Below are 72,089 nucleotides of genomic sequence, written 5' to 3'. Positions count from 1 at the left end.
ATCGAACCGTTGGGATGTAACGGTCGAATTTCCACAGAGGGCAGTCGACTGCATGTTTTGGCAGTCGACTGGTAGGCGGAGTTTCCAACCCATGGACTATATAACCAAGCCTTGGGAGCTTGGTTATAGTTGATGAAATTAGTGGTGGTAAACCCTAATTAGTAGTCTACTAGTCTCAAGAGTCTTGGTTGGTGTTGTGGTGAGGTTTCTCCACTCACAAGGAGCGACTTGAGATAGCCGGAGTTTGCCGGGGGATAATCCACCGATGGATCGGGATCGTCCACCTCAAGGACACGCCGTGGAGTAGGAGCCCTAATCTCCTAACCACGTTAAACGAACGTGTTAGCGGTTTGCATTTCCTTTCTTAGTTTTAGTCTTTAGCTTGTTTGTTGTTTGTATTTCCGCTGCGCAAGCTAATAAGTGTAGGAAGCAAGGATTTGGGGGTACCGTCTATCCAACCCCCCTTCAAGCCGGCCACCGATCCCATACATTCTTCGAACATCAGAATCGGGCTGCTAGGCAGGAGGCCATGAGAAACTCCATGACGACCACTATGACTGAGGGGATACCCGTAAGAGATCATATCCTCAAGATGATGGCTCATTTGAATGAGACAAATTGTCCTTGCAGAAACGAGAACAATGAAGGTATATCTTATTCATTAGTTGTCGAAACATGTTTAGTGGTGTTATCTACTGGTACATAGTGTGTAGATACGGGAGCCACTGATCATGTCTGTAATTCATTGTAGGGGTTCCAGGAAACTCGATGACTACATAAAGGGGAGATTACCGTCTACATGGGCAATGCTACAAAAGTGGCGGTTGTTGTAGCGGGAGATGTTTATTTATCTTTTGATAGAAATAAAACATTGATTTTGAGAAATTGTCTTTACGTACCATGTTTTAGAAAGAACTTGATTTCAGTTTCTAAACTATTTATGGATGAATATTCTGTTTCTTTAGATGACAAAGTAGTTGTCAAGAAAAATATGATAGTTATCTGTTCTGGTACGTTGGTTGACAATTTGTATACTCTAAATCCAATAACTCCCACGATACAACAAATGAAAATTAATAACACATCTTCTAATTCTAATAAGAGAAAGCAACATTTGGAAATAAACCAAACATATCTTTGGCATCTAAGGCTTGGTCATATTAATTTGAGTAGGATTCAAAGGCTAATAGTCGATGGACCTTTGGGTTCATTAGTGGTGGAAAATTTTCCAACATGTGAATCTTGCTTGGAAGGAAAAATGACCAAGAGACCTTTTAACGTCAATGGGTATAGAGCCAAAGATGTATTGGAATTGGTTCCTTCTGATTTGTTTGGACCTGTGACTATCCAGGCAAGAGGTGGTTTCAAATATTTTGTCTCTTTTATAGACGACTATTCGAGATACGGGTACATTTACTTGATGCGCAGCAAGTCTGAGTGCTTTGATAAATTCAAAGAATACAAGGCTGATGTGGAGAAACGTTATGGTAAAGGTATCAAGACACTACAGTCTGATCGTGGTGGCGAGTACCTCTTAGGAGAGTTTAGGAGTTACTTATCAGAGGCCGAGATTCAATCCCAACTGTCTGCACCTGGGACACCCCAATAGAATTGTGTGGCAGAACGAAGGAATATCACTCTTATGAAAATGGTTAGATCAATGATGAGTTATTCAGAATTACCAAATCCATTTTGGGGATATGCTCTAGAAACAGTAGTGTACATTCTGAACTTGGTACCTTCTAAGTCAATAACCTCTACTCCCAAAGAATTATGGAATGAGCGTAAGCGTAGTCTGAAACATATTCAGATTTGGGGTAGTCCAGCACATGTGCTGAAGGGAGACGCTGATAAGTTGGAATCACGTATAGAAGTTCGCTTGTTTGTGGGTTATCCTAAAGGAATGAAAGGTGGTTTATTTTATAGTCCTAAAGATCAGAAGGTCATTGTTAGCACCAATGCCCGATTTTTAGAAGAGGACTATGTAATGAACCACAAGCCCATGAGTAAAACTGTTCTTGAGGAAATAAGAGAAGACACGTCTATTTTAGTATCAACGGTACAAGATGAAATATCACAAGAAACTGCAACACGTGTCACAAATGATGGACAATTACAAGTAGTGCCTCGTCATAGTGGGAGGATTATTAGGCAACCTGATATATTCATATTTTTGGGAGAATCTTCGGACTTGATCCCTGGTAAACATGAACCTGATCCTTGGACATATGATAAAGCACTCCAAGATAAAGATGCAGCATCTTGGCAAAGTGCAATGAACTCTGAAATAGAATCTATGTACTCTAATCAGGTCTGGGAGCTTGTAGAACCACCAAATAGTGTAAAAGCCATTGGATGTAAATGAGTCTACAAAAGAAAAAGAGGGATAGACAGGAAGGTGGAAACCTTCAAAGCAAGACTTGTTGCAAAAGGGTATACTCAGAAAGAGGGAATCGATTATGAGGAAACCTTTTCGCTGGTAGCCATGCTTAAGTCTATCCGGATTTTTTATCTATTGCCGCTCATATGGATTATGAGATTTGACAAATGGATGTCAAGACAGCTTTTCTTAATGGAAGTCTTGAAGAAAATATCCATATGAAGCAACCAGAGGGATTCATTGCGAAGGGCAAAGAGCATCTTGTATGTAAGCTCAATCGGTATATCTGTGGACTGAAGCAAGCTTCGAGATCTTGGAACATCCAATTTAATGAAGTGATCTAGTCTTATGGATTTATTCAGTGTCCGGATGAGTCTTGTGTATACAAGAAGAGTGACGAAAATGTGGTGATATTTCTTGTACTATACGTAGATGACATTTTGCTCATTGGCAACAATGTCAAAGTGTTGTCAGACGTAAGAGTATGGTTGTTCAAGTAGTTTGATACGAAGGATTTGGGAGAATGTGGACATATTCTTGGGATCAAAATAATAAGGGATCGTAAGAAAAGAATGTTGTGCTTATCTCAAGCTTCATACATCTATACTATTCTAGCTCGTTTTAGCATGCAAAACTCCAAGAAAGGTTTTCTACCTTTCCTGCATGGAGTACCTTTATCTAAAGAGATGTCTCCTAAAATATCAAAGGAAATAGAGGACATGAAGGCAGTTCCTGATGCTTCGGCTATAGGAAGCCTAATGTATGCGATGCTATGCACGAGATCGGATATCTGTTTTGCCATGAGCATAGTTAGTAGATATCAAAGTAACCCAGGACAAAGACATTGGACTGCTATAAAGCATATATTGAAGTACCTAAAAAGGACTAGAGATTATATGCTAGTTTACCAGGTAGATGATTTGCTCCTTATGGGTTACATAGACTCGGACTTCCAATCAGATATGGACAATAGTAAGTCGACCTCAGGGTATGTGTTTACTTTGGGAGGTGGAGCCATAGAATGGAGGAGTGTTAAGAAGAAATACGTTTCAGACTCCACCATGGAAGCTGAGTATGCGGCAGCCTCTGAGGCAGCCAAAGAAGTTGTATGGCTCAGAAACTTCTTGATGGACTTAGATGTGATTCCTAGTTTGCCCAAAATTATCACAATTTATTCTGATAATAGTGGTGTAGTAGCAAACTCGAAGGAACCACGAGCCTATAAGGCAAGTAAACACATTGAGCGCAAGTACCACATGATACGAGACATAGTAAAGCGAGGAGAAGTTATTGTCACCAAGTTTGCATCAGAAGATAACCTGGCAGATCCTTTCACTAAGGCCCTTCCGGTGAGAGCTTTTGATGGGCATGTTGAGGGGATGTGGATCAGATGTATGGCAGCATATATGACAACATAGTCTTTTAGTATAAGTGGGAGATTGTTAGAATGTATACTAAAAGCCTAGCTTTTTGTATAAATATTTATTTTGAAATGAGAATCACATTGGTCAAATATCTGCATTTAGTTAAATGCAGTTATCCATTTAATTTATATTGTAGATAACATGGTGTGTGGTGTCACACAGAAGATCATGTTATTAGTTCCTTATAAATTATAAATAGTAGCTCATAACCAAGATGGATTGGGACAAACCATTGGAATGGTTGTAGTGTAATTTGATATTAGTTATCTTGACTATAAAATTACACTAGTACACTATGTGTGTATTGCGTAGGACCATTTGAGGTTGTTCCTTTTATACTGATTGTATAAAAGAACAGAACCTCTGTTATTATGGATATGCGTACTCTTAATCCTGATATAATAACAAACACATGTACTTAGTATTTATTTCTTTAATTTATCAAAGGGTGAGATTTATTCGTTAAATCAATAGGCCCGATACGTTGGGAAATAATATTATTTATATGGTGTGTTGTTGATTATAGAAGGAAACTGTGTCCTATTTATTAGGTTGATGATGCCCCCTTGAGGAGCTCATAAGGTTTGTCATGTAAACCCTGCAGGTGGACTTAGTCCGACATGACAATGAAGTTGAGTGGTACTACTCTTGGAGCTAGATGTTAATTAAGTGAGTTGTCAGTAACTCATTTAATTAATAGACATTCGATATCTTAAACACAGGGAGATTAACACACTCATGGTAAGAAGGAGCCCATAATGTAATATGGGATTGGTGCGGTAGTTCAATAATAACTCTTTAGTGGTATGAGTTATTATTGATGAACTTAAGTTGGATATTCGGGTCGAACATAGGAAGCTCAAGCTCATCAAGAGGCCAAAGCAAATTCCTCCTTTAGGTCCCTGTTGTATCCTCTATGTATAAAGCCTCGTATCCAACCGAGTCTACTTCTTACCTAAGTAATGGGTCGGTCACATCCTTGTTTTGTGCCCAAGCAAGGGCCGGCCAAGCTTTGCTTGGAGCCCAAGAGGTGGCCGACCAAGCCTTGCTTGGTGCCCAAGCAAGAGACCGGCCACAAGGAATTAAAAAAGGGAGTTTTAATTTTTCAAAATATTTCCTTTTATAGCCATCCTCCAAGAGATTTAAAAGAGAGATTTTAATTTTAAAATCTTTCCTTTTATAGCCATCCTCCAAGGGATTTAAAAGAGATATTTTAATTTTAAAATCTTTCCTTTTTTGTAGCCATCCATAATGGTTTAAAAGAGAGATTTTAATTTAAAATTTTTCCTTAATTGATTGCCCAAATAAGGGCCGACCACACATAATAGGAAGGAAGGTTTTAATTTTAAATCTGTCCTTTTTTTTACATTAACTAAGGATTATAAAAGAGAGGTAGATGGTGCCTTATGGTAAAAAAACACAACATAAGCTCTCTCTTCTATTCCCTTGTGTGGCCGACCCTCTTCCCTCTCTATTCTTCCCTTGTTTCCTTTACCAAGGGTCGGCGACATCAAGCGGCTCCATCTTCTTGTGATCGGATTTTTGGAGGAGAAGAAGAAGAGAAGGAGGCTCTCTATTCTATCATCCCTTTGGTGGCCGAAAGTCTTGGAGGTAATTGAAGTGGTTCGGGTGGTGTTGTCTTGGAAGATAGTCACCCACACAACGTCCAAGAGGAGGAGAGGAATACAGTAGAAGATCAAGAGGTCTTTAAGATACAAAGAAAGGTATAACTAGTTAATTGTTTCCGCTGTGTACTAGTTTAATTTTCCTTTGTATGGATCTTGAAATACCAACACAAGAGGCTATCGATTTTGTGCTTCAATTGAGTTCTCTATAGTTAAACCTAGGGTTTATTATAAGGAGTTTAAATATTCAATTTCTTTGAAAGGCTTTGTCTAGGAAGTGGTGGATGATCCCATAACCAAGAAGGTCGAGTGCCTCGCCAACGACCTGGAAGCCAATCATAATTTCTCTCATGTTATACGTTATATTGTGAACTTTATTAATTGAGTTTAATATTAATATCATATACATATAGAATGCATATTCAAAAAAAAAATTTATTTATCCAATTAATAATATAATATGTAAGACGATTATCTTATGACACCTCTTAAATATAAGATAATTCGCTTTAACCGAATTTTTACTAATCCCACGGAGAGGGCTAGAGAGGTAAGGCAGTTGACTTGGAAGACTTCTTGAGTTTTTCTTCTTGATTGAAGGCCAGATTATACTTGATGTAATTTTGGTGCGTCACATTTACAGTATGCTTTCTAGATTTTATAATTCAAATGAGGGTGTCATCGTTCCTTGCGCAACACTTACTGACATTAGTGCCACATGACAAGGTTAGTCAAGCTGGTGTTTCGGTTGTCTCTGAGAGGGATTTGCCCCTTCCCTCTTGTGATGTCTAAGTTATTCTTTCCTAGGTACATGATTTCCTAGTTCTTAGCAACTTTATGCAGTCTATTTGAGAGATCTATTGATTGTTGTTGCCTTCATACAATGTATTTAAGTGTTATTTGACAATCACGTTGCAAGATATATGCACTAGTTTTTCGAAGGAGTCTGATAAACATGTTATATTGTTATGTTTCACGCAGTGTATGAAATATTCTTATTTCTTCATCTTATTCATACCTATTTTATTTTAATTGTTTTTAACAAGGGAAGAATTAGTGTCAGAGACATGTTATTGTTTTCAAGTTTTGAGACATCATCATTCAAACCTGATGGTAGGTGGAGTTAGGCAGTGTTTTACATAATTTATCTTGTATAATAGTATGTCTCACAGAAAAAAAAAGTTATATGTTAACCATTTTTCATTGCAAGATCCCTAAGTGTTGGGAGAGTTCAACAGATCTCATAAGCATCCTTAAGCTCAATATTCATGATGGCCTTCTAAGTTACTTGTATTATATATAATCCTAGTAAACTAGTTTAATAATCTAGTGACAGATTTTTGTATAAATGCTAAATGATCCTGTCCGAAAATCATGGAGATAGTAAGTTGGGCATGTGGCTAATGCGTTGACTTGATGTAAACTCCACTCCGTTCTGCAACATAGGAAATGTCAGTGCCGAGCCAGGGAAGGGGACCCGGACTTGTTCCTCCAACGCTCAAGTCAGTCACCGAAAAGTAGAAAAAGACGGAGCAACAGTAGACACAAGCATGAATAGTGAATAACACGCACCTCTGTCGGTGTACGTACCTCCACTCGGTCGGCATTGACTGCTCTTCCTTGTAGTAACTAGGTACAGTGACTCGTTTCCGTCCAACCAGACTAACAGTCCGGTTGCCCCGACACTCCTCTGCTCCGTGATGAGTATCTAATGATCTTGGTTGTACGGGCGTTTTGTTCGAACCAGCTCTTTGTCGGTCGGGAGCTTCATGCCCGACCGACCATTGCAGTAGAGCTCCACTCGACCCCCTTTGGTGAGCCCATTGGTTCTCTAGAGTTGACCTTCTTGACTTTGACCTCCACGTCGGCTGCTATTTTCATCCTTTGACCCGCACTTAGTAGGCCCCCCTTTATCACCGCATCACTAAATTTGCTCAAGTGTGATTAATCAGGAGTCTTACATGACTATTTTTGAATGGATTATTCTTTTTGAATGCATTGACTACTCTAAACTTGCAAAATTATCGCTTTATATTTTCTTGTATAAATCAGGATTACATGTTTGATCATAATTTACTAACATGTCTTGCTTTTTTTTTTAATAAAAGGTAAATATATAGATCATCGAAAAGCATACAGAACCAATGATACTGCTGGTTCTTACTCGTCATATCTGGACATATGCCAGGTCGGATGGGAGACTCATGGTGCTATCTAATGAGTTAGGGCATACACTAAGTGCGACCCCTATCACATGGGTTGGTGTATGTGTGAGAATCTGATGTGCATAAATTATATACAATTTTATGCATACTTTAACACACATCTATTTATATTTCATTAATATAATCTATGTTTATTGCACCCTATTTCATTATAATATTATACTTCCAATATATTATGTTCAGAGATATACTCTTTGCTTGTTTTGATTGATAAGACGTTATTTAGAGCGAAAATAGAGAAAAAACACGCACAGGAACAACTCAGGAAGAAATCAAGCTTAGGTTGTGTGAAAGCACATGGTCGTGCTACCTCATGGAGGCAAAGCAAGGGTAGGCCATGTGATTTCACACGGCCGTACCCCCCACCAGAGGCAAATCAAGCTCAAGCCGTGTGAACCCACACGGCCGTGTCAATCTTCAGTGGCCAGGCAGCACACAGCCATGCCAAAAGGCACTGTCGTGCCATTCTTCCAGAGCCGAAAAAGACCACGACCGTATGAACCCACACAATCGTGTCTTTTATCCAGAGAAGGAAAAGACCATGACTGTGTGGATTCCACATGCCCGTGTGGCGAAGAAGCCGAGGTTGTGCCATGCCAAAATAAAGTCGTGCTGAATTCTGAGCAGATTGCAGACCAATAGTAGAACGAACACAACTTTACATTCGGTTGGAGTTACGGACTGTTATTTATACTGAAACATAGCTAACTTCAAGATCTAAAACTTTACTTCAAGTCCAACAGAGAGATAGTAGAGTATATCCATACTAAAAGGCATGGTTGTGCCTCCCAACAGCGGCTTCATCAGGACCTCTGCTCAGACTGTAGACTAAACTTTGAATAACCATAACTTTTGGTTCAATTTGATCCAGGGCTCAATCAAAATATCAAATTATAGATAATTTTAAGGGCTACAACTTTGGTTCAGGGTGAATTGCTAGAAAACTGGGTTTAATGAGTGAAAAATTTAGTTCACCAGACCTCTATAATCCTAGTTTTCCTGGGCAGTTTGAAGGAGGTATAAAAGAGTCAAGAACCCCATTCTTTGACTAATCTTGGGATTGAGGACTTCTTCCCTCTCCTTGGGAAAAGGTTTTCTCCTTAGGAGGAAACCCTAGGGCTTCATCCACCTCCATTCCTTCAAGATCCGTCCATCTCCTGAGCAAGGGAGTGCGTCCAAGGACGCTACGCTTTAAGATAAGCATCTCTTCTCTCTATCTCCATGCATTGGGTTGTAGTTTGCTTCATTCTTAATCTTTGGATTGTAATATCTTGTAATGGAGTAGATTCTCTAGATCTTGGATGTAGGAGTAACTATGATGTGATGTGATGTATGAACTATGTATTTAGACATCTTCTTGTGCTATGAAGTGTTTATATCATGTTCTATGTGTATTGTGCCTTGTATATGTTTGACAAAATGTGTGTGAGGTCAATTCATGTAGATGTGAGGGATTTGTCTCTATATTAGGATTGATACTAGACTAGATAATCGGAGGATCCTTAGTGATAGAGGATACCCATTCAACCGGGCATATTATGTCATTAGTGACAGAGGACATCGATACTTACCCACTTTCTAGAGTAAAAAGATCTTAACATAGAGACTAATCCTTGTTAGGGAGTTCTAATTAGAGTGGATACTCAAGTGCTACCATGAGGAAGTACATTCGATATCTCTAGCGATTGTATAACCGGGGGCGGGGGGGGGGGGGGGGCCTGTGACAGATGGTAACCTTTTAACCAGACTTTCTAGAGTTGCTTCTTTACTTAATGGCGATAGAACTTGGGTAAACTTTCTGGTGTGACTTTCGTGAGATTCTACTAGACTCTAGTTAGAATCCCTACACGAGTATAAGCATGGAGTTAGGTATATGAACAATACATAGGGGCATTAACTAGCATCATAATTGATACGGTGCATAAAGGAGGGGTCCGATAAGGCCAGGCGGTCAATAGTCAAGGGGACATGAAAGTCAGAAGTCAAGGAAACGTGGCAGTTAGAAGTCAAGGGGGTGTAGCAGTAAGAAGTTAAGGAGACGTGGCAGTCAATAGTTAGGAGAAAGAAGGAGTTGGAACGCCTCACGTCATCAGCAGCATAATTCCTGGTCAGGCACAGGCAGGGCAAGTCCCCAGGTCTAATGCGTGAGACAAAACTTGGACTAGTCCTAGGACTACCCTCAACTGATCAGATTTTCCCAGGTCAGGCTGTGTAGACAGACTTGATACTTCCACTAAGACAACTCCCGACCGACCTTTCAGCGACCAGGGCGTGAAAGATGGGCCCCCCACCATAGCTCATCCTCCTCATCGAGACTCAAGCCGGGTGGTATATCTGAACAGTCATCTCGAGATATCTGTAGCTAAACCTAGGCAGGACAAAGGGTATTAAGCGACAACAATGTCAGGGATCGTAATCTCCTATCAAAGAATAATTGGCATATGTCAGAGAATATTCCCATGGTCTGCTATCACCTGTGAATGAAACCTTCCTTCCACCAAAAGGAGGCCACCGTACATCCTCTCTCACCCAACAGACCCTGACACCTGACATTCTCTGACAACCGACAGGCTTTGAGGGTATGCAGTGTCATATAAAAATGGAGACCCTCTTCCTTAGCCAGATAAGTGCACATATGTACTCGTCTTCAACAGTTCTTTTTCCATCATACACTGTTCTTTTAGGGAAAAAGGATAGGATTTGAGCGTCGAAGGACCTACGGCGGAGACTTTTTCCCTAGTTTCTAGTCTCTAACACTCCGAGTACTTGTCTAAGTGTGTGCAAAGTTCATGTACTACTGGTCCTCATACTATAGATCAGGAAGTTCCATGTGGGGGTTTGCTTTTTAGACGTGCATACATCGGGTGCATCAAAGTCACTTCTCCGTCAACACCAATGCCACCTCCGTCGGCCTCCATCTGACTCAGATTCTAGACAGGATCAATAACGAAATCAAAATCCTAGAATCTAACACCCTTCATTCACCTACGCTCCCTCTCTCTCTCTATTCTCTCTTTTCCTCTCTCTTCTCTCTTCTCTACTCTCTTCTCTCAATCTCTCTCTCTTCTTCCCTTCTCTCTCTCAATCTCTCTCTCTTCTTCCCTTCTCTCTCTCTCTCTCTCTCTCTCTTGCGTTTGTGAACGACCTTCTGATTATCTAGATAATTCATTGTGCGAAGTTAATTAGTACTTAATCAACAGTCCTTGTGGGATCGATATTTTTATTACTAATGATGTAGCCATACACTTGCGGTTCATAATAGAATCCCAACCTACATCATTATCAAACACACTCACAAATTTGATACAATCACACATACAATCATAGTCGTACATCTCTCACGCCGATCTCACACATCAATGTCCTCCATCATCATCCATATGATCCCATCAGTCACTACATCTCATCATCAGCCATCCAAGTCATCTCGGCTTCTTACCATATCACCGGCCATGTTGCATTGTCCAACAGCGGTCTCCAGGTGCTTCTAGTCTCGGTGGGGGTCCTCTCTTGTGTCCAACCCTCTTCTGCTGCCTGTTTTGAGATTACAGTAGGTTTTTGATCAGATTGGTGGAACTTTGACCACCCCTTAAGCTCCCTTGTGATGGCACTAGTCACTAGTAGAAGTTGTAGGCGATTTTTGTTGATGGTGTGTGAGAACCGACTATTCCCTAATGTCAATTCCTCAAAGAGCCTCTTCCTCCTCCATCAACCCTCCTTTTGTCGGCCCTTCTCCTTCACCTTGCTGGCTACACCATCAACAAAGAGTTGCGTCGTTGCCTTCCCTCCATGTGTGCTCCATGGCCTACATGCCAATAGGGATCTTTCTCCGCAATGATTCCTAAGCAGAGGGCTACCTTAACTCACCAATTGTGTGCTCCAATGGGATGGACCCACAGATTGAAGCTTATCAAAGAAGAATGCCCTTAGCCGTCGATTTTGCTCCCTATAAGAGGTGGATTATGAGCCCAAGTTTGAGGCCCTAGGCCCATGTCCGCAGCCTATGGTACTTGGGTTTAGCTTTAGTGTCCACCGGTGGGAGGAAAGCACAAGAGGTTTTAATTTTGAGGTTGATCTGCCACCCATTTTGAATTTTGAAAACTCCCTCCCAAACCATCATCCCCCTTTCCAAGTGTCCTCAAAGGAGATGTCCATCCTTGACCTTGCCAGCGCCACCCCTTGGTCGATCAATCACCGACGTTCTTGCCTCCCACCAAAGCTTCGTTTGAGGTATAGAGAAGCAAACAACCCATGCCTCCTTGCTTGCATTTGAGCATCGTAGTCGACCATTTGATGCCCGCCCCCTAGTGTGCCTAGCCTCTCTGTCGGCACACTTCGTGGTCCTTGCCGACGGAGCGCTCTATGTGACTTCTGGAGTTATCCTCTGCCCAGAGATGAGATCTGGCAAGATAGAATAGTACAATGACATCCCTGCCTCCTCTCTGATGGAGGAGCTCCATAATTCCCCCTCCCCACCCAATCCCTTTGCCGGCACACTTCTCGGTCCTCATTGAAGAGGTGCCATATGTGATTTTTGCTTCAATTTAGTGTAAGAACTAGCTCCCAATTGTACCTTGAATAAACTCCAACAAAGCTTTGAATGGACTCCTTCCTCTCTATTAGCCTCTTAGAAGATCCCCTTCTTTTTCGACGGAGATGGCCAGCATATGAGCATTGCCCATATGTTGGCCATCTTTTCCAACAAAGTGATTTTCTTCACTTTCTCTACCTTTCTCAATAAGCTTTTCTTCACTCTTCTTACTTTCTGTGATAATGAGTTCTAATTTTTTTTTTACTTTCAATTATTTCTTCCTTCATCCTCTTACTAGTAGCATGCATGTATTCAATTTCTTCCCTCTCCCCTCCCTTGTCTTCAAACTCATGAGATGAATTTCTTCTCTTGTACATATTAATGAATCAATCAATTTTTTTGAGACAATCTAGTAAATCAAAATATGAAACGAGTAAGTCTTACAATATCAAAAATTTTAATACAAATAAATTGAGATTGTTCAAAAGTCATAATTAACATCAATGTTCATCTATTGATTAGTCCATAATTAATCGGCAATGTTAAAGAATCAACAAGTCTATTGATAAAAACTCTTTTGGCTCTGAAATAATGGGCATCACAAAACAATGAGCAGTAGGTCAGCGTGAACAAATACTTAGGTAAGATTTTTTTCTTCGAATTTGAATCCTAAGTCTCTACCAAAATGGAATACAAGATAATACAAAAGGTTTGTTGATCTTCTTACTACACATTAATTAATTTAAATAATAAACTACAAAAGTTTAATATCCATAAACACAATACCACATAAACTCTAAACACTATCAAGAAATAATATTATAACATTAGTACACAAAACTATAGTAGATAGTAAGCAAAGAGTACCAATTAAAAGATTAAAAGATGATTTTGAGTGTTATCAACCACCTCATTAATCATCCCAAGGCACTACCCACACAAAGCACTACCCAATCTTATCAACAACACCAGTTCCAATAAGCTTCCTTGCATTTCAAGTAAAACTTGAAAAACCATAGAAGGAAAGGCATCAAATACAGAAGAAGCTTTTGAATTGAAATTTGAATGAATAGAACACTTAAAAACAAAAAGAAACAAGAAGTTACTAATTTTATAGAATCAAAAGTAAGTAAAATGATAGGCTGTATTGGCCAACAATTGGTTAAAAGTGTAACAATAAGAGTAAAATTTTGGACCTGCTAACAAGAATAGATTTAAACAAATTATGTTTAAAGAATTAATCACACAGTAATTATCTTAAAAACTTAATTTTTAGTAGCGAAGCAGCCTCCTTCCAAATAATTATGGATCGGTGTCATAATTGGGTTGCTCAAGGATTGTCCTTGATGTTAGTAACATAAGGGAAATTACAAAAAAATTCAAGTGATAACAAAAGACATGAAGAACATAGAAGATCTTTTTAACCAGCCAGCACAATGCCCCAGAGAACAAACTAACCCAACTGCATAAAGTCATTCATCATGCAATTCTAGAGGATAACATCTCTATGTAGCAATACATCAAACACATGTTCTACCTCATTCAATAGCCCCATTTTTAAGTAATCATGGACAAAAGCTCTAGCAGTGAATATCTCATCTGAAAACCCAACCTTGAACATCATGCTATGAATATATTGGAGCACATTGAAAGCATCTCTAATTTTAGGTATGAATCACCAACAGTATCATATAGGTGACTTGTATTTGTATGCTAGATATTATCCACATATTGGGAATGAGTTATTGTCAGAAAAAGGAAGTCTTAAATTGGTTTATGATGCCACATATCTTCTCTAAATTGGTTTCTCTGAAGCTAGGGTTTCCTACCCTAGATAAGGAGCATGGGGAGTACCGACTACAAAGAGTCAAGATCTGGTAGTAATAGGGAAACCAACCCGAGTGGTCAGAAAGACTAATAAACGCCCTAACATCAGGAAATTTAATCTCAAGGTTAATGCAATGAAGAATCTTAGATATCGAGCTTAAGAAAGGAATGCAGATGCCCCAAGTTGATGAAAAGGAAGTCATGTGCTTCCATTATGGCAAGAAAGATCATTGGAAAAAAAAAACTACTACATTTTCATGAAGAAGAATGCCAGTGGAGCAGAAGTTTCAGGTGTTGGGGACCGTTGGTAACCGACTAGAAGGGGGTTTGAATAGCCTTGCACAATATAAAAACAAAACCCTTCTCGGACTTTAAAAGAACACTTGTGTAAATTAAATAAAGAAAGAAACTAAAAAGATGAGGCTCACGGATTTGACTTGGTTACAACCAGGGAGGTTGTTAATCCAAGGAATGGATTACACTAAGTAGCTCCTTCAGGCAGAGAAGCCTCTTATTGTTAGAGTGTATACTAAAAGCCTAGCTTTTTGTAAACATTTATATTTGAAATAAAAGAATCACATTGGTCAATATCTACATTTATTTGTTAAGTGTAGTTGTTCAATTAATTTATATTGTAGATAACATGGTGTGTGGAGTCATACACAGAAGATCATGTTATCAGTTCTTTATAAATTATAAACAGTTGCTCATGACTAAGATGGAAAGGAACAAACCATTGGAATAGTCAGTGTAATTAGGTATTAGTTTATCTTGACTAATAAATTACACTAGTACACTCTAAGTGTATTGAGTATGACTATTTTAGGTAAGTTCTTTTTATACTGACTTAATAAAAGAACTAGACCTTAGTTATTATGGAAGTGTGTGCTCTTAATCCTAATATAATAACAAGCACATATATTTAGTATTTATTTCTTTAACTTATCAAAGAGTGAGATTTAGCTCGATAAATCAATAGGCCTGATAAGTTTGGAAATGATATTACTTATAGTGTGTGTTGTTAATTATAGAAGGAATCTGTGTCCTAGTTATCTAGGTTGAGAATGTCCCCAAGAGGAGCTCATAAGGATTGTCATGTTAAACCCTGCAGGTGGACTTAGTCCGGCATGACGATAAAGTTGAGTGGTACTACTCTTGGAGCTAGATATTAATTAAATGAGTTATCAGTAACTCATTAAATTAATAGATGTTCGATATCTTAAACACAGGGAGACTAACACACTCATGATAAGAAGGAGCCTATAATGTAATTTGGGATTGGTGCGGTAGTGTAATAATAACTCTCTAGTGGAATGAGTTATTATTGATGAACTTGAGTTGTGTGTTCGGGGTGAACATGGGATACTCAAGCTCGTCGGAAGGCCAAAACCAATTTCTCCTCTAGGTCCCTGTCGTAGCCTCATTAATGTCTCTAATCCACTCATGAAAAGCTCATCTTGGTGTCCAAGAAGGGGCCGACCCATGGCTTGGTGACCAAGCCAAAGGGGCCGGCCATAATCTCCTTAAGGTGGTCGGCCACAAGAAGTTTGAAGGGTGCCGACCACATATTTCAAATAAGGAGGGGTGTTTTGAATTTTTAAAATCTTCTCTTTGTAGATATCTACAAGTTTTAAAAGAGAGATTTTAAAATATAAAACTTTCCTTATTTGAATTAGGTCATATGGTTTAAAAAAAAATTTAAAAGTTTTAAAACTTTCCTTTTTAACCATCCTCATGGTTTTAAGGAAAAAGGAAGAGAATTTTTAAAATTGTAAATTTTTTATTTTTTTAACCATGTTAAAAAAGGAAATTTTAGAAGAGAAGTTTTAAATTTTAAAACTTGGTTTTAATTTTTAAAAATTTTCTTTTTTAACATCTATGTTAGGAAATTAAAAGAGAGTTTGTAAAATTTTATAAGAGCTTTTCTACTTTGTTTATAAAATTTTTACAAAAGATTTTATTTCTTTCCTCTTAGGGTCGGCCACCCTTGCTTGGTGCCCAAGCAAGGGGCCGACCAATCAATTTAATCAATGATTAATGATTGAATCAATCAAGAGGAAGGAAAAGGAAAAATAAAAGGGGAAAAGGAAAAACAAGAGGAAGATTTTATTTTTTGTAAAAATCTTTTCCTTATTTGCCTTGGGCAAGTAATATAAAAGAAGGGGAGGGGAGGCTTCATGTATTATCAATTCTTATTCTCTTGTTGGAGCTCTCTATTATGGTCGGCCCTCTCTCCCTTCCCTTTCCCCTTGCTCTCTTTGGTTCCTTGGTGGTGGTGGTGGCCGGATTTTAGAGAAGGAGGAAGAAGGCTTTGGGTGGTGTTCATCTTGGAGGATCGTCGCCCACACGACGTCCAAGGCGAGGCGAGGAATACGGCAGAAGATCTCGATGTTATTAGCATACAAAGAAAATGTATAACTAGTTATTGTTTTCCGCATCATGCTAGTTATTTTTATTTGTATGAATTCCAAACACAAGAGACATTAGATTCTAGTTTTTCGAATTTGTTATTCGAGTTTGTGTTTTTTTTTTGTTTTTCAAATTTGTGATTCGATTGTTCTTTTCGGTTAAACCTAATATTATTTTAGGAAATTAAATATTGAATTTCTATTAAAGGCTTTGTCGAGACAGTGGTGGATGATCTCATACCCAAGAAGGCATAGTGCCTCGCCATGTTTGACCTGAGAGCCGATTTTAGAAATAAATATTTAATTAACTTTATACATAGGTGGATTTGGATCAATAGTATTAAGTTCCGCTTGCAATCCAAATCTAAATCATCAAGAACAGATAAGTTAAATTTTGAATCAATAATGTTAAGTTCCGTTTGCGATTCCTAATTTAATTTCTAAAGAAAACAATAGGTTGTTTAGGAAAGGTTCGACACTTGTACAAAATTTTTGTACAGTGGAACCGGTACGATCTTCCTAGGACCAACCAACACTTATAGCAGTGAAAGCACAGAAATGAGAAGCTAAACTAAAAGAAGAGCGTACAAGTGTTGTAATACTAATTGCTTGTTGATTGAAAAGCTTCTAGACTAAGGCTGTATTTATAGCCTTGGTCGGGGTGCCTGGAGGGTTCCAGGCGCCTGGAAGGGGATAAAATATTATCCCCTTCGCAACGGATCATGATCAAAAGTGATCTACTCAAAGTCACATTTCGGGCGCCCGGAAGGGTTCCGGGCACCCGGACTGGTCTGGGCGCCCGAACCCTTAAAGTCAACATTGTTGACTTTTTACGGTCCGAGCTCTCTGCTCCGGTTCTGCTCACCTCGGTCCAAATCATTCGCTCTGCTTGCTTGGGTGATTTCGGCCAACTGAAATAAGGCTCACCCGAACTCAATTTCGATCTTCTCAAGCACCTTCCGCTCCGACTTCTCGTCCCTCAGAAACGCCGCGCGCTTCCTTCTCGTCCGCCCACGTACTTTTCTGCAGCACCTCATCCCTCGGATGCACCGAGCCCGTCGGCTCTCTCCCGTACCGTCCTTCTCGCTAGCTGCGTCTTTTGCTCAACTTCTTGTGTTCCTAAGCTCCTGCCTACTTAGACACAAGGTTAAAACACCACAGGACCTAACCTAACTTGGTTGATCACATCAAATCAACCTTAGGGTTCCAACATCAGGCACCTTTATGATAGAGTGTAATCTTTTTGTTTCTTTATCATGGGTCATATATTCTGAAAGTAATTCTCACATTTGTGTGAACATGCAAAGTCCAAGTAACAACAGACGATTTGTCCAAGGGCAAGATAGACCTACGAGTAACTAATTGACCAAGAGTTGTTGTGTTAGCTATATGAACTTATTTAATAAATTTACCTAGTGGACTTATTTTGAATTTGGAAACCTGTCATTTTGTTCCTAGTGATGGTCCTCTGGCTGCCAGCTAGGGAGGGGGGAGGGGATGAATAGCCTTGAAAAATAAATTAATATCCTTTCTCGAACTTCGGACTAAGTTAGGAAAAATACTTGTAAAATAATAAAAAAGAAATGAATAAAATAAAGATAGAGGCAAGAAAGATTTGTTGGTGCATGAAGCATCCGACGATCGAACCTAAGTTTTGATAATGGCAAAGGGATTCAAAGTTAAGATTCTCTGTCATCTAACATGTTGAATGAGTGTTTCAGGAAAGTCCTAACTGCGGTTAGGCAGGTGAAAACCCTAGGGGGTGGTAACCCTAGGTGGAGAAAAGTCCTAGCTGCGGTTAGGCAAAGGGAAAACCCTAGGGGGTGGTAACCCTAGGTCATAGGGGGTGGTAACCCTATGCGGAAAGTCTTGGCAGGTCGATGGCTTAAGGCAAAAGTCCTAGGGGGTGGTGACCCTAGGTGGAAAGTCCTGGTGTCGCGAACCAGGTGAAAGACTGGACTAGCCGGGAAGCGGATGTCCAGCAGAAAGTCCGGAAGCGTCGAGTGCTGAGCAAAAGTCCAGTCGATCTGGAGGATCGCACTGGCAACAGGTAAATCTCCTGAGTGGAGTAGGTGAGGACGCGTTCCCCGTAGAGGGAACAGTAGGCGTCTGGTCGACCTAGGGTTTCCGGTTGGAAACCCGAAGTCAGGCTCGGATAGTCCGGAGACTATCATTATCACTTCTATTATGCTTTATGTGCTAACTTTGTGCTGCAGGGTATATTTGGGATTAATGTATCTTGCAGGGACCAAAGTATAAAGATTAACCTCGGATGAATAGTGTCTAAGGCGCCTCCATGGAGCTTGGAGGCGCCTTGGGTGCAAAAGCTGACCAAGCTGCGAAGCAGGGCTGAAGGCGCCTCGGTTGGCTACGGAGGCGCCTTGGAAGGCGCCTTGAAGACCCATGAAGGCGCCTTCAAGGTGATAAGGCGCAGAATGGTCAGCGCTCATCTGCACGGTGGACTCGGAGCTATGGAGGCGCCTTCGGAGGCTTTCAAGGCGCCTTGGATGCCCTTTATAAGGGGTCTTCGAGCAGCAGTGAAGTACAACAACTTCCAAGCTTCCATTCTGCTGTGTTCTGCTCAAGTACTGCTTCCGAAGTGCTGTTGCAACATTCCGACGACCCGGAGCTCAGATTTCTTTCCTACTACTGTTGTCGGTATAATTTTAAATTGCAGTTACATTTGTAATTAGATTGTAATATTCATACGATCTTATAGTTGTTTCCCACGGAAAGCGATCAAGGATCGCGGGCCTTCGAGTAGGAGTCGACCTAGGCTCCGAACGAAGTAAACGACCGTGTTCTTGTGTTTGTTTTCTTTATTCCGCTGCTTTAATTACTCTACGAACGTTTTACGATTCTGATAATCGAACAATTTAGCCACGAGCGCTATTCACCCCCCCCTCTAGCGCGGTCTCGATCCAATAAGATTTACTTGGTTTACAATTAGAGGATTGTTAATCCGAGACAAATAAAGTTCACTAAGGTCTCCTTCTTTTAAAGGTGGAGTAGCCTCTTACAACGTTGAAAGTGTAAAAAGTAGAGAGCAAAACTAGAAGTGTAAGCACAGAAGTTTCTATAAGTGTTGTTTTAACTACATAAATCAGGATTGTATTTATAGGCCTAATTCAGGCGCCTGGAAGGATTCCAGGCACCTTAGTGTGGATAAAATTGTATCCGCATCGCAACAGATCACAACGAAATGAGTCTAGATAAATTTTTCAGTCCGGGCGCTCAGACTGCCTTCTCACAAAGGCGCCTTGGCGAGGCACCCCAGCTGAACCAGACCGATCCAGGCCCAGACCGCCTTCACACAGAGGCGCCTTGGTGAGACACCTCGACTGAACCAGATCAATCCAGGCGCTCGGAATAGCTCCGGGCGCCCGGACCACAGTCAACTTCAAGTTGACTTTATGTCCGAGTCTTCCACTCCAGCTCTGCTTGCTTGAGTGATTACGACCATCCAGAATAGGACTCACCTTAACCCATTTTTTGACCTTCTCGAGAAGTCCACTAGCATACTCTTCCGTAGTGCCTCGTCCCTCAGACGCACCAAGCCCATCGGCTCTCTCCTGTGTCGTCCTTCTCACTAGCTGCGTCTTTTGCTCGATTTCCTGTGCTCCTAAGTTCTTGCACACTTAGACACAAGACATTAAAATAACAACAGGATCTAACTTGACTTGGTTGATCACATCAAAACCATCATGAGGTACTTACAATCTTTCCCTTTTTGATTTGGATCAACCCAAGTTAAATTAGGGAAAAATAAGATATTAAATTAAAGACATTAAATGAAATTGCAAGTTTTAAAATAGTAATTATGCAGTATTTTGAGAAAAATATACCTCCCCCTTAAACTTAACTTCTAACTCTCCTCCTTTGATCATTAAAATAGGGGGTTCTTACTAAATTAAGTTGAAATAAGGTCTAAGGAATTTATACTTGAAATTAAAACCAGTGACTTACACTTAGGAAAATTTTTCTTAAAACTACTTAAAAAAATAGTTTTGAGGTTTGAAGATCATCTCACTTGGTTATCAGGATTCATAAACTCTAATACTTAAGCCTGGAGGTTTAGAGTTCGAATCCTGGGGGAGGCAAAAATCCACTGACCAGGGGTGGAAAGTCCTAGTGAGTAACGGCACGGCCAAGGGTCGTCGGTCGACGACATGAGAGGTCGCCAAATGGGCCGAGGACATAAGGGTCGACGGTCGACGACCCGAGGGTCGCCAAATAGGCCACCAAATGGACCAAGAGGGCCGGGTCGTTACACTTGTTTCTTGCTGTTCCAGGAGATGACACCACCATTCAGCAAGAATTCATAGCCTGATGTAGATTTTCTATCATCCAGGTCCACAGCCCAATCTGCATCTGAATAACCTTTCAGACTCATATCTGATCCTTGAAAACAGAGATAATAATCTGTTGTCGCCTTCAGATATCTGAATATCCTTTTTACTGCCTTCCAGTGTCTCAGTCCTGGGTTTGACTGGAAATGACTGACTAAGCCCACAACATAGCTGATATCGGGACGTGTACACAATATAATGTACATCAAACTACCAATAGCACTGGGATATGATTTTTTATTCATTTAAGCTATTTCCTCTAGAGTTTTAGGACACATACTCTTGCTCAAAATAATACCTTTCACAATAGGTGTATGTTCTATGTTACAATTAGACATGCTAAAATGATGTAACATCTTATTTATATAAGACTCTTGTGATAGACCCAAAAGTCTTTTAGGACGATCTCTTATGGTCTTAACTCCTAAGATGTATTCAGCTTCCCCCATATCTGTTGTATCAAATTGTGATGACAGTTACTTCTTGACTTCATTCACATATCCTATGTCATTTCCAGCTATCAGCATATTATCAACATATAATGATAAAATGACATACTTTCCTTTTTCCATTTTCAGGAAAACACAATGATCCTCATTGATCATCTTGAAACCATAAGATAAAATGACTTCGTTAAATCTTATGTTCCATTGTCTTGACGCTTGCTTTAGTCCATATATAGACTTTTTAAGTCTACATACTTTCTGTTCTTAGTCTTCGGCAATGAAACCTTCTGGTTGAACCATATAGATTTCTTCGTCAAGATCACTATTAAGGAAAGTGGTTTTTACATTCATTTGATATAATTCTAAGTCATAATATGCCACAAAGGCCAAAATAATTCTTATTGATACAAATTTCACTACGGGAGAAAATGTCTCTTCAATGTCAATACCCTTCATTTGGGTATATCCTTTTGCAACTAAACGAGCTTTGTATCTGTTAATCGATCCATCTGCTTTCCTCTTTATTTTGAGAATCCACTTATTCCCAATAGCCCTTCGGCTCGGAGGAAGATCGACTAAGTCCCAAACATGATTATGAATCATGGAATCCATCTCTTCAACCATTATAGCTTTCTATTTTTCTCTAACTCTACATCCCAATGTTTCCTCAATGGATTGAGGTTCATCATCGTCAATTGGAAGTGTAATCAATACCTCATTCTCAATATCAAACCTCTTCTTAGGTTTGATCTTACAAACACTTCTTCGCAAGTTGGGCTGTTGAGAAGTCAACTCATGACTCGGTATATCACTCCCACTCAATTGACTAGACTCACATGTCCCTTTTGATACCTCTCTTGTTGATAATATCTCATCCTCCTCAAATGGAGGAACATTTTTATCAACATCACCTCTGATTGAGAACTCTGTTTTGAGAAAAGTCGCATCTCTCGAGTCTATTTCGGAGATGGTTCCATCTAGTTGCTCACCTATGAAAATATAACCTTTGGAGGTCTCATGATATCTTATAAAGATACATTTCTTACCCTAGGTCCCAGTTTTCCATACTTGTGAGAACTATCATGAACATAAGCAGCTGACCCCCAGGGTCTCAGATTACTCAAATATGATTTTCTGTCTATCCAACGTTCATATGGGGTAGATGGAACTGACTTTGAAGGCACTTTGTTAAGTATATAGGCTGCAGTTAATAATGCATCTTCCCAATAGGAGATTGGCAAATTAGCTTGCGCCATCATAGACTTAACCATTTCAAGAAGAGTCCTATTTCTTCTTTCAGCTACCCCATTTTGCTGTGGAGTTCCAGGGATTATCAACTGTCTAATAATCCCTATATCATTACATATTGTCTTGAACATATCAGACAAATACTCCCCTCCATGGTCAGTGCGTAAAGTTTTAACTTTGCGTTCTGTTTGATTCTCAACTTCGTTCATATAATGAATGAAGCAATCTAATGCTTCAGATTTGTGAGAAATCAAATACACATGGCCGAACCTAGAGAAATCATCAATAAATGTAATGAAATAGGAAGCTCCATGTCTAGCCTTCACATTCATTGGACCACAAATATCCGAATGAATTAACTGTAATGTTGATTCAGATCTAATAGCCTTACCAAATGGTTTTCTAGTTGCTTTTCCAGCAAGACAATGCTCACATATAAACAATTGAATCTTAGCCCGAGTGTCCAATAGACCCTCTCTAGCCAACCGATTCATACGTTCTTGTCCTATGTGTCCTAATCTAGCATGCCAAGCCTCATCAGTTATATCTGCATCACTAGTTAGACTAATGTTTGAAAAACAACCATCAATAGCATAATTGGCATCTGGTTCTACATCAAGAACCATAAAACCATTTATTAAAAAACCATGTCCGATTGACGCTGAGTCAATCTTAAGTTCAACAGACCGACTGTAAAAATTAATACAATACCTTAAATCAAGAAGACATGTTACGGAAACAAGATTCCATCGAATTTCAGGAGCATACAGGACATCATGTAGAAACAAAACTCTACCACCACGAAGGTTGAGTTTGCAAGTGCCAACTCCTTTGACTTCAACTCTTGCATTGTTTCCTACATAGATCCACTTGTTGCCAGCTGGTACCCGATGGTACTCAACAAATGTAACTCGTTCCCGAGCTACATGGTTGGTTGCTCCCGAATCTATAATCCACAAAGGATAAGAATTAGCTAACAACACTGAACTAGCAACAAAATGCTCTAGAAAAGAAGACACACTTGGATTTACCTTTTTCAGCTCAGTGCACTCCCGAGCGAAGTGACCCTTCTTACCGCAGTCAAAACAAGTCAACTTGTTTTTAGGTTTCTTTCCAGTCTTCTTTACTATCTTCTTGATTGGGCCCTGTCCCACGGTAGCAACTTCTCTCTTCTTTCCCTTCCCTTTCTTGAACCATTTCTTTTTCTTGGATCCATATGATCCAACAGAACCTACAACCACATAGGCTTGTCCATAAATCCTTGCGGATTCAACTCTCTCCGCCTCCAATTCTACATGGCGTGAGATGTCAGTGAAAGTCTTAATATTCTCACTGTGAGTTAAGGTCTGCTTCATGGTCTCCCAAGAATATGGAAGTGAATGAATAACTGCTTGAACTTGTTATTCATCATTCAACTCATGACCTGCAGTTTTAAGCTCCCGAATCATGTTCGACATCTCCCTGAGGTGTTGAACCATTGATACATTCGGACATTTTTTGTAGTTGTCAAACTTGATTGTCAACTGTCGAAGCTTGCTCAGACTTACTCTATTGTATTTTTCCTTAAGGGCTACCCAGACTGCATGAGCCGAAAGATATGACTCATACTCAAAAGCTAGGTCGTCTACCATTGAACTTATCAATATGCCCTTTGTAGTGGAGTCATTTTTCTTCCATGCCTTATAGGCATCAAGGTCTCGTCTATATTGTGCAGTGGGACCATCTACAGGTTCTTCCATAACCTGATTTATAGCCTCTAGAACTTCTTGTTCCTCAAGTACATACTGTATCCTGAGGTGCCAGATCTTATAGTTATCCCCATTAAGTTTTTCACCTTTGTTGAGTTCAGCTATTATATTTTTGGTTGCCATAATCTATCATAAATAAACACATTATTTAGTATTCAGTGTATATCATATGTATGCAATTTATGATTGACTTAATATTACTTTGAGTTGGTTTACAAAATCAAGTGACAACTATGTTTTCACTCATCATTCATATGACCAATCAAATTAATATTAATCAATTTCTATTACATACATCCCAACAAATGAACTAATCATTTATAATATCATAAATTCTTTAATTAAATGAACTAATCATTTAATATATCATGATTTCTTTAATTAAATGAACTAATCATTTAATACATCATGAACTAATCATGCATCATGTCAAGCAAACAACATAAATAAATGAATATATCATTAACATAAAATTATGCTGCTTATTGTTAACATATAACTAACTGACATGAATGAAATGGACTAACATTGTTCATACATAATGAAAATAACTTAACCCTAGAAAACTAGATAGGCAACTACCACTCCCACTAGGACAGACACTACTGCAGTGGCCAAAATAATCCCTCTCAGCCTGGACTCATTTGGGGTAATCTCAGGCAGGACAGTTTCAAGATTCTCTATAGGATCCTCCACACACTCTCCCAGAGCCTCTTCTGATTCTTCAGGATCTTCTGAATCCTCTTCAGATTCCTTTGGATCCTCCTCTGGATCTACAGGACCTTCTGAATCCTCTTCAGGATCTTCTAAATCCTCTTCAGATTCCTCTAGATCTTCAGGACCCCAATAGAGATGAAGTAACTGTCTGAACATCTCTGAATACGAGATGTGCCCATCATAATCATCCCAAAGTTGGAATGCTATCTGCCTAAGATTTTCCGACAGTGAATAGACTAGAGTCCATCTTCTGTGTGTGTCTTGAACTGGAAACTCTTCTCGCTCGAGTTTCCAGAACAACTGATCGAGCCAACCAATAAGCCATCCGAGTCCTTGAACAGGGTTGAAATCAAGCTCCTTAATCTCCTCCCAAAGCTCATGTTGTCATAAATCATGACTAGCCATCTAAAAAATTGAAATAAAAATAAGTCAGTACAAAACTGACTTATTTCAATTTAAATAGGCATAACACCAACATAATAAATCAAGAAAAAAAATTTCTCGATTTTCAGGAGTTCAAGTCGACAATTAGAACTAATCTAATTGATCAGACCCATTGGATCGGTTGATTAGGGATCTAGATCCTAAGCTCGGTCCTTTGTCCTTAATTAGAACTAATCTAATTGGATAGGGATTTTGTACCTATGTTCTGTTACTTTTGATTTAAGTCCATTTCTACAAATTTCAGACTTATTAATCAAACTTAGATCTGTTTGATCAAACCAATATTCATTGGTTTAAGTCTGACTAATTAGAACAAATCTAATCATTTTGATCAAATCTGACCCAACTGGTCATTTGATCATATTTGGTCCAAACCCAATTAATTAACTCAAATTGATTTGGGGTTGGATCAAATTGGTTTGATTAAACCCAATGATTTAATCTAAACCGGGTCTAATTGGACCAACTAATTTAAATCCACCTAATTAATTAAAATTAGATCAATAATCATAATTTTAATTAATTCTAACATGCATTATTTATATATATTAATATATATAAATAGTTTTTAAAGCACGTGAGCTTTAACATATATGCACTATTCTGTTCGAAACCAAAAAATACAGTTTCCTTTTTTTATTATTATTTTTTATTTTTAAATAGAACTTATCCTATTCAAAGAGATTAAAAAAATGAACACGTCTTCTGTCGTTTTCTCCACCACACCCACGTCGCTCACGCACGCCACCAAGCCGACTACTTCAATCACGCTGCTCATGCCGCAACCGCGACAAACACAGTCGCCGGCCATGCCAGCCTTCTGCCGGTGGCAGCCGGTCCTTTCCAATACCATAAACCAGTCATCTCTAGGCCTGACGAGATCGTCGACGGTGGTTCTGCCCGTCCTAGCAACCAACACATAGCTGGCCAGCCAAAACGTCATCGACGGCCACAGACTGCCGTCGTCGGCAAATCCAGCGGTCTTGATTTTACTAATTTGGCACAGCGTGTATGCTACGACACATTAGTCGTGCAAAACAACGACGGGAAATGAAAAAGCGACATAGAAAATTTCCAAACAGAGATTTCATAATTCGTCTCTAAGCATTTAGAAATAACTTGTGCTCTGATACCAATGTGGGTTATACTAAATACATGAAAGACGAATTAATTAAATTAAAGCGGTAAACACTTACAGCGATCTCCCGCAAATCCGCAATCGGCAATGGCGAAACTCGCTGTCGGAAGAGCGATCACAGGATCAGAAAGCTCTCCGCAAGTCCACAAACCAAATCCCACCGCCTCAAATATTCTCCTTCCTCTCTCTGTGTTGCACACTAGCAATTTCACACACCTAATGATCCTTGGACGCACCCCTTTATATAGGGAAATAAACCATGGGCATAATGAACTTTTCCATTATGAGTAGTGGGGAACGTGGGCATGTTCCCACGTCCCCACTCTCCTCATTTCCAACACTAGAGGTCATGGATGCAATGTTTTTTCCTCTAGTAATATTCAGGCTCTTTTGCTCAACTAGCCCTAGCAATGACATCCCATGTCAAGTCATCACCTTCAAAAACTAACTCATCTTCTTCATTATCACTTTCTCCATCCATTCTACCCATCAACCATTCATTACTATCATATATAACTGTCAAAGAGATGGGGTCAATCTTATCACGTGCATCATACCAAAGTTTTAAGGCACGATTGTATTTCACAAATACCAAATCATTTAAGCGTTGCTGAGTTAGCCTATTCCTTTTTTTTTTGTGAATCTACAAAATGTCAAAAATCACAAAAAGTATAATGAAATAGTAAAGAATATTTTTTACTTATAAAAGTAACATACTAATAGTATTAATGTATTATACATTTATATTTATTACACACCTGCTCAAATACACTCCAATTTCGCTCACAGCCGGAAGCACTACAAGTGAGGCTAAGTACTTTAATAGCAAACTTTTGCAATTCTGGGGTATTTGCTCCATAGCATTCCCACCATTCCGCTGGAGATAATATTCTTCTATGTCTAATTCCCACATTCCTCCCAAATAACTCTTCTGCCTTTTGATATATAGAGAGTTGGATAGTGATTTTATCTTGCTCAACAACGCTCGAAATCAATCTCTCCATAGTTTCAAACAAACCATTCACCACTTCTCCACAGATATTTGAATCTGTGTATGAATAAAAAAATTCTGGATTCAAATAATGTCCTGCAGCATGCATAAGTAGATGAAGTTGGCATTCCCATCTCGTATCAATGATCTCAAACACTTCTTTGTATTTCTCTTCTTTCTCCTTAAAGATCTTCATAATTGTTTCTTTTTCCCTATCCATAACCTCATAAATATAGTCCATTGCAGGTTTTCTTTCGCCATCAACTAGTCTCAGAACACGAACTAAAGGGTCATATATCTTTAATATATGCACAATACTACTCCAAATCTAAGTGTCATGATGATTTTAGCTACTTTCTTCCCCACCGCTTCTTTTGCCTATTTACTCTCTGTCCAATCCTTGGAAATGAACATTTTCCTTAAGTTTTGCTTCTGTAGGTGCATCCTTTCAAGAGTGAAAAAAGCAATAGCAAATATTGTGACACCCGCCCGATAAAGCTCTTTTTGTCTTGTGAATTGCCTCAACATATTTACCATGCCGGGACGAACATAAATGTAAGCATTCACACTCATTGCCTTCTTCAATGTTGCTTTAAAATCAGACAATTTCTCAATATCTTTTAAGATCAAGTTGACACAGTGAGCAGCATAAGGAGTCCAATACAAGTGCGGCCTCTTTGCTTCTAATAATTTTCCTAAAAAAGAAGTTAGAAAACTAGATAAGTTTAACATATCTAAGAAAAAGTATATTGATAAAAAGAATTAAATAGATTCTTACCGGCAATCACATTATTACTTGCACTATCCGTAACAACTTGAACAACATTTGCTTCTCATACACGCTCCACAAATCGATCAAGCAACTGAAATATTTTCTCTCTGGTCTTTGCATAATCAGAAGCATCAACCGATTCGATGAAAACTGAACCTTTAGAAGAATTCACTAAAAAATTAATCAATGTCCTATGTCTTTTGTCTGTCCACCCATCTGCCATCAAACTATATCCATACTTAGCCCATTCTGTTTCACATGACTTAATATAATCATTTGTCACACTATCAACAACTTTTTTTAGAAAAGGAACTCGCACCTCAGGATAACTAGATCCTTTTAGAGCTACAACATATTGGTCAACCAAGTCCAACATCCTTTTGAAACTTGAATAGTTAACGACATTAAAAGGAATTGTCACATCATACATCCACTCAGTTATGGTCATACAAGCTTTTTCCCTCAATTCTTTCTTGTATGTCTCATTTATCGTATTTTGCCTCTTTTTACCCTTTTTATTGTCAACATTTTTTTACACATTAGGAGTAAAATACGTATCCATTGGACCTATTTGAGTACATATGACATTCAAATTTGATTTACTGTGGTCATTTTCATGTAGTAGCAAAATGTGTATGTAGTGCATTCAATCTATCCCATGGGATTTAGCATTGATTCAGTAACCTTGTTCTCTTTTGTGGTTCATACTCCTGGTTAACAAGGAACATGGAACATATGTTGAAACCTCTAAATCTCAAATTATAAAATCAATTCCTTTGTTAATTTACATTGATTGATATTTAGAAAAAAATATATCAAATTTATGGTCTCGATATAGTGAGAAACATTATAACGTTTTGATATTCGAGGTTTACCACAAGCTCACATGTTATAGTTGTTCTGTGATTTATTTATTCAAGTTCGATGGCCTCGATAAAGTTATTGCATTAGTTATATGTTAATTTTTAGATTTGTATTATTTAATGAAAATTTTATTAAAGTTTATTAAAATCGGAAGTGAAGACGCAGGCTTTTAACATAACATACAATTAGTAGCTACACCTGAGACTCTTAAACTTTGAGGTCAAATCTCTACAAGAGAGTGATGTTATGTGATTCAAGTATTTTAACAGATTTAGTAACTAAATAATTAATTAATTTCATCTATCCATTCCTTGATCCAAAGGATCTCAGTGGGCCACAAATAAAGGATAAATTGAAATCATTATTATATTTAGTGGGCTAATAAATTAATGTCATCATGGAAGAGCATCATGGAACAGCAAGTCCAAAAGGATAAATATGATTTATAAAATGAGTGGCGAAGTTAAAATTTTATTAAACTTTGAAAGAAAAATTAAAATTTCATCTAATATTATATGTTAGTACTCAATTTCTAATATGAATAATCAAATTATTTATTATACAACAATATAAAACTTGTTTACATAAACAATTGGTACAGACTTGGATAAAAACTGATAAATAACAGCCTCCTAATGAAACCTTTCATATGGAATTATTATGCAATTCATCACCTTAGTAGGTTAAGGACAGATCCTCTTATCCATAAATTACAAATCAAAGGATGATCCACTACATACATTGAGAATCCATCAAAATTAACAAATCAAAATTTACAAATCATCCTCTGATCCGCAAATTACAGACCAGATCCAAATTACAGACCAGAGGATCTAGCCTGTAGTGGGTTTTCTATTCTCACCTTGAATTTCATCACTTGAAAATTACAACAATTTTTTGCAGATCCCTGTTCAAAAAGCTTTTAAATAAGACATTGACAACCATTTGTATACAATATCAAAAGCAGATGTGTACATCTGAAAGGGCCAAACGAGCATCTTAAGACCTGTACAACTGCAACAAGCATCAAAATATAGATCAATGGAGGACAGAGACTCTTGTAGTGAACACTAAACAAAATGCAAGATATTTAATCTGACAATTAGGGTTTCCTATTTCTTTGATCTTTTAGCTTTGGCATTAGGAATTTCTTGTTCCTTGAAAGCAGAAGGGCAGATCTTGTTGATACCACAGGTTCCACATCGGGGTCTGACAGGAGTGCATATGGTTTGTCCAAATCCAACCTGATAGAAGACACAAGAATGATTCCACCGATAAGTAAGAGGGAGGAAAAGGTATTCCATGCTCCCACCATAACCAAATCTGGGATCACAGAAAAAAAAAAGGTGTCATAAAGTCAAAATGACAAGCTGTGTAGAGTTGGTCAAATTTTTGTAACAACATTATAGTGTCATAGTAGAACATAAAGTAACTTGTGGGACCATAAATTTATAAGTCGAGAGCTTTCAAAACAACATAAGCATATGAGGATAATTAAATAGAATACATTAATCATTGAATCATAAAGCAGAAGATAATGAGTTCAAGACCTGGAATGGTCAACTTCCCTTGGCATTTATACGATAGGTTACTCTCTAGCTATTTTCAGGATAATTCTCCTACAATTTCTTGTATACCACTTGCATTCCTAAAACAGATTTGAAACGAGGGAAACATTAAACCAAGTTCAGTGCTTCGGGGACCAGACTATAATTGGCTACTTATGTAAAATCTTAGGCATTTCTGATTATAGAAACATAATCAGACATTTATTTAACTTGTCATAAATGGTGGGCATGTATGAAGCACGTTGATTATTAAAAATGTAAATGTGTTTGCAAAAAACATCAAGTTGAAATGGCAAAGGTTTTTTCAGTCCAGATGATGCAATGAGGTACAAATCAGCAAAGCATTATGAATAATAACAAATGTCTTTTAATACGACATTTGCAAGTTGCAGAAAATTTGCACAAGTCTGCTTAAGTTTGAAGGAGGTGTTCAACACATTTCTCATGTTGAATGAGTCGGGATGACTTCTAAAAAAAGGGAGAAAAATGTTAGGTGAACAGAATCAGCAAAGTTGATTGTACTAGAAATTATCTAGAATGAGAAAATGATATATAATTCACATATGAGTGTGAGAAGACTTTCTTAACCCCATTGGTCAAAGTTGTATCGCTACAGATTCATGATTATCACTAAGTCAGAATACATATTTCATTTGCAATAGAAGATATTCCTAATATTAAAGCTAGAGTAGCTTATTATGTGAACCCCATTTGCTCATTTTTAACCAAAAAAAAAAATGCTTAAGCAAGTCAAGGACTGTCCTTCACAGAAAAAAGTGGCATCTAATAAAAATAATGATAATCAATTTCATAAAGAAATCCATAAGATTTTTTCTAAGAGAAAATTCAAAATTGGCAAAGCTCATAATAGAAAAACTAGTACAAGCATATTAGGACTATAGGCACATAGCTGGCTACTTCTTTAGCCCCTTAATTTGCAACAACTTTCAGGCACCTGCAGGTTGTCCAACCTGATTCGGTAAATTTATCAAGTCTTTCTTAACTCAGAGATTAGCATTTTATTCTAGGCCGTGTCCTCCTATCTATTGATTGTCTTGTGAATGATCAAGAGTTAAGAGTGCGTGTGTCAATATCAGTGACATTAATCACAAACTATAAACATCATACCAGCAGGGGGTTAATTGGATCCCATAAATCCTTTGGTAGCCATTTCTCCAGAGACACTCTCGTTTCTTCTGGAGTCAAGGTTTTCTGGTGAATAACATTGATGTACATACTGTTACATTTTACATTTCTAATTTTTTTTAACTTTAGTCACTAAATTCTACCATGCAAAATATCGTATAATTACCTCAATTGTGCCAATACGCGAAACCCATCCTAGACGATTACAGATGCGATGCACATGAGTATCCACACATATCCCTTGAACATCGTTCCATCCAACATTCATTATCTATTAATCCAAAAAAACATAAGAAAAAGGGAAATAATAATTTCACTTTGAAAGTCAGAATCAACAGTACCAGGTGGGCCATTTTGGGGCCTATTCCAGGAAGTGCAAGCAGTTCGTTTAAGGAACAAGGGATGTCTCCCTCATGCTTTTCTAGACAAATCTCTGAAACTTTTTTCAAGTAATGTGCCTTCCGGGAATAAAAACCCACCTAAATAAACCCAAAAAAAACTATATGTTATTTTTCAAATCTAGTTGATATTCAAGTGACAAACCAGCAAATAGAATAAATATGAAACCATGAACAAGACAGTGTTGTCTTTAAAGTGTGACTTGTAGTCCAGGTCCAGCACTATTATAATTCAAAGATAAACCAAATTACTTTTCCCTAAGTTCTTATGAGCAAACTTTGGATGGTATTTATGAGTTTCTAAGGTAAATACTTCAATGAAACAAGGGGTAGTCAGTTTTAACTTGGTCTTCTCTGCCTTTTAAAACTAGAGATCAAGAAAGTGGCTTTGGCGCATCTAAATAAGAGTTTCTTTAATAATCACTACAATAATTAGTATTGGTCATTGGCAAAAGGAAAAGAAAAGTATTAGGAAAGATGATTGCTACTGAAAATGTTACAAACAGTAGTAAGTTTCTCATAATGAATAATGTTTTTAATATCTCAATAAATGATAGCCTGGTGCACAAAACTCACACCAATGTGAGGTCTCGGAGAAGGATCAGACCACATTAGACCTATTGTATGCAATCTTATCTTACATTACAAGAAGTTGTTTCCGCGACTCAAACCCATGACCACAAGGTCAAATGGCAGCAACTTTACTATTGTGCCAAGGTTCCCCTTCATTTTTAGTATCTCAATAATTAAAGAAAATGGCTTCTTCACATCCAAAATCAATTATATGCCAAAGGACAAGAGGGGAAAAACAAGTTTCCATAGGTTCTACAAATTTATCTACAGATGCAATTGATGGGAACAAATTGTCAACAGCTTCTAGGCTTCTATAATCAAAGTTAAAGAATGTAAATGGTCTGAACTGAAAATTAGGTAGGTTAGCCAAGAACCTACAGGATAAATTAAGCTAGAAATTGTAGCTTCATCAGTTTTGACAAGAGCTCCAGGATTGAGTAATCCATTATCCGAGAGACGCTTTATTGCACCTGAACTCCTAGTTCAATTATCAAGTAACAAACATCAGAAGACACTGGAAGAAATTGATGAATCCCCTAGTGAAACTCATGGCATAACTTACCATTCGTTACTGCATCTTTCGTTTGGCTTGATAGAAGAGAAGATACCAAAACTGCAAATCTTCGTTCCTGATAGAAGGTCAACATAGTCTCAAATTTTCTTCACAAAACTCAAACTGATTTGATGCTGAAAATGCAGTTGATAAATGCAGGTTATCAATCAACTACATAACAAAATATAAGCAAATATACATTTTCTAGATAGCAATTGCTAGGTAGGATCAAACAAGAAAATATTAACCTACAGATACTCATAAACCAGCCCAGAGCATCATCCATATAAGTTAGACTCACCAATATCTTAAATGATTTCAATTGCATCATTTTCTAAACACACAATAAAATCAGACAGAATAACATCATCCAGTTATCTTTGAATGCATCAAGATACATGAATTGCTTCTCCCTGATTTTTCATAATATCAATTAACAATGGCAAAAATTCTAGTGACAAAATAGATGAGCTCCATATATTTTTCCACAATGTCATCCGTATATCTTGTTATACTAAGTTTAACTCTTAATAATACATGGTACCAGGAGCTTCAGATGCACTAAGATGCTACACATTGACCTAGGCACTAGGTGTTTGCTAGAACAATGCAACATGTTTTAAAAATAATAATAATAAAATTATAAAATAATAATTAAATAAAATTATAAAATAATAATTAAATAAAACATAACTATCGTACATATGAAAAATTATTAGGTTAATGCTATGTAGGCCCAACTTAATAAGGAACAGAAGATAATTGTAGGTGAACTAAACATGTAAATAGTCAACAATTTGAAGCTCATAGATCAGTCATCCAGGTTCACAAATTTAATTTCCATAATTTTCACTACTTTATTGGCTTCAAAATTATAGAATAGTATTGTACTGTCACACAATATGTAACAAAGATATGAAAATATATTCAAGGATTGTGGTGTATAATTGATGCATTAAGCAGATTTGAGGGAACATCAGATATAGGGTTTTAACTTGAAACATAGCAAGTTCATATCTTTTCTTGAACTGGACCAGAATTTTATTCTTGACCTAGATTCCTTATCCTTTGAAAGAAGGCAAAATCAATGGGGAGCTACAATTTCTCATACGTGGGTGCAATGTCATATTATAAAATTTAAAAAATGGAAAATAAATTCTGTTACAGTATAATCATTAAAGTTTTCAGAATAACAGTGCAAAAAAACGAAATATTACTTGTATGTTTTTCAAATTCATTTCATATGAGCACATAAGAAGAGTGGAAGTAATAGTTTGTGACCATCCTTGTACAAATAACATATGGCACAGCTAAAAGACTAGGTATGCATATATGTAACGAGCACTACATAAGTCCTATAAAATTCAAATTCAACTAAGTATAGATGCATGAAACTATAATCGAAGGCGAGAAGACACTCAAAGATAGGATCTAATTGTTTTGATTTCATTGCAAAATATACCCTGTGCCATTAATTGTAATGAAGGAGGATAATCCCAGTCACATGAGCTGGATGCAACCGATTCAGGCAGGATATTAGGACAAAGTTCGACAGTCTCAGGTGAAACACACTTCAAGATGAGGTCTTTGCACCCTTTGCATATGGATCTTCTTGGATTCACCGTGAAGCTCAATATGGTCAAAGTCATCCACCTAAGAATGACACTGGATAACCACTTAACTGGGTACCTATAGGGTACCCAATTTAAAGGGGTAGGGTTAGGGTACATATGGGGGTATCTGCAAGTGACCACAAATAAAACATCTAATAAATATTAAAATTGTAGTAATAAACTAATAGTGTTACTACTATAATAATTTATAAATGCTGAAATAACTTATCTATATTTATACAATCCTGCTAATTTTGTTATAACATTAGAAGTTTAAAATTTAAAAGTTAATACACTGATAACACTAGTAATATGGTTACAAGTAATACTACTATCTATTTTTTTCCATATAGAGATTGTTTTTCAATAACTAATATATCCACTGATCAGATAATTGGCAAACATCTATTACATCTTTGACATGACTATCCCAAATACCATGACCACTACAAAAGCTCGTTACGCCATTAATATATTTCCCACCTCGCAAAGAATGAAAAGGAAAATCCTGGAACTAAATTGTCAAAACCTACATGTTTAAAATTCATGACTTGACTGTTTCTCCATGATCAATATGTATCACTGTCATGATATTAGCCTAATAAAACTCAGCAAGATACATCGCCTATCTTCGAGATATTCAAAAAGGAGAGCAGATGAAAGAGAGATTGTTTTCAAGTTAGTTACCTTAGGCGGCAACAATATGCCTGCCTTTTCACATCCCATAGTGTCTACCGGAGCATCCCCTGCTGATCTCATCTTCATTATCCCATCAAAAATTTCTTCCCAATTTGCTGGCACGTTGGCTATATAAAGAAATAAGATTTAGTTTACTTTTTTTCCTAGCCTTTTCTTAGCTATAATCATTTTTGAATGAACAGATTGAGAAAGTAAGTCATATTCTTATTATGTCAGAATCATTTTTGAATGAACAGATTTAGAAAGTAAGGCATATTCTTAATATGTCAGTACAAGTGTTGAATCTTGACCTTTTTTTTTCCTAACCAAATATATGCTGCTTTCTAATTACCTTTCTGTTTGATGGATAGGTGAACTTTTTCCCTCTTCTTAGCAGACAAAGGAGAAATCTGCTTAACATCACCTGCAGCATCCCATTGACTTATTATAGATTAGTAGAAGGAAAACAAAATAACCAGGCAGACAACGAGAAAATGTAATGAGCAATGTATGAACTTGCAATAAAGTGGAAAAAAAACTTTATTTCATTTTCCCTTTACAGGAAAATAATATCATTTAGTTTCCAGTATGCAAGATGGCTCATGTTTAATGATTTAACCAATAGAGATCTTCCGTTTTCATGATTTGTCATGCCAACAGGCAAGGTACAAGTAATTGGTCCATAATTCTAAAGTTTGTGTAATGCTGAAGCTACATATAGTATGATTTGACAATAGAGTAGGGCTTACTGGAAGTTGCAGATTGGTTGAACTTATCATAAGCAAAATCTTCAATGTCAATCATGCCACTCACCTGCAAGATAAATTCCCACCACAATGATTAGTTACTCAAAAAAAAGTGCTAAAGGCTAGAAACATAATAACCAATATTTGGACACCACCACCACCATGGGCAATGACAATCATGTTCAAAATATTTGAGGTTGACTACAAGTAAAATGTTTTTTTGTCCCTCTATCCCTCCTCACACTATAATCTCAATCATTCTACCGAGTAAACTATAGAACATAGCAAAATTTTTTAAAGTAAAAAAAGTGTTCATATCGTCCTTTCCCCCATTTAGCCACTGATGGGCACCTAATTTTCCGCAGTTGGAAACTGGTTTAACAAGCAAATATCAGCTAATAAAATTAAAGTGTGTACGAAAGATTACCTATTGAACTGAGAATAATATGTACTAATAAAGACCAACTAAAAGTAATTACACATTTACATCGGGCAGCAGGGATCCTTACTTTTCTACCAGCAATTTCTTCCATTATTTTCTCCCCATCGACGTCAACAACCATTTTAGTTTTCTTCCTCCTCACATAAACACGACTGCTTTCACGAGATACATCAGCAGAAGACTCGGAACCTGAAAGGAGAAGGAAAAGCTTCCGTTTTTAACCTAACCGCGCGTATAATGTTTGGATGAAACCAATGAAAGTTTTTGATCTGGCATCATAAAAGTACAAACGCATCCACGATAATATAAATAAATTAATTAAAAAGAAAAAATGCGACAAAGAAGGCCTTTGAAGAAGGGGATCGCGAACAAGCACCTGGATTGGGCTCCGAGTTGTTGCTTTCGGCGTCGAAAGAGCAGGATCGGGAGGAACGCCTGGTGATCGACATCCTTAGGGTTTTAAGGTGAGTAGAAAACGGAGGGAATGAAACTCTTGCGAGTGGAAGCGGCATTTAGTTGCTTGTACGGTGACAATCGTTGAGTACATATAAACGATCGCACTGTATGTCACGTACTCGTTTTACTAATTATCAAACCCCCAGTTGATTACTAGAATTTTGTTTTGTGAACATTCTAATTTGTTGGATTTTTTTCCATTTGTTTTTCAGTCGTATTTCCTGAACAAATCACAAAAAAAACTTCTTTTCTTTTGATGGTTTTAAAATTATTAAAATAAAAATAAAATAAAATAAAATAAAATTATGTAAATTAACGAATACCAAATTTTATCAATTTGATATGCCAAATTCTCTGTAGGTGCTCGTCTCAAATTCAAAAATACTTGAATGGAAATTGTTATTCCATCAACTATTTTTCTTTTAAAAGGTCGTGTAACAATCTCATTGCTCCATATTCCATTCCTCAAGAAGAATTATTATGTTACTTGTCAATTCTATTATGAAACCAAAGATTTCGCTATGGAAACTGACCAGCACCTTCCACATGACACCATCCACATGACAAAAACACCTTCGACTTACAGATAACAAGGCATTATGAAAATATGTAACCACAAACATATACAACAGCAGCAGAAGTGAAAATTTGCTAGACAAAGATGCCCTAGAATGTTGCTCCTCGAGCACCCTAATTAATAATGCAAAGGGCAGAAAAGGCAACTCCAGCAACTAGGATCAGTTGCACCGATGAAGCGTTATAATATTCCTCTAATTGCAGTCTCAATTCAATGCAACAAGTAAATTTTTGGATGAGTGATGCGTAGACTAGTACTCATTGGCTTTTTTTCTTAGTTCATTGAGCTCCCTCTCGATGTCCATGTCACCAAAAGCTGAAGAGACATTTGAGCTGCTAGCAGCAGTTCTACCGGCAGGGAGCTCCCCTTTCTGCAGAGACGTGAATTCATATTAATGGGCAAGTTAACTATTCCTCAATCACATATTCAAATTTCACGCCGACTGATGCTGGTAGCGTCAGAAGTAAATGAAGCTGCGAAAGACTCACGCCAAAAGTAACAAAATATGGTAATGCCATTATCACAACTCATGCATCACAAACGTAAAATAAAATACTTTCTTTGAAAAAAAACAACCAGATAAAAAACTGATAGCTGAAATCTTTATCAAAGTAGGGGTGTCAAAAATAAACACAACCTGATGATCCGAATCGATTAGAAAAAAAATCAAATTCGGATTGAAAATTTTCAAATTCGGATTGGAAGGTTTCGGGCCGGATTTCAGGTTGATCTGAATTTAGGATTTTATGGATTTTTTGAGATTAAATCAAATTTTATTTTAAAAATTAAGATGTTTTTATGTATATTAATGTATGTTAGTATGATAATGATGGAATATTGAAATAAAAGAATTATAAGAAAATTAGTCAAAAAAAAATCATTTTAAATCGAATTTTTCTTGTCAGGTTTCAGGTTGAATTCAGATTCAGATTGAGATTTAAAATATAAATTGACCCAACTCAAATCTGACCGAATTGACACCCCTAATCAGAGGGTTACTATGGCAGATGACACGAGAAATTTTACCATGGATCTCCCTGACAATTCCTTCTTCAACGTTGCAAGATCATCATCTACTGATGAGCTCTCAAGCAGTGCGAACTGCAAAAGGCAAATACTGCGTGTTAAAGCATCAAAACAATTTTGCCTGCAAGAACATAAATGTTTTCTACCTTTCCTTCTAGATCATCAGTTGTCAACTGATTAAGTGCCTCTGCTTGGGATTCCATAGCCAATACTGCAAAGAGCAAACATTTCAATAATAAACTTCAGATGAGTACTTTTGCACATCCTAGTCTTAAATTGAACATACTATATGTAAACTATCACCATATTAAACAAAATTCACAAGTTAACCTAAGTACTCGTGGAAAAAGAAGACTTTCTACTTTCAAGACAGAATAAAATATGAGATTTCACTAGGCAAAATGAACATTATGATTAACCATTACAGTATAAAGATGTGAGTGTAAGCAACATAATTTGGAACGTGACAGGAAATCCCCAAGAATGATGCATTTTAGTTTACAGCAAGACAGAATGCTAGAACATGATCTTACACAGTAAATCCCCAACGCATGAGTCAAATTATTGCTTTCAGAGTCAAAATTAACTGACCTTTTTCCTCCATCTTTTCAAATGCTGAAAGAGCACTACTTGTATTGACATTCCCCAACATTTCACTAACTTTTGTTGCAGTTCTAGCAAAGTAAAACCACAGACTTAGCATCATCACAAAACATACATGTAATAGAATGTTCTCTTGTTATAATAAATAAAGTACAGACTTTGCAGATTGTGCACGAGCTTTCAGAGTGTCTTTCTTTGACCTGGCCTCCTGTATCTTGCTCTCTAAAAGCTACAGAAGAAAAAATGCAGAAAACATATTTCAGTGTCATAACGTTGCATATGTGAAATGAGTAAAACTTTGTGAAGCACATGCAGAGGAACAAATGCATGATATAATTGTATTTACTTGAATAGATATAATCTAACAAGAATAGACCTTAGTATTGGAGACAAGATTGTCAACCACAGTTTTCTGTTGATCCAGCTGAGCTTTTAAAGAGTTTGCACTGTCCTGAAATTAATTAAAATAAAGAGAATCAGGAACGTAAAATAGCAAGGAGATCCATGAGAATTGCAATACTAATTGAACATTTTTGTACAGTTAGACACTGGATCAAATGGCTTAGTATGTTCTCAAAAGGAGACAAAACAGCCAGAACATCCACAAGTTTAGCATGAAGTTTGGTTTCAGGTATCATTTATCATTCAATACAGTTAAAATGGGAGCCTTGCTTATTTGAAGATGTAATATCATTCAAAATAAGTTCAAATATCCGATAGAAGGAAACAGTAAAAACTTCAACCTAAAAGTGTCTGATGTTTGCATCAACATGAGAAGAAATGAAGAAATGCCCCATAGCATGCAATGCCAGTGCATTTGCTCCATAAGATTTGGGAGCAATTTCAATTTACTGAATTTTTGTATGCAATATGATTTTCCAACCTTTAATATATAGAATCATGGTCAAATAAACATGAAGTGAATTGTATATAAGTTGCTCAATTTGTTTCTTTTTAAGAACTAAGAACAAAAATTCCTCCAAGGACAAGAATCCTCTTTAAGCAACTTGCTCACACAAATAAGCACTTAGAAGAACAAGATTCTGAGTACAAACAACAGATCATTAAACCAGAAGCTCAGCTTCAGACTAATGTTTCTCCAACACCAAAAAACTATACATAAAAAAAACATCAACCAAATTGTATGATCCTAAATACTCATTCTATCAAAGAACAAGAAGCAAAAAATAAATATGAAGAAAAATAAAGCAGCTTCAAACGAGTAGCGGAAATTAATAGTTAAACACCATATCAATTATTCTAATGAATAATCAAGCATAACTACAATGAAAAATGTGAAAAGCATCCTGAAGATACCTACAGCATAAGATTTCCTCCTCTTGAGAGCCTCGCGTGCAAGGTCCTCATCTCCTCTTCCCAGAGCAAGCTGAGCCTTCCTGTACCTGCATTTAGAGAGAGAGAAATAATCAATGGGGTTAATCTTTGCTGTAGCATTTGTTGCATATCCAGTTGAGACACCAGTACTACCATTCATCCGATGCCAGCTGAGCAGCTTTATACTTGTTCTCTAGCCGTTTCTGTGATGCTAGTACCTTGAACATCCAAAAAGCAAAGAGTACTCTAAGGAAGAATAGTGATTCTAACTCATAAACCACATATACCTGTTCTTGCAGCCAGATGTTGATATAGCGCAGGAATCTTACCAAGAAAAGGTGAAGATGTCTAGTGGAATATTCACTATTATATACAACCGAGAAAAACTCGTCATAGTGCAAAAACCTACGAAGCATATGTGGGTGCAACAGGGCACACGACTTAGAAAATATGACTTAGTGCAAGTAGGGAGAGACAAGTTGCAGATAGGTGTTCCCTTGCAGTAACAAGAAAGTTTTATTGCAAATGACAGCCTAAAAGTTGTAAGTGCTATTTGTTTTGACATTTCCATTTCTAATAAACATACATCCCCCATAATAATACCGATAGCAATGTTTCTTTTTTGCATAATATAAGGTCTCCTAGGAATTCTTTTTTATAGTTCTCCATCAGATGATATGGAGTATGTGCAACATAATCCATGAACATACGAATGATTATGCAAGCCAGCACCTAGAAGGAACTCTAGATTTTAGTCAGTCATATGCATAAGAGCATGGGCACTTCAAATAAAAACATTCTGGAATACCTGTGCTGTAGCTTGGCGCATCTTGGTCAAATCATCATTCATTTCCAGAACAGCTTGGTCCAAAATTTTTTCTGGATCTTCCATAGAACTCAAAATAGAATTTGCATATGACTGAAATGTTTCAACAGTGCCAAAGTTAGCCAATGGCTGCTCTATAAGGGAAATCAAAAGAGAAAATACCACAAGAAAAGAAATAAATTCTGTAAGAGTAAATTTGACCTTGACTACCCTTGCTAACCGATCGAAAAGATTCATCTGAACAATGAGAGAACCTCCACCATATCGATGGCATTTTAGCGGTTTAACTCTAGATGAATGTATTTCTGTAGCTTTTAGTTGGCCCACTATTATAGCAATAGGAAGAAACAAGGAGTCTTGTAAGCTTTAACTGCTACTATAAAAAAGTAATGTGCATTTAGAATGAACTTCAAACAATGACAGGGAAATAGAATTGCAAGAGTTTTGACACTACCTACTTGCTAAAAAATCAATGGACTTCATCCTTAGAAAACATAGTTACAATTCACAGCCCACGGCAAAAGAATAAAAAGGATCTATAAGGGTGACCAACAACATGTCAACATTGTTGATATTTTTCTAAGAAAGATAGGACAAGCTATTTTGTTGCAGATCTATCTTCTATGGATGCAGCATCAAAACGGTCCTTTTCTGAATATGTGTTCAGGTATCACATTAAATATTAAATGATCATATCAAAGAAGAAATTTTAGCAAATTCTAGTTAACCCAAAGAATGTTGCATATATCAAGGAACAGCCACTTGGTTTCATCCTTGCTTCTGCTGGTTCCCTTTTGAACTACTCTAAATGGCATTTTGAAAATTTAAACACACCATATCGCCTGGAAGGGTTCAATTTGAACCCTCACGGAGCACGGCTTGAGGTGCTATTTACCACTCAAAATTATAGGCCTTTGAAATCATCCAAGGCGGCATGACTTAGCCGTTCCTAGTTTAACCTAATTTATGGACCAACGAACCAAAATTTCCTGTACTCGGCCATGAATCGTCCGGAGACAAGCGAATAAAGAGAATAACATATCAGAAAGTTCACAAAAGAACCCCAAATGATAGTAAGGTAGATAGTTTGATTAACTTAACGCACCTCCTCCGCTAACGAAAGAGTTCCTCAGCGTTCTGGTGGCCAAAAGAACCCGCCGCGAGGGAGCTGCTCGGTACGGAGAGGACGATGACGACGGTGGCGCAAAGCTCAAGGACGCCTTCAACGCCATCCTTTTTGGATAAAAAGAGCACCAAAACGAAGAAACCCTACACGGATCGACTTCTATTGATTTCTCGCCGATTTCACAGAGGAACCGAACCAAACGAACTCAAGATGCGAGCAAGAAGAGGCACCGCACCGCAACTGATCAGCGATCGATGTCCACCATACGTACTTGATCTATGAGGACGGCTCTGATCGCTCTGAAGAAGTATTACGAATCACGCCAAGATTCGTGTCTGCGACCGGATCGTTCCAGTTGCGCAGACGATCGTGGCGGATTCATTTGTTTCGTAAATAAAACACGGACCTGATTTGACATTTTTTTAAATATAATTGTTTATAATAACGGTAAATTATAGAAAAAAATTTAATCATAAATATTTTTTTTTCATGTCTACTCCCCAAATAAAAAATTTTATTTTACCCTCTCTAAATTTTTTTACACTCCCTAATATATTAATTTATAAATTTACCCACGCCCCCATTAATTCCTTTCTTTCTTCACCATTTCTTTTTTAGACACATTCATCGGTCCATCCCTATAGAGAAAAAACTCTAATCCTAACCAAACAAATTCATCAGTCCGTCAATCCCCACCTATGATAATGTAAAATCCTAAGTATCAAGATCCACCAACCAACCAAATCCATCGACAATAAGACAAAAACAAGTAAAAAAAAAAGAGTTGAAGTCAACCAGTCACTTCGAAAAATAGTAAATTTCTTCGTAATTTTTTAATCGATTATATTAGTCTCATTTTATTGCATTTTCATATTTCATTATTTGTTTACTGTTGGTTATTGTTCAAATTTGTTGACTCTTCGATTTTCAGCTGGTCATTGTGTAATTTGTGAATATTTTGTGTTATTTAGTGGTGGTTTGTTACATTTTAGTGTCTTTTCTATAGATAAATGAAGTATTTAACTGTTATCAACCTATAAATTCTTCAATGAATAATAAATGTTTTAAGAGAGATTAGTCTAGGTTAATGTGAGAAATGAATTTCATTAGTATAGTGTCAAAATGAGGAGTTAAAATTCTTTAATTGATAAATTCCTCATGTTTAATGATGGTATTCAATTTTTCTATTATTATTATTAAATTTAATGTTTTTTTTTGTAAGTATGCAGATATTTACTTTATGATTTGAAAGCTAAATTTGTGTTGGATATTTTATTTTAGATTTTTGGTGTAGAAATAGTTTAAAATTTTAAGAAATTAAAAAAAAAATTATATTTTGAGGTTGGAAAGAAGGAGGTTAAGGGTTGTAAAGAAGATGGATAAGATTAGCAAAGAAGCAAAGAGGTTAAAAAGCTAAGGAGGTTAAGAGTGGCAAAAAAGCTCTATTGCACTGTTTGCCAACTTTTTTAGAGCTACAATTGCTAAAGTTGGCCCCGTAAATGAGTGATAAGCAAAAAAAAAAAAAAAAAAGTATTGAAAACAACTCACTTAATCCATGGCTAAAGATGCTCTTGCCCAATTTGTTTATCAACCGTTCTAGAGTTGATCTAATTTTAAAAAAGATTCTAGTTGCAATCTCATTCATTTGTATTTAGTGAAAATATTGTTGTTCCCTTTACATCGCCAGAGTTTTCCATAGTTCTTGGATTGCATTATACAAGGTAACCAGTTGATCTAGATGCCAATCTATAGTCTAAATTTATAACTTAACATTTCTCAAAAAAAGTTGGCAACATTAATAGAAGTGTGATCTATGAGAGACTTTCCTCCTTAGTTGGATTAGAGAATAACTCCGATGTTAATAATTTTGTTAGGATGTTTATTTATTTTGTGTTTAATTGTATCATTTTTCCTGTTGGCCACTACTCAACACCTCGATTTATTATGTTATACATCGATGACCTGACAACCTTCTTTGATTAGTCGTGGGGAGTTGAATTACCAAATTTTGAAATATATTGGAAAGGGTGAAGGAAATGTTTGAAGAAAGAAGTATTTAGATGGTTCAATAGTTTGTTTGATGGTGTGTTTTTTAAATATGCTTTTATTATGCTTTGTATTGTTATATTAATATATTTATTTATTTACACATGACTATATGAAAAAATTCCTTCTCTTGGAGTTGTATGTTCTCTAAATACTTTTCCCCGATTGTTCCGTTGGCTTGAGAGTAAGTACCTAAAAAAGTTGATTCGACTGAGAGGTTATTGAAATACATTGACTATATTAAATTAAGTTCATAATTTTTAGTAGGCATACTCAAATATGATCGATTGTAGTGACCATTTATTTTTAATTGTGAAAAGGTGTTATCCATCGTACCATTTTTGGATGAAGATAAACTTTTTCATCAAAAGCGAGGAAGTTTTTCGGTAATATTATGAATAATTAAATATTTTGTTAAATCAAGTTGACAAAACATTTATTTACTACAAGAATCAAATTTTTTAGGTCCCAAAATGTATAAAGTATGGTGGAATCATTGATAGTACAAGTTGGTGGAATAGTGGACCAATGACAAAATATATTGGCGGTGAGCTATAGCATGAGCTATAGATTGAATGTGAAAGTAATACAAATGAGTGTAAAAGCGAGGAGAAAGATGAATCTTGTAAAGATATCAGTGGGAAAACATAGAACAAGAGATTTGAAGTTAAAGTTGTTGGTGAAGGTGATATCGATGAGTTTCTTAAAGTGCTTGTGGAAAAGAATATTATATCAGCAGAGTATGTTGTGCAGGGGACTAATGATGAAAGTGACTCAGGGAGCATTGTTGGTAGTTCAGTGGCCACAGGCATGACCAATTATTTCTCGTTGTCCATTGTAATAACCCTAAGGGCAAGGGAAGATCGTGTTTAGAAAAAAAAAGACTGAAATGTTTGTTACACTGTGAGTACCATGCCGAAACATAGGAGGAAGGCGGGCAAAGAGGTTTTAGCATTGCTCGTTGACACTGTAATGGTGGAATCAATAAAATAGAGTTAATTTTATTTATTTATTACTAACAATGTTTCTACTTTTTCTTATGTTCCTAAATCTATCTCCCACATAGGGAGACACCATTATAGCAAAATAGGAAGGAATGTTGTTGAGGATGTGATGAATGAATTTAGAGAAAAAACATATTTTTGTGGGCATGAAGAAACAACGGATGAAGAGCGAAAGATGTTATCAAAGTATCTTCCTTGAGATAAGTTTGAGTATTGATCCTGTCTAGAAGCTAAGAAGACGAACCTTATTACAGTATCTTCTTAGCTTATCTGAACGAAATACAGATCCTTGGAAAATTGATTTATGTAATAAGGAACCAATTGCAAGATCTAAATGAAAATTTATTTCAAAGATGCAAATATATTATTTTTCCCTTGAACTATGGATTGTTGGTTGCTACTCGGAAAACCTAATGGTTCCACTGTACAAAATTTTTGTACAAAGGTCTGAACATTTTCCTAGCTACCATGTGCTCTTTTAAATTAAACTTGGATCGCCTGCGGAACTTAACACGTTTGATCCAAAGTTTAATCTATTTGTTCTTTTAGGTTTAGACTTGGATCTCCTACGGAACTTAACACATTTGATCCAAATCACCTAGGTTATTAATTCCATTAAATATTAATTTCCAAAATTGGCTTCCAGGACTGCATGGCGAGGCACATGGCCTTCTTGGATATGGGAACAACCACCACCGCCTAGACAAAGCCTTTTAAGGAAAGCTAACATTTAATTTCCTTAAATAATTTTAGGTCAACCGAAAAGAACAATCAAATCACAAGGAAAAGAAAAAACAAAAGAACACAACATCGAAAATAAATTCGAAATACTAGAATCGCATGCCTCTTGTATTTGGTATTTTTACAAAGAAGTAAAACTAGTATGATGCTGAAATTAAATACTAGTATACCTTTTCTTTTGCAAGCAAAAACCTCTAGGTCTTCTACCGTATTCCTCTTCTAACCTCGGACGTTGTGTGGGCAACGATCTTCCGAGATGAGAAACCACCAAAGCACCTTCTTCTCCTTTCTTCAAGTTTCGGCCAAGCACAATGCTTCCAAAAGATGAAGATCTTTTTCCACCAACCAAGCTCCAAGGGATGTAAGCTTTCTCTCCTTCTTCTCCAAGCTAGAATCCGGCCACCACTTGATCTCCAAAGAAGATGTGAGGTTCAACCACAAAGGATGGAGAGAAGAGAAGAAGAGGAAGAGGCCGGCCACACCAAGGAAGAAAAGAGGGAGAAAATAATAGAGGTTGTTCACTTTGAAGCCTCCTCTACCCCCTCTTTTATAATCCTTGGTTTTGGTAAATAAGGAAAATTTAATAAAAACTTCCTTAATTCTTTTACCATTGAAAAAGAAAATTTATTTAATTAAAAACAATTTTCTTCTCATCAATTCATATGGCCGGCCACCACAAGCTATAAACAAGGAGAGTTTTAATTAATTAAAACTTCCTAATTTGTCTTCAGAAATTTATAAAATTTCTCCAATAATTTAATCCGTTAGTAAAAAGGAAATTTTATAAATTAAAATATTTCTTTTAAACATGTGGATAAAAAGAAAGTTATCTCTAAAAATTAAAATCTCTTTTAATCTACAAATAAGGAAAGATATCAAATCTTTTCTTAATCTCTTGTAGAAACTTATAAAAGAGAATATTTAATTTTTAAACTCTCTTTTAAATCATGAACATGGTTAAAAAGGAAAATTTTCTTAAAATTTAAAATCCACCTTTTAATCAACAAATAAGGAAAGATTTCAAATTTTAAACTCTCTTTTAAACATGTAGATGATTTACAAATAAGGAAAGTTTTTACCAAAAATTAAAACCATCATTTTAATCTACAAATAAGGAAAGAGATTAATCTCTTCTCTTAATCTTTTGTAGAAAGCTATAAAAGAAAATTTTTAATTTTTTAAACTCTCTTTTAAAAACATGATATCCACATAAGAAATAATTTTAATAAAAATCCTTTTTAATATTCTAGTGGCCGGCCACCTAAGCTTGGGACCAAAACCTTGGCCGGCCACCAACTCGCTCATCCACTTGGCCGGCCCTAGCTTGGGTTCCAAGCTAGCTTGGCCGGCCCCATTGGATGGGTAAGAAGGTGGGCATGTGGTGGATATAAATCTCTCTATACAAAAGGCTACGATAGGGACCGAGAGGAGGAATTGGTTTTGGTCTCCCGATAAAATTAAGCATCCCGTATTCGCCCCGAACAGGCAACTTAATTTTATCAATAATAATTCATTCCACTAGAGAACTATTATTGAACTACCGCACCAATCCCAAATTACATTTTGGGCTCCTTCTTATTATGAGTGTGTTAGTCTCCCTGTGTTTAAGATGTCGAATGTCCACTAATTAAGTGAGTTACTGACAACTCATTTAATTAATATCTTAGTCCAAGAGTAGTACCACTCAACCTTATCGTCATGTCGGACTAAGTCCACCTGCAGGGTTTAACATGACAATCCTTATGAGCTCCTCTTGGGGACATTCTCAACCTAGATTACTAGGACACAGTTTCCTTCTATAATTAATAACACACACTATAAGTGATATCATTTCTCAACTTATCGGGCTTATTGATTTATCGAACTAAATCTCACCCATTGATAAATTAAAGAAATAAATATCAAATATATGTGCTTGTTATTATATTAGGATTAAGAGCACACACTTCCATAATAACTGAGGTCTTTGTTCCTTTATAAAGTCAGTATAAAAGAAACGACCTCTAATGGTCCTACTCAATACACTCTAAGTGTACTAGTGTAATTATATAGTTAAGATAAACTAATACCTAATTACACTGCGACCTTCCAATGGTTTGTTCCTTTCCATCTTGGTCGTGAGCTACTGTTTATAATTTATAAAGTACTGATAACATGATCCTCTGTGTGTGACACCACACACCATGTTATCTACAATATAAATTAATTGAACAACTACATTTATCATAAATGTAGACATTTGACCAATGTGATTCTTATTTCTAGATAAATGTTTATACTGAAAGCTAGGCTTTTAGTATACATCCTAACATGGATGACATTAGTTTCCCTTGAACTATGGATGACATTAGTTTCTAGAAAGTGGTTGTTGCTCTAATAACCAAGAAGGTCTAGTGCTTTGCCACTGCCTGGAAGTCAAGTATCGAAATTAAAAGTTTAATTGATTAACTGAAAAAATATTAATTTAAATTAGTTAATGCTTTAAAAGAGTTATTTAATTTGTTCTAGAAAACATATTCAAAAATATTCATGTTTTCAAAAACTTTAAAAAAAAATTCTTATGAAAATTTCTTCTAAAGAAAATTCTGAATTATATTTGAAACTTAAAAATTATGTTTTTCAAACACTTCGAAATTTCTTTTAAGTTAGAAATTGTTTTTTGTTGCAATTTTCCTTAAATTTTTTTTTCTTATGAATTTGTTTTTCAAACTTAACAGATTCTATTCAGTTGCACAATTTTTTTTTAACTTAATATTTTTTTTAACACTTAGATTTTTTTTTAAGTTAGAATTTACCTTAGACTTGTTAAAAGGAACCCTATTTTTTATGTGATCAAAGGGGGAGAAAAATGTTAAGTCTAGGGGGAGGTATACATTTTTTTAAATTGAGAAATCTTTTTGGACTTATTTGCAAATTAATTGTTTTTATTACATATATTTACCCTAACTTAACTTGGGTTGCTCACATCTAAAAATGGGAGATTGTTGGAACCCCAAGGAGTTTTGATGTGATCAAACAAGTTAAGTTAGGTCCTGTTTTGTCTAACCCTTGTGTCTAAGTGTGCAGGAGATTAGGAACACAAGAAGTCGAGCAGAAGACGCGACTAACTAGAAGGACGACACGGGGAGAGAGCCGACGGGCTCGGTGCGTCCGAGGGAAGAGGTGACCGTGGAAGAATACACGGGTGGACGAGAAGAACGTACGCGACGTTCGAGGGACGAGAAATCGGGAAGGAAGGCTACTCGAGGAGAAGACTGGAACTTGGGTTCGGGTGAGCCCTATTCTGGATGGCCGAGATCACTCAAGCTAGCAGAGCCGGAACAGAAGACCCGGACCGAGACGAGCTGAACCGGAGCAGGGGAACTGGACCACAAAAAGTCAACTGGGTTGACTTTAGTGGTCTGGGCGACCGGATTCATTCCGAGCGCTCGGACCGTCCGGGCGCCCGGAACCATTCTGAGCGCCCGAAAGTGGATTTTGACTCGATCTGAACGTTAGGGGATAAAGTTTTATCCTCCCAGGGCGCCCGGAACCCTTCGGGGGGCCTCGAACAGTGCTATAAATATAGCATTGATTTGCACAGTTTATTAACTTCACTTGTAATCAGTTTCTCTATGCTTTACTTTTCTGTCTGTGTTATCAACGTTGTAAAGAGACTACTCTGCCCGAAGGAGATCATCAGATAGTGCGTCATATTCGTCTTGGATTAGCAATCTTCTGATTGCAAACCAAGTAAATCTCCTGTGTCTGTTTTCTTTTAATTAGTCTCTGGTTTTTTATATTACAAGTGTTTGTTATTTAGTTGAAAATCCGAGAAGGGTTAGATTTATTTTTTCAGGACAATTCACCCCTCCCCTCTTGCTGGCCTCCAAAGGGACCAACACCTTGCTTACCAACAGCTACTTAATTGTTTTGCTTCATTTCATTGTTAATGGCATGCCAACTTACTTGTCAAAGGCTTGGAAATTAGTTCAATCTGTATCCTCCATTTCTATCACAAGATTTCTGGATAGTATATTAAATTAGTTACTAAGATCATTATGCAATTGCAATCTCTTACTTATGATTATATTCCTCTTGAGTTGTGCAGTCCTTGTCTTTAGTTTTGTTCCTTTCCTGTGCCAGGTGTGTGGCTTTGTTCTCTACTGCTTCAAGTATGAGCAATTTTTCAATACTATTTAAGATGAACTCATTGAATGTGTCTATATGTTTTCTTAGTTCCTTTGCAGAGTCGTTCTTCATAGTTGGAAGATTTCTTCATCAGAGTTGATCATCACAAAAAAAAGTACTCCCAAATTTCCCTTCCGTCTTTCAACATTCATTTATCTTCATAAGCTTATGGTGCACTGTAAATGGAATAATGTTCTTCAAACCATTTCATTGCTTGTTTTTTATCTCTTCAATAATTCATAAAATTGTCAATGGTTGCACTACTCGAGATGAGGTTAAGATCTAGGGTTTTGTTCTTATTACAAAGGGTTTATTTTCAACTTTCAAAGATAAGGCTATCTTCTTCAAATCTCTCTAATCACTAAAAGAAGGTATTTCTTTACTAGTTCCTTTCCATGTTATTGTCACTGTTGATGTATTGTATTACACTTGGCTCCTTTAAAGCTCATTTTAATAATTTTTTCTTTAACTGGGTTTTCCTTGCAAGCAACATATAGTTTTAAAAGGACTTGATTTCCTATCAAACTTCCTTGCATCCTAGTTTATACAATAGCAGACATGGTGTTCAAAGGAAGTTATGCATTATGAATATTAGCTAAATAATAACTAATTATTTTTCTCTAACATATAGAGAAGAAATTTTTTACCAGATTGAATTGTTAACTTTCTTGACTTAGCCAATAACTAATTATTTTTTTTACCTTCTTGATGACACTTTTACAAGTGTAATGATACTTCCATTTACTATGAATATTTGACAATCTTCAAGCTCCATGTGAAGTCTTTATAAAGATTCAAATTTTTTTTTTCTATTATTAGAACATCTGTCTGCATAGCAATATCAGAGAGTTCGTAGATAATAAATCAGCCTCAGTTAGTATAAGTCAAAATAATTAATTATTCATTATTTTTTTATTACATTATGTATGTATCTCATTTTTTTTTGTTCTTTTTTTAATTTATTAGACTAATATAAGTTATTGTAATATGAATAGGAACAAAAGAAAGAAAAACAAAATGTTGATGAATATACTCATTCTTCATTCAATCTTCAATCATGATGTGATATGGTGGGTGGAAAATTTGCTAGAGGGTGGCAGTCTATAGTGGTGGCAAAAGGCGAATACGCTCGCCCCCAACGCCCCTGCCAACCCATCCCAGGGTCAACACGGAGGAGGTGGCAATCTATAATGATGTGATGTGATGGGTGACTTATGTAAGGAGAGGGTATATGAACTTCAACATGATCGACACTTTGGAAGATCAAACAATTAAAGTTTCAACAGATTTACTTTAATAAGATAGAATAAAAAATTATCACAAGAAATTGTGGACATGCATACTACTAGCAAGAGGATGGAGGAAGAAATTATTAAAAGGAAAAGAAAATTGGAATTGTAATGTATGATTATTTTTATCTCAAGACTATGTGAATATTTATTTATCTAAATGGTAATCATATTGTATTTTTGGATTTAGAAATTAGTTATTTTAATATTTTAAATTATTTGAAATTTGTGATTGCTTATTGGAAAGTAATACGTAGATATGAAATATAGATAAAATTAGTGATAAATTTGAAAATAAATTTATACATGGATTTATAAACAAATTATAAATGGATTGATAAGCAGGTTAACATTATATAGGTTAACATTATATTTATGAGGTACTTTGAGAGAGACTAAAGACAACTTAAAAAAAAAATAGAAATATTTAAAATTAATTTCATTTAGTCAAATAAAAAATACATTCATAAATACTTTTTAATTCATTTTTAAAATTAAAGATGAAATATTTTTATCTCAAAATTAGGCACGAGACTTTCACTAATAGATTTTTAAGATGGAATATTTTATCTCAAATATTTTTTAGAAATAGAAAAATGATTTTTAGAGGGTTTTTTTTTTTTCTATTAAACCATGTTTTGTTGCAGTGTTACATGTATCCTTTCTCTATGCATGTTTGTGTCGATATGCATGCATGGACCAGCTCCATCAAACTATATCCAGTTTACGTGCTGAGGAACGAATTGTGCTCTCACAAACTTGAAGAAAAAAGTTGCAAATAACAAAATCTATATATTGTAGTAATTATTGATAATTAATCATAATTATTTAGGTTTCCAAGCACAAGACCACACGACCGGTTCCTCCTTCCATGTTAGGTACATCCCCGACGCCTCCCCCTCAGCCGGAAGCAGCGACCACCCAGGCCGGTACCTCCTCAGCAACGCCTTCAAGTCGTCGACGACGTCGTCGCTGAAGCCGAACCTCTGGAAGCCGCATCGCTCCAACCGCCGGCACCACTGCCTCCCTCTCTCCCTCCGCTCGCCATGGTCCACCCTGTCGGGGCCTCGGCCGTCGCAGGCCAGCACCCCCACGAGGCTCCGGAAGCTCTCCCTCTCCAGAGCAAGTCTCTCGTTGCTCGTCGCCGGGAAGCTCTCCTCCAGCATGTCGAAATAGGCGCCGTAGAAGCGCAGACACTCTTCGAAGGACTCCGCGAATTCGCCGACGCCGGCGAAGTCCGCCTCCTCCTCAACTACGGTCACGACCCTCGGCTCCAGCGCCGCCGCCGCCCTTAGGAACGCGTCACGCGAGCCCCCGGTGCCGGCTCGCCGCAGCGCGCTGACGCAGTTCACAGCGACGGTCTCCCCGTCGCGGAGATCGAGCTCCTCGGGGCGGAGAGCATCGGCGAAGCGGGGAGACGCGGGGGCGACGACGGCGCGGAATTCGAGCGACACGCCCATCAGCCGCGCGAACTTCTCGATTCGCACTCCGATCTCGGACATGACGCCGGCGGAGGCGGCGGAGGCGACGACGGTGAGTCGGACGCGCGGGGCGTCGGTGTCGGCGCGCGAGGCGAGGGCCTCCAGGAGCGTAGGCCACTGGGTGCAAAAGGTGTCGCTGACGTCGACGATGTGGATGGCGGGCACGGCGTCGAGGGCATGTAGGAGGGCGCCGTTGGCTGCGACGTGGCCGAAGGTGGTCCAGGGGGCCGCCTCCTGGAATTTGAGAGCGAGGCGTCTGGTGGAGGCGAAGGAGATGGCGCGTTCGGCAACGGCGAGGGAGGTGTTGTAGAAATGGTCGCCGGAGGCGGTGGCGCAACAGAATAGGGCCTGGAGGAAAGCGTAGGCGAGGCGCTGCTCGCGGTCGCCGTAAGGGGAGGCGAGCTCGTTGAGCATCCAGAGGAAGCGCTGCAGGTTGGCAGAGTCTCTCTCGGAGAAGGCGCGTGCGCAGTTGCGGAGAAGGTCGGCAGCCCAGGGCCTGATGGGATCGGCTGAGAAGAGATCAGGGTCGAGGGCAAGGTGCAGAGCGGACGTGAAAGGAGCTGGCGGATTCTGCATGTTAAATTTCACTGGATACGTCGTGAGGAAAACAGGGCACCGGGAGCATGCACCGCCATCTCACAGCGCCGGCAGCTGTCTCCGACGGTATCAACAATTTGAAGGAGCTAAACGCCTAAGAATATATGCTGTGCGATATTGTATTAGTGATGTATTAACCAATCATTGTCCTCCCTTAATCCATTCTATTTCGCCATAACTAATTTTATATTAATCTTATAATAATCATTATTATTCCTTAACAAGACAGAATAAAAACTAATGAACTCTAACCATAAACCTCCAGTGGAAACACAAAAAAAGCCAACCACAAAAGAAAGTCTTATTTATGTTCGTACGTGATCTGCCCAAGCTAATATATTTAGTTTCCAAAGCCACAGACAAATGCAAGCCAACAAACCAGCCATTAGAGAAAGAATTAGAAGATTATAACAGAGCCAAAGTCCAAAGAATCTCCACACCAATTATCTTCAGAGAAATGGAGCACACTTTGCTCCAAACTAATGTGGAATTAGGTGGGCTCGAGAAAAAGATGAGCAGAAAGCAACAAGGAAGCCATTAGGGACAATAACTAAAAGACTAAGCAAGCAAAAGCCCAAACGAGTATCTTGCTCGTTAGTTATTCCACTGATCAGGTCTCACAAGATGACAAGACCAACACTTTACCGGTCATTATAACTTTGTCAAGCAAGACGACAAAGTAGATCATGTAAATTAATTGCTTTGCCTCTAATTGTTGCAAAAAGTTAGGCAAGTCTTCAGTTCTGCCAAAGGAAAGGGGGAAAGGTGAAATTTCAGAGCACTGGTGATGATGAATATCTGCAGTGCACACTGGTAAGAGTCAAAAGCTATGCAATCTCTGCAAAAGCAAAGGTGACTTTACTGCAGTCACTTTATTTTACGATCGAGTGTGGGTTATCATTTTCTGCCAATGGAGATACAGGTGAATTGATGAACAAGTTGACTCATAAAATTAGAATTCAGTCGTTGGGAAATTTAGCGATTTTATTCTAAAACTTTCTTCTTGCGAAGGAATAAAAAAAACTTTTAATTTCTGCAGTTCTCATCCCTGTTCGAGTTGTTACTGGCGAGTGAATGTGCTGAAGAGAACGTATGCAGGCACACTACTAATTCTGAGAGGGAGAGAACATATGCATGTCTAGCGTATGTTCGTTGACGCTGAGAACCGGGAGAGGGAGAGGCTAGCGGTGTTTGATCGTTATGTTGCTTCGAAGTCAACAATGAAACATTATATATTTAGTTAATTTTTTAAATATAAGTTATTTATTTATTTATTTTTAATAATTCAGATCTCCATCAAACTCTTTGATATTAGTCTTTATCCTACTCTACTATTTAATTAAGAATTTAACCTTTTAATAATTAACTCTTAATTAATTTAATTGAGTCATTTATATTTTTTTCATACTGAAAATAATTTCAAGATTTAGCTTATTAATAATTTTAATTTCTTATCCTTCTTAAATCACAGACGTATAACCTAATTTCTATTATCTGCATCGTTTCTTTTCACTGTCTCAATCCTCACCGGTTCTTCATCGTTCTATCCTCCCCCCTCCCTCTCTGATTCTTGTGACAGTTTTCTCCTTTTTCTCCTTTTTAAATCACAACGTATCAATCCATCCGTTTCGTCTCTTCTGCATATCGATATAGGCGTATCAATCCATCTGTATCTCATCGATTCTTCAGAAAAAATTATAGTCACATCTGTTGGTGCGGGAAGCATCCGACGATCGAACATAAGTTTTGATAATGACAAAGGAGTCAAAGTTAAGCTTATTTGTGATCTAACATGTCTGATGAAGATTACAGGGAAGTCCTAAGTGTTCTTAGGTAAAAGTCTTAGCTGCAGTTAGGCAAGGTGAAAATCCTAGGGGGTGATAACCCTAGGTGGAGAAAAACCCTAGGGGGTAATAACCCTAGGTCCTAGGAGGTGGTAACCCTAGGCAGAAAGTCCAATCAGTCTGGAGGACTAGACTGGCACCAGGTAATCTCTCCTTAGGGGAGTAGGTGAGGACGCATTCTCCGCAGAGGGAACAGTAGGCGTCGGGTCGACTTAGGGTTTTCGGTCGGAGATCCGAAGTCAGACCCGGACAGTCCGATGACTATCACACTCAATATTCATACTGTTATTTATATGCTAACATTGTCTTGTAGGGTATGTTGCTGTTTTGGGACTAACATATCTTGTAGGTACAAAAGAAATAAGCTAAGCCTCGGATGAATAATGTCTTAGGCGCCTCTATAGAGTTTGGAGGCGCCTCGGGTGCAAAGGAGCTGAAGTCTGCGCGGTAGTGCTGGAGGCGCCTCGGATGGAGTTAGAGGCGCCTTGGATTAGAGATTAGAGACGCCCTGGATTGGCTTGAAGGCGCCTTCAAGTGGATGAGTTGCGACCAGGTCCGTGCTGATCCACGTGGCTGACTCGGCTTGTTGGAGGCGCCTTGAATGGTGTTGGAGGCGCCTCCAGCAGTGTATAAAAGGAGCTCTCGAGCAACAAGTTGAGATATCAATTCTTAAGCGACCTTTTTGCATCTAGCTACTTACGAGAAGCTCCGATGAAGCTACAACTTGACGCCGACGACCCGGAACTCTAAATTTGACGTTTCACTTGTTGTTGGTATATTCTGTTATTACTGTTAATTGTAGTTGCTTGTAAAAGATTTTCAATATTATAGTTGTTGCCCACCGGAAGCGATCAACGATTGCGGGCCTTGGAGTAGGAGTCGTCACATGCTCCGAACCAAGTAAATATCCTGTGTATTTCTGTGTTCGTATTTTCTTTACTGTTTCCGCTGCTTTAACTCGAACAATTTGTTAGGATCCTTCGTACTCGGCTAGAGAGGGGGGTGTGAATAGCCGCCCCAAATCGATCGCGTTTCTTCCTACGATTAGGTTAGCGCAGCGGAAAATACAACAAAGAAACGAAGGAGAAGAAAATCAAACCTTAACACAGCGATGTACGAGGTTCGGAGATGATACTCCTACTCCTCGGCGTGTCCGTAAGGTGGACGAGCCCTATCAATCCGTCGGTGGATGAGTCCCCGGAGAACCGGCTAATATCAACTCCTTGTGGGTGGAGAAACCTCGCCACAATCACTTGCAACAGCAAGCTAAGAGTACAAGAGAATAGCAAGAACAAAATGAATGTAAAACAAACAAGCTTGCCTCCTCGTCGACTGAGGTCCCGGATGAAGTAGCAACTCCACGGACAGATGCAACAGCAAGCCAGTCGAGAAAACTGTCGGGAAAGCTCACACGAAGCTTCAGCAGCGGTTGAGCTCAGCAAAGCTCGGAGCACCAGAAGAAGCAGAAGCTTCAGGCAGGAGAGAACTTCCAGAAGGAAGAAGAAGAAGAAAACCTGTAGAAGCTCTCAGCCCCTTTATACCTGCGAAGAAGAAACAGCGAAGAAACTAGCCGTTGCGTCGCAACGGCTAGAACCCTGATCGGTCTGTGGACCGATCAGGCAACATCCTGATCGGTCTCCCGACCGATCAGGGCCGCTTCTGTTCCGTCCCCGATCGGTCCATGGACCGATCAGAAATCTCTGATCGGTCCACGCATCCGATCGAACCTCCCGATCGGCCTACGGACCGATCGCTTCTTCTCCGCCGCCATCGATCTCCTTCGATCGGTCTCCGGCATCGATCGATAACCATCGATAGCATATCGATCGTCACCGATCGGTCACCGACCGATCGATGAGCCATATCATTGGATCGGTCCGGCCCGATCCAAACTTTTCAACCCTAAACCTAAGGCTTCCACACCAACATCCGGTCAACCTGACCTGTTGGTACATCATGCCTAGCATCCGGTCACTCCTTGACCGCTAGCGCTCCCCGCTAAGTGTCCGGCCAACCTTTGACCCACTTAGACTTTTCAACACCAAGTCCGATCATCCCCGATCCATCTGGATTTTCCTTGCCCGGTTTCACTCACCAGACTTTCCAACCGCCTAACATCCGCTTAGGACTTTCCCACCGCCTAACATCCCAGTTAGGACTTTTCCCACCGCCTGTTTCACTCACCAGACTTTCCACACCGCCTAACATCCCAGTTAGGACTTTCTCACCGCCTGGCTTCACTCACCAGGACTTTCCAACCGCCTAACATTCCAGTTAGGACTTTCCTCGTGCCAAGCTCCTCGCTGACTTTTCCAGACCAAGTCTCCATACTTGATTTTCGCGCAAGCTCCCTCGCTGACTTTTCCAGCAAGTCTCCATACTTGATTTTCCAGCAAGCTCCCTGCTGACTTTTTCCAATCAGTCAACCAGTCAACTTGACCTACGGTTGCACCAACAATCTCCCAAACATCTATTCTTGTCCCACATCAAGAATAGACTCTCTCACGAGTGTCAAACATCAACATGCAACACAACTAGGTCAACTTGACCTAAGGTTGCACCGACAATCTTCCCAAGTCAAACATCAAAATACAACTCGAGTCACGTCAACTCGAGTCGGGTCAACCAGTCAACCTTGACCTAAGGTTGCACCAACAATCTCCCCTTTTTGATGTTTGACAAAACCATAATCAAGTTAGGTTAACCCGATAACCTAACTTAGGTTTTCAATCATCTTCCAATGTCCAATGTTTTTCCTTGAACATTCTCCGGATATTCTCCCTTAGGTTAACCCAATAACCTAACTTGGGTTCTCCAATAATTCTCCCTTTTGACACACATCAAAAGAATTCCAATGTTCTTCCTTGAACATTCCTTGACATTCTTTCCTAACTTAGGTTAACCCGATAACCTAACTTGGGTTTTCGATAATTCTCCAATGAACACTCTCCCTTTTGACACACATCAAAAGGAATAAGGAGGGTATCAAGGTTAAGAGTTTCTTCCTAATGAAAGTCCCATACCTTTCATTTGAAACTCTTAATTTCCTCCTTGATACTAAACTCAACAATCAACTTAGTGATAATCTCATATCACTAATCCTTAAAAGTCTTTTGAGTAAAAACTCCCTAAAAGTCAACTCCCTCGACAATTAGGTAAAACTCCCCTCAAGTCAACTCCCCTTGACCATTGCACCAACAATGTCTTAGAGAGTTCCAAACCTTTAGAAATCCAAAACACCACTTCCATAACTGAAATTTCAGACACCAACTGAAAAATCGAAATTGACACCCATCGGTCCCCGACCGATCGAGTTTCTTCGATCTTCCTCCTTGATCTCTTCACCGGATCGCATCATGTCATCACACGTTGGATCGGATCGGTCACACCGTCTGTAGGCGACGATCGAGAGTTCGGATCGGTCCCCGACCGATCCAGACTCTGATAATTTCGATTTCCCTTCCGGAAATTCAGAAACTCCTAATAAATTTAATAAAATTCCAAAAATTACGAAACTTTGAGGATACATTCCTCATATCATACACTATCATGGAAAAATAGTTTTCTATGAAAATAACTTCCATTTTTCAATCTTGATACAAAGTTCAAAAACTTTGAAATAGTTCAAGTTTAGCTCAACTTTGTATCACTTCGGTCAATGATGAATGCTATCACTAGGAAAGCTTCATCAAGGTTTTTCAAATCAATTTTAAAATACTTTTAAAACCATTTGAATTTAGGACCATAATCTTAGGGCTAGATGTACATGACTTGTACACAAGCTTTCCCTATGATCCTTAATTTCTTGAATTAGGGTCATCTAGGTACAAGGACAATGCACCTTGATCCTAACTCATGATCCTAATATCTCACACACATCTAAGGTGTATCAAACCACATTCAAGTCAATTTGATGTGAGATATGGATTAAGGTCAACTTAGGCTAAGTTCTCATGCATTTTCTAAACACAAATTTGATCTCAATATCAAAATGTGTTTTTCATCCTTAAATCAATTTCATTGATCATTAATGCACGAGATGATGACATGGCATATAATGATATCATAAGTAAAAACATGTGCCAATGTCATGATGTCATGGCATAAAGTTTGAAACTAAACTGACACATGACATATAATAACCTAAGCATTATCATGGCATTTCAAATGATCATAAATTAAATATGATGTCATGACATGGCATATGGCAAACAACCATGGTAAGTTAACACAAATAAAATACCTAGATTGCCCAAAGTGCTCCAAGAAAATGTCAAAACCCAAATTGACATTTCTTGATCTCTTGTTTGATTTATACTATTTAAAATTCTACAAGAGTAGCACTTCTAAGTTAAGGCCCGGATTGCCTTGATTACCTAAAAGAATATCAAAATCCCAATTTGATATTTCTCTAGGTTTTTCCAAATTGTGTCAATTTAAAGTAAGATTAATATATTCTCACTTTGGCACAACTTACTCTTCCAAGGAGTGAATGACAAAGATTATTCCATTTCATTTTCAAAGGTTCCCAAAAACCTTAAAAATGCTCCTTGAGTGTCAATTTCCTCAAAGTTGGGTTAACTACCCTTCTTATTGGAGTTGACACTCTCTAACCCATCTATGGGGTAGAGAAAATGCTCCTAGGAACCCAATACCTATTAGAGCTCATTGGGTTCACTAAATATTCACTAGGGATAACTTCCCTAGCAACCCTCCTAATGACCCTCTTAGGCTTTGAAGCCTTGGTCATTTGGGTCTCATCAAGGTCAACTATAGGGGCGACTCCCCTTGTGACCTTGGTAGTGGTCTTCCTAGCCCTAGGTTTTGTTCCATAATCGAATGGAACATTATGATAAGTGGGCTTAACCACTTGGGACTTAAGTTTGTGACCCAAACCCTTTTTGTCCTTGGACATTGGTTTTTGACCCTTAAACCCTAGAGATGACTTCTCCAAGTTCTTAAGAGCATTTTCCAAAGTATCAAGTCTTGACCTCAAGACTTGATTCTCCTTCTCTAGTACCTCAATTTTTGATTTGATATTTTTCTTTGAGGCATTCCTAGGCATGTGTCTAGTTGATTTGGGATTCCTACCTAGGTTCTCCTTAACCTTAGATGAGGTAATTCTAGGGTTGGCTTTCCTAGTGTTATCCTTATCTAGGCTCACATGTTTGGCACCTAAGCATGTGTATCGATTTCTAATGTTATCATGCTTATCATTATTGACTAGTGCAATAAAATTTCTAGCATGCATCTTACTAGTATTGCACGAATGAGACTTAAATGATACCTTAGGGTTTGCCTTAGCTCCCCCTATAGAAGTGCTCGGTCTCTTGCCCTTGTGAGGTTGCCTCCCCCTCGGACAATGACTCCGATAATGCCCCCTTCGCTTGCATTGGAAGCACACCACGTGCTCCTTGCCCTTGCGTGTCGGGACTCCGGCTACCTTGACCTTTGGCGCGGTGGAGTCTTCCTTACCCTCTTTGGACACTTACTCTTGTAGTGCCCAAATTCCCTACACTCAAAACACATTATATGCAATTTACTTGAACTTAAAGTGTTTGAGTTACCTAGGGTTGAGGATGAATGGATGCTCTCTTCTTCATCCCTCCCGGAGGTAGAAGCTTCTTCTTCGTGCTCCGATCTTGAAGAAGAACTTTCCTCCTCTTCGTCCTTAGATGTTGAGTAACCCTCAACTTCTAATTTGCTCCCTCCATGATGTGAGCTACTTGGCTCACTAGGCTCCTCTCCATGGCTTGAAGTGGAGCTCTCCTCATGGTACTTGGCCAAGTTATCCCATAATTCCTTGGCATTGTTGTAACCTATCTTACACAAGATGTTAGTAGGCAATGAAAATTCAATTATTCTCGTTACCTCTTCGTTGATTTCGGATTTGTGAATTTGTTCTCTTGTCCACTCCTTCTTCTCAAGTGGTTTTCCTTCCTTATCCACCGGAGGAGTAAAACCTTCTTGTACACAAAACCAATTCATTATGTTAGTCATAAGAAAGTACTTCATTCTTACCTTCCAATACGCGAAGTCGCCGCATTCGTAGAAGGGTGGAATGGTGACATCTTCTCCATAGAGATCCATTCTCTAGCTTTGCTCCCACGGGTGTTGATCCGATGAAGAGCGGCCTCGCTCTGATACCACTTGTTAGGATCATTCGTACTCGGCTAGAGAGGGGGGTGTGAATAGCCGCCCCAAATCGATCGCGTTTCTTCCTACGATTAGGTTAGCGCAGCGGAAAATACAACAAAGAAACGAAGGAGAAGAAAATCAAACCTTAACACAGCGATGTACGAGGTTCGGAGATGATACTCCTACTCCTCGGCGTGTCCGTAAGGTGGACGAGCCCTATCAATCCGTCGGTGGATGAGTCCCCGGAGAACCGGCTAATATCAACTCCTTGTGGGTGGAGAAACCTCGCCACAATCACTTGCAACAGCAAGCTAAGAGTACAAGAGAATAGCAAGAACAAAATGAATGTAAACAAACAAGCTTGCCTCCTCGTCGATTGAGGTCCCGGATGAAGTAGCAACTCCACGGACAGATGCAACAAGCAAGCCAGCAGAAAACTGTCGGGAAAGCTCACACGAAGCTTCGTGCGGTTGAGCTCAAAGAAAGCTCGAGCACCGGAAGCTTGCTTGGCAGAGAACTCGAAGGAAGAAGAAGAAGAAACCACAGAAGCTCTCGGTCTTTATACCTGCGAAGAAGAAACAATGAAGAAACTAGCCGTTGCGTCATAACGGCTAGAACCTGATCGGTCTGTGGACCGATCAGTAACATCCTGATCGGTCTACAAACCGGAAGAAGCCTTCTTCTGTTCCGTCCCCGATCGGTCCATGGACCGATCAGAAACCTCTGATCGGTCCACGCCGATCGAACCTCCCGATCGGTCTACGGACCGATCAGCTTTTCTCCGCCGCCATCGATCTCCTTCGACGGTCCCACCGATCGATAACCATCGATAGCATATCGATCGGTCACCGATCGGTCACCGACCGATCGGATGAGCTATATCATTGGATCGGTCTCCAGCCCGATCCAAACTTTTCAACCCTAAACCTAAGGCTTCCACACCAACATCCGGCCAACCTTGACTGTTGGTACATCATGCCTAGCATCCGGTCACTCCCTTGACCTGCTAGCTCCCCGCTAAGTGTCCCGTCAATCCTTTGACCCACTTAGACTTTTCAACACCAAGTCCGATCATCCCCGATCCATCCGGATTTTCCTTGCCTGTTTCACTCACCAGACTTTCCAACCGCCTAACATCCCAGCTAGGACTTTCCCACCGCCTAACATCCATTAGGACTTTCCCATCGCTGGTTTCACTCACCAGACTTTCCACACCGCCTAACATCCCAGTTAGGACTTTCTCCCCGCTTCACTCACCGGACTTTCCAACCGCCTAACATCCCGTTTAGGACTTTCTCGTGCCAAGCTCCTGCTTGGACTTTTCCAGCCAAGTCTCCATACTTGGACTTTTCGCGTGCCAAGCTCCCTGCTTGGACTTTTCCATGCAAGTCTCCATACTTGACTTTTCCATGCCAAGCTCCCCGCTGACTTTTTCCGCGACCATCGATCCTAACCAGTGCTACTTGCACCAACAATCTCCCAAACATCTATTCTTGTCCCACATCAAGAATAGAACTCTCTCACGAGTGTCAAACATCAACATGCAACACAACTAGGTCAACCTTGACCTAAGGTTGCACCGACAATCTTCCCAAGTCAAACATCAAAATACAACTCGAGTCACGTCAACTCGAGTCGGGTCAACCAGGTCAACCTTGACCTAAGGTTGCACCAACACAATTTACGAATTCAAAATGTGTGAAAGTCACGAGCTCTATTCACCTCTCCTCTAGCGCATCTTGATCCAACAATTGGTATCAGAGCGGGGTAGCGTTGATCTGGTGCAACCACCAATCATGCATTTCTTTCGTGGTGTTTTCTATTTTTTGGAGTCGATTGGAATTAGCATAATTGTTATTTTCTGATCAAGTTCTTTTCGTTATCGAATTCTTCTCTCAAAGTCGGTGCAACACCACTTGAGAACGTAATTTACCCTTATTTTCATACCGCATTACTAATCCAGGATAAAGTCCTAGGATATTCTTTTGTTATTTTTCTGTGTCAGATCTAAATGGCCCGACAAGAATGCTACAGCACTGTCTGTCCCCTGCTCTTCACCGGAGAAGACTTCGGTTACTGGAAGGGCAGGATGGAAATTTTTTTGAAGATCCAGTTCGAGATGTGGATGATCGTCAAGACCGGGTTTGAACTACCGACTGACGGAGATGGCAAACCAACACCCTGCGAAGACTGGGAACCAGCATTAATCAAGAAGGTGGAGGTAAATGCCAGAGCAACGTGCACCCTCCAGTGTGGATTGACGAAGGAGGAGCTAAACCGCGTCGGCCCATTCTCGAGCGCCAAGGAGCTATGGGAGAAGTTGATCGAGCTTCACGAAGGGACCTCCGACACCAAGGTACGTAAGAGGGACTTAATTTTTAATAAATTATACAATATTAAATTGCAGGAAGGTGAGATGGTGACCAAACTCCATGCCCGGATACAAGATCTACTCAACGATCTTCATGTGATCAGACAGAAGATGGAGAACAGGGGCATAATCAGGTACTCTCTGAACCGTTTTCCGAGGAACATCTTGTGGGCATCAATGGTAGATGCTTACAAGGTTTCTAAGGATCTTTCTTGTATTAAATTTGATGAATTATTCTTCGAATTTGAGTTGCATGAGCAGATTAATGCACGCCTTGCCAAGAAAGGGTTGGCTTTGGTTGCAGGTATAGGAAGAGCATGCAAATCGAAAACAAAACGCAAAACCGAACCGGAGTCAGAAGAAGAACCTGATTCGAACGATGACGACGACGAGCTCATAACCGAAATAGTCAACCTGGTGAAGAAACTCTACAAAAAGAAGGGCTTCAACAAAAAGGATGTCAGAAAGGCCATCCAATCCAAAGAATCCTAATCAAGCTCAAAGGTCAAATTCGAGGTGACGTGCTATGAGTGCAATCAGAAGGGGCACATCAAGGCGAACTGCCCGAACCAGAAGGATCTGAAGAAACCAAGGAGAAAGAAGGCCCTGAAGGTGACGTGGGACGAGTCCTCTTCCGAGGAAGACGACGACGAAGAACTCGAGCAGACGAGTTTTCTCGCGTTGACGACCCGGGTCCACACCAACGAATTCGGAAGCGAGGATGAATCGGAAGCCGAGTCCGAGAGAAGCCACGAATCTGTATCCGTTTCCGAAGGGTCAAACCCCTCTGTAAGCACGAATCGTCTTTACAGTTTAATCAATTATTTAATGCGTAAAATAGCTAAGTCCAAGGTTCGGATCAAGTCGTTTCTAAAGGAGGTAACATCCCTTAAAGAAGCAACCAATAACGAATCCTTGACTGAATCTGTTCAAACTGGAACCTCAACTCAAGTCCAAAAACTTGAGGAAGAGAATTCCAGCTTGAAAAGTCAAATCAAGGATTTGAAGACTACGTTGGAATGGTTCATTTTGGGTTCCAAAAATCTTGATCTAATTCTTGGAAAATAGAAAGTCGTTTACAATCGATCCAGACTAAGATTCAAAGTAAATAGAAAATTTCGATCTTATTTATCTTTAGTGAACAAACCAAATAGTAAAATAGTCTAAGCATGAGTACCTAAGTCCATCTTAGTTAATCAAGTTGGACTTGATCAATATTGAGTCCCCAAGGATCAAGTACACTATCTTGATAGATCATATCGAGGCTATGATTCAGGGGGAGCCAAAATAAAAACTGTATTAATAAAAAGATAAATTATTAAAAGAAAATCATTAAAAATTAAATTAAGTTAAATTAAAATTAAATTAAAAACCTAAGTTATAAATTAAATCATAAAAGGTAAATCAACCTCGTAGGGGGAGGCTCCGTAATAGCTGGCATCTCCAAAACTAATCTACCTGGCAAGGTAAGCCAAACCAAGCTACCCGGCAGGGTAATTAGAACTAATTAAAAAGGGAACAAGTTTAACTTGACCTATGGTACTGGTGAAATTTTGGATGATAGTACGTTAGGGAAGTTTAGTCTATGCATGTCTAGGAAGATATGACTTCGACCTGGTGCATTTGACTAAGTGGAACTAACCGAAACTACCCTTTATGGATCTTAACTAGTTAGACCAAGGTTTTGTATTAAGTTCAGTGGATAGGACTATTTGGAAAACCTCGAAGGCATGGTTACTTTAATGATATCCAAGTGACTCACCATAGCCCAGAAGTTTATCCAAAGAATGTCTATTTGTTGAGCCCAAAACTAAACCTGAATCTAACACAAAGTTAACCCAAACCCTACAATTGAACTCAATTCATCTCATAAAATTATAGGATTCCCTGATTTGAAATTTAGATCGGGTGAGATGACTAAGGATTAAATTAATAATTAAAAATCAAATTAAAGTTAAATCAAATTAAATCAAAATTAAATCAAATTAAAGTTAAATCAAAATTAAATCAAATTAAATTAAGTCAAATTAAAAGTAAATCAAAAACTAAACTAGTTAATTCAAATCAAATCAAATCAAATTCAAAAATTATTTTAAAAAAAGTTCACAAATTACCTTAACCAATTTAATTAACTTAACCAAAAACTTATTTAAATCCAATTAGATTAAATCAATAAATCATCTCACAATCACTCATTAGGGAGCTAACTTCAATCGAACTATCTTTTCATCAAAATGATTCTTATTTAGATACTTTATGTGTAGGAATTGGATCAATGGATGTTGGATAGTGGATGCTCCAGATATATGACTGGAGATAGATTGAAGTTCACAAAGCTCAAATTAAAGAATTTAGGCTCAGTTGCATTCGGCAACGATGGTAAACTTAAGGTAATTGGAAGAGGTAACATCGAACTCAATTCAAACTTTATTATTCGAAAAGTTTTATTAGTTGAAAATTTTAACTTTAATTTACTCAGCATCAGCCAATTATGTGATAGTGGTTACTTAGTTAACTTTACCAAATCTGGGTGTACAGTTAAAAATGCTTATAACCCTGAAATCATACTTAAGGGCATTAGGAGAAATAATGTTTACACAATTAACCGACCAACATCCTCAACAAAGTGTCTCCTGACACAACACGAGGAAACTGAGTTGTGGCACAGGAGACTGGGTCACACTCATACTAGACTCATTTCAAAAATGAGTCAAAATGGTCTAGTTAGAGGTCTACCCAAATTAAAATTCATTGATAACTCAACATGTGATGCTTGTCAACAAGGTAAACAAACCAAGTCAAACCATAAGTTAACCAACCTAAATATAACAACTTCAATACTTGAGCTTCTTCACTTAGACTTGTTTGATTCGTATGGAGCCAAGTCACTAAGCAAAACTAATATTGCTTAGTAATAATCAATGATTACTCAAGATTTACTTGGGTAAAATTTATAAAAACTAAAGATAAAACTTTTGAAATATTTAAAATCTTTTGTAAATTAATAGAAAATGAAAAAGACACTCAAATAAAAAGAATCAGAAGTGACCATGGGGGAGAATTTGAAAATCATAACTTTATTGAATTTTGTGAAATTAATGGGTATAAACATGAATACTCTTGCCCTAGGCCCCCCAACAAAATAGTCTAGTAGAACACAAAAGCAGAACCCTACAAGAAGCCGCTAGGACCATGTTAAACGAATATAATTTATCTAATTAATTCTGGGCTGAAGCGATTAATACAACATGTTATATACAAAATAGAATTTTAATTAACAAATTTTAAAATAAAACACCCTATGAAATATTCTATAATAAAATCCCTAATTTAAACTATCTAAAAGTGGTTGGATGTAAAGTATTCATCTTGAACACTAAAGACTACTTAGGAAAATTTTCATCAAAAACAACCCCAGGAATATTTTTAGGGTACTTAACAACCAGTAGAGCATATAGAGTATACAACAAAAATACTCTAAAAGTCGAAGAAACAATAAACGTAATATTTGATGAAGAAAATAATCTACCCAATATAATAAATGAAAATAATAATCCAGAAAATGTTAACTCAAGAAATATAGAAGATGAAGAAAACACACTTAAACCTAGTGACTCCCAAGAACCAATTACTAACCCAAACATAAGTCCAACTAGAACAAGTACAAATCACCCATCTGATCAAATTTTTGAGTGATCCAACTCAAGGAGTCAAAACTAGGTCATCATATAGGAACCTAAGTCAGATAGTCCTTATTTCCAAGATTGAATCCAAAACTGTAGATTAGGCCCTACCAGACCCAGACTGGACCTTAGCGATGCAAGAAGAGTTAGCCCAATTAGAAAGAAATCAAGTCTGGGAATTAGTGCCTAAACTCATTAACAAAACAATAATAGATACTAAATGGGTTTTTAGGAACAAATTAGATGATCAGGGCAATATAGTTAGAAACAAAGCTAGATTAGTAGTCAAAGGGTTCAACCAAGTAGAAGGGTTAGACTATGATGAGACCTATGCCCCTGTAGCCATACTTGAATCCATCAGGATGCTGCTGGCCTATGCAGCACACAAAGGATTCAAGTTATACCAAATGGACGTGAAATCCACATTTCTAAATGGATTTATTAAAGAAGAGGTATATGTAGGTCAACCCCCAGGATTTGAGGACTTAAAACATCCAAGTCATGTCTTTAGACTAAAAAAAGGCACTATATGGACTAAAACAAAGCTCCTAGGGCTTGGTATGAATGGTTGTCTAATTATTTACTAGAAAAAGGATTCCACCAAGGTCAGGTAGATCCAACCCTTTTTGTGAAAACCTTAGAAAAAGACATTTTCATAGCCCAAATTTATGTAGATGATATAATATTTGGATCAACAAATTTAAAATTTTTAAAAGAATTTACAAACCTAATAGAAAATGAATTTGAAATGAGTTTAGTAGGAGAACTTAACTTTTTCTTAGGTCTACAAATAAAGCAAACAAAAGATGGAATTTACATCTTCCAAACTAAATATGCTAAAGAGTTAATTAAAAAGTTTGGAATGGAAAACTCAAAAAATATTAATACACCTATGGCCACTAATATCAAAATTGACTCAGACTTAGAAGGAAAGCCAGTAGACTTGAAATACTACCGAAGTGCGATAGGAAGTCTACTGTACCTAACTACAAGTCGACCGGATATTCTTTTTACAGTAGGCATGTGGGCAAGATATCAATTTTGTGCAAGAGAGTCACATCTAACTTATGTTAAGAGAATACTAAGGTATATTAAGGGAACCCTAAATATAGGATTATGGTACCCTAGGACTTGCACCCTTGACTTAACTGGATTTTCTGATTCAGACTATGCCGGGTGTAAACTAGATAGAAAAAGCACAAGTGGTAGCTGTCAATTTCTAGGTCAGTGTCTAGTAAGTTGGTCTAGCAGAAAGCAACACTGTGTTTCCCTATCTACCACTGAAGCTGAGTACATAGCCCTAGGAGAATGTGCATCTCAATTATTATGGATGATGCATACTCTAAAAGACTACCAACTAGAATATCAGAACACTAAAATTTCAATTGACAACATAAGTTCAATTAATTTAACCAAGAATCCAATTCACCGCTCAAGAACTAAACACATAGAAGTAAAACACCATTTTGTAAGGGATCATGTAGCTAGGGGTGATATTGTACTTAACTACATTGAGTCCAAATCAAACCTAGCTGACATATTCACAAAGCCCTTACCCTAACTTGAGTTCAGTACACTCAGAAGACAAATAGGAATGTGTTTAGTAGAATTGAACTTATTTATGTCAAATCAACCTGCTTTTATTGGTTTTTAAAATTTTAGGAAAAATAATGTTTTCAAAATTCAAATTTTATTAGACTTTCTAAGTTTGGACTTAGTCTAGAGCTTACCATTAGATATCATGTTCCCCTAGATTGAGCCAGAGAATCTCACAAGCACACTAGGCTTACCTTGTTTGTGGTTGAAAAACTTAGAACGGTGTGAGATGCATAGGGTACAGCCTAGACTTTAGAATGCTTATTTCAATACATCGCAGTAAGTCTGGGCATTAAAACCAACATTACATTAATCAAGTTAAGTTATCCAGATCTAGTCAAATCTAACTGGATTAATTAACTTAACTTGACTAACCAAGTGAAAGTTGCACTACAAAAAAATGGAGGTTTCAGCATCGGTTTTTTAGAACCGGTCAAATGACCGCTCTTATGGCTTGAACCGGTTTTATAGAAACCGTTGCTATATATCTTGATTTGCAGCGGTTCACATAACCGACTCTAAATTATATAATTTGCAGCTGCCAAATGTGGTCGCTACATGATATCAATATTAGAAGCGGTTTGTGACTGCGACAAAAGACATATTTTAGAATCGGTTTCTATAACCGCTCCTACAGTTGTAACGAGAACATTTAATTAGTAGCGGTATGTAACTGCGGCAAAAATTATGTCAGAAAAACCCTTAAATATTTATTTTATGGGTCGATTGCATCCCTGTCTATACAATCTTGACTATGGGAAAAGTTGTGTTTACTAGCGAAAATATTCCGTCTAAATTGAATTTGACTGGTAAATAAAAGATTTACTAGCTAAATTGTACTTTTGCTAATAAATAATTTTAATTATCGACAAAAATTTATTTGGCAGGCAATTTTAATTTATTATTGACGTAAGTTTAATATGGTAGGTAATGTTTACCTATCAAAATTAGATCGTATGTAATATTTAATTTGTTTACTAACTAAAATTTGATTTGGCTAGTAATAATTAATTTTTTACTAGCCAAATATATTTGACCATGTGTAATTTTTTACCCGTAATAGTTAAATTTATATGGTAATATTTAATTTTGTTTGTCGAAAAAAATAAAAAATTTAGTTAATAATTATTATAATATAATTAAACTTTTAATCAACGCATGACCAATCTTAATTATTTAATTGTTAATCAATAATTAAAATGAGTTTATAATCTGTTTGTTTTATTTTAATATAGCCGTACTTAATATTTTTTTTAATTTTCTTTATATCATTTTATTTCCTTCTTTTTTTTATTTTTATTCTCCTTAGGTTTCTTTTCCCAAACTTCCTCAACGCAAACCCATCTCACGCGACCTTTCCTCTCCTCTATTCCCGCCGAAAAACCCTTCTTCTTCCTCTACTCACACCGAGAAGCTCTAAATCTCCGTTAATCCTTCGTTCGAACAAGGTATAGTCATTCCTTGCAATTATCACTCGCTCCATTCTTTGGTTTTTGAATGTTCCTTTTAATTTGATGAATATCCTTTTGTGTTTGTGCCTTCTGTGCACTTATTTGAATAAATAACAAGGTTGGAATCCTAAGGTTTAAGGTTCTAGAAGCTAAGGCTTAGCGTACTTATCTGTATTTTTTTTAATATGCAACTCCTCTCTTCACAGCTGTGAGTTGAAATCGCTACAAGAAGCAGCGACGCCGAGAGACCCCAAGAATCCAGTGTTTCTTCTTCCTCTTTACATCGAAGAAAATTGTAAGTGCAGGGATCATTTCGTTTATATTATATATTAGTATATTTCTTTGTTGCCAATTTTGTGGGTACTATCGCTAGAAATGGGAACTTGTTGCCCCTTAGTTTTCTTGATTGGAGAAAGATGCCCAAAAAACGCTTGAATGATGCATGGAGAAAAGTGACTGTAAGTTGTTAAGTGTTTAATTCTAAATTTGAATTTAATGCCTTCATATTATTTATTAATATTTATAGGCACGTTTTGATATTCCCGATCGCCATCGAGATGTTATTATGCAAATGATGGGGGCAGCATGGAGGCGATGGAGGACTGAAATCAAAGCTAAGTCTTATGATCCAAATATTCCATTGGATGAGCTTGTTTCCATTCATCCAGTTCCTCAAAAGTTGACTCCTGAAGTTTGGGAAGCATTGTGCCATTATTGGAACACTAATGAGGTAGTAAATATATTGATTGTTTTTTTTATATATGACTAGTGTCAAATTAAATGTAATTTTTTTTTAGAAAATTTCAAAAATTAATCAAGAAAATGCGAAGAAAAAAAGAGGGAGTCATGCGCTGGGTCGTACAAATATTCCATCC

At 37.8% G+C, this 72,089-nt stretch overlaps 3 protein-coding genes and 1 long non-coding RNA gene across 8 annotated transcripts in view; 1 reads left to right on the top strand and 3 right to left on the bottom strand.

Moving 5' to 3' along the window:
* Positions 1-29,747: 29,747 nt before the first annotated feature.
* Positions 29,748-37,401, bottom strand: LOC122053400 (endonuclease III homolog 1, chloroplastic-like). Of its 5 annotated transcripts, none has more exons than XR_006132207.1 (12): positions 37,231-37,401; positions 36,922-37,043; positions 36,416-36,479; positions 36,019-36,090; positions 35,676-35,794; positions 34,838-35,115; positions 33,385-33,451; positions 33,201-33,292; positions 32,193-32,330; positions 32,018-32,122; positions 31,834-31,917; positions 29,748-30,381 (listed from the first exon to the last, which is right to left on the bottom strand). XR_006132207.1 is itself a non-coding variant. In XM_042615446.1 (12 exons), exons 1-11 carry the CDS (start codon positions 37,364-37,366, stop codon positions 30,278-30,280), a joined length of 1,182 nt encoding a protein of 393 aa, XP_042471380.1. In that variant the 5' UTR covers positions 37,367-37,398; the 3' UTR covers positions 29,748-30,151; positions 30,238-30,277. The 5 variants fall into 5 exon arrangements, 4 of the variants coding, with proteins under 4 accessions (XP_042471380.1, XP_042471397.1, XP_042471373.1 ...); XM_042615446.1 differs by lacking the exon at positions 34,838-35,115 and having other exon boundaries at positions 29,748-30,151; positions 30,238-30,460; positions 37,231-37,398; XM_042615463.1 differs by lacking the exon at positions 34,838-35,115 and having other exon boundaries at positions 29,748-30,151; positions 30,238-30,381; positions 37,231-37,394.
* A 387-nt stretch (positions 37,402-37,788) lies between these two features.
* On the bottom strand, positions 37,789-43,067 carry LOC122053393 (probable membrane-associated 30 kDa protein, chloroplastic). The gene is made up of 11 exons (XM_042615427.1): positions 42,783-43,067; positions 41,879-42,003; positions 41,660-41,770; positions 41,005-41,069; positions 40,838-40,919; positions 39,893-39,967; positions 39,675-39,745; positions 39,505-39,587; positions 39,060-39,124; positions 38,914-38,988; positions 37,789-38,257 (listed from the first exon to the last, which is right to left on the bottom strand). Exons 1-11 carry the CDS (start codon positions 42,907-42,909, stop codon positions 38,138-38,140), a joined length of 999 nt encoding a protein of 332 aa, XP_042471361.1. The 5' UTR covers positions 42,910-43,067; the 3' UTR covers positions 37,789-38,137.
* A 9,810-nt stretch (positions 43,068-52,877) lies between these two features.
* On the bottom strand, positions 52,878-54,199 carry LOC122034348 (protein SHORT-ROOT-like). Its single transcript, XM_042593599.1, has one exon. It carries the CDS (start codon positions 54,108-54,110, stop codon positions 52,878-52,880), a length of 1,233 nt encoding a protein of 410 aa, XP_042449533.1. The 5' UTR covers positions 54,111-54,199.
* Positions 54,200-71,845: 17,646 nt separating this feature from the next.
* The window catches only part of LOC122048445, a 1,135-nt gene continuing 891 nt past the window's right edge, over positions 71,846-72,089 (top strand). The window contains exons 1-2 of the long non-coding RNA XR_006130721.1: positions 71,846-71,944; positions 72,012-72,089. The exon at positions 72,012-72,089 is cut by the window's right edge and continues 15 nt beyond it. This is a non-coding gene — a long non-coding RNA (uncharacterized LOC122048445). The remainder of the gene's footprint in view (positions 71,945-72,011) is intronic.

The sequence above is a fragment of the Zingiber officinale genome, chromosome 1B (genome assembly GCF_018446385.1).
Source record: "Zingiber officinale cultivar Zhangliang chromosome 1B, Zo_v1.1, whole genome shotgun sequence".
NCBI classification, from domain to species: Eukaryota; Viridiplantae; Streptophyta; class Magnoliopsida; order Zingiberales; family Zingiberaceae; genus Zingiber; species Zingiber officinale.
The sequence above is the reverse complement of the archived record's forward strand: the minus strand, read 5'-3'. Positions and strand labels throughout refer to the sequence as shown.

Excerpts from the sequence above, each read along its gene's own strand:
- LOC122053400 (XM_042615439.1), bottom strand. The coding sequence starts at position 37,366 with ATGCCGCTTCCACTCGCAAGAGTTTCATTCCCTCCGTTTTCTACTCAC. Across the intron at positions 32,123-32,192 it reads GCCCCAAAATGGCCCACCTG|ATAATGAATGTTGGATGGAA; the intron begins GTACTGTTGATT and ends TTGGATTAATAG. Across the intron at positions 30,461-31,833 it reads ATCCAATTAACCCCCTGCTG|ATTTGGTTATGGTGGGAGCA; the intron begins GTATGATGTTTA and ends CTGTGATCCCAG.
- LOC122034348 (XM_042593599.1), bottom strand. The coding sequence starts at position 54,110 with ATGCAGAATCCGCCAGCTCCTTTCACGTCCGCTCTGCACCTTGCCCTC.
- LOC122053393 (XM_042615427.1), bottom strand. The coding sequence starts at position 42,909 with ATGGCGTTGAAGGCGTCCTTGAGCTTTGCGCCACCGTCGTCATCGTCC. Across the intron at positions 41,070-41,659 it reads TGCGCCAAGCTACAGCACAG|GTACTAGCATCACAGAAACG; the intron begins GTATTCCAGAAT and ends TGGATGTTCAAG. Across the intron at positions 39,746-39,892 it reads ATCTTGTCTCCAATACTAAG|CTTTTAGAGAGCAAGATACA; the intron begins GTCTATTCTTGT and ends TTTCTTCTGTAG.